Source organism: Chelonus insularis, unplaced genomic scaffold, assembly GCF_013357705.1.
Source record: "Chelonus insularis isolate UGA/USDA-ARS -01 unplaced genomic scaffold, ASM1335770v1 scaffold_277_pilon, whole genome shotgun sequence".
Classification (NCBI taxonomy): domain Eukaryota; kingdom Metazoa; phylum Arthropoda; class Insecta; order Hymenoptera; family Braconidae; genus Chelonus; species Chelonus insularis.
The window spans coordinates 204,613-276,701 of record NW_023276791.1 but is presented as its reverse complement, the minus strand read 5'-3'; the positions used below and the strand labels follow the sequence as shown (position 1 = coordinate 276,701).

Genomic DNA, 72,089 nt, shown 5'->3' with positions numbered 1-72,089 from the left:
GAAAAAAAATTGCATTTACACTCTCCCTCATATGAATTTGGGCGTGTCTCTCTCACGCCGTGGATGCGACACTAGTCTTTGTTCTTTATTGTTCGAAAATTAATGATCAAACGTGAGGAGGTGGAACCCGTTAGCCATGATTTAGGATAAAAGTATGCCTAATCGTTCTCAACAACAATACATCTATTGGACATCAAATTGGGAATAAAACTTTGAGAGTTGAATCTCCGTCGCCAAGTACCTTCACTATTTTTTATGTAAATAAAAAACAGCAAATGAATATGATTCATATAAAATTACTTTATCAATATGTTATTTATTTATTCAATTGAATGTACTTGTTTGAGGCAACCAGCTTGATACAAGGAACTTCAATTATCACAACAATTAAATTAGTCATATTTAAGTTTAAATAAACATAAATTGCACAGTTACAACTGGTTTCACTGGAAAGAACATTGATATAAAATTGCAATTCAGTTTTATAATAAAAATAATAATCTACTGGCTCGTAAATTGTTTATCAATATATTTATAACTTATTAATTAAATTGAGTCGTTGAATCATATGATATAGCAGTGTAAATTGTACAATACCCATAGAGCAATACCTTTTAAATAATTAAGAAAAATAAAAATGTATCTCCCTCTCTCTCTGTAGAGGCTTTAATTACAGAACCCAACATAAGGGTTGCTACCTTATAGACTCTTTTCTTCAATCATGTAATATTAATATTTACATGAAAATTCAAGTCAAATCTCTGTTAACATAGTATTACATATAAAACTTTACTTCAATACGCTGTAACACTCTTTATTTGTTATTTACTATTGAAATTATTTTTATATTTATTTTTTATTACTTGTATAGCTAATATAAGCCTCATCTAAAGTTTAAAAGCTTAATAAAAAAAAAAGAAAATTAAATTTAATTAGATTCAACTAATAATATTAAAATATACTTAGTAATAATAATTATAATTATTTAATTTAAAAAATCAAAAGGTAATAACCAAAATCATTTTTGGAGTGCATTTGTATTGTGTAGTTATATATTGGAGCAATATTTATTTTATGTATAATTTTATTATTTTTAGAATTAAATAATTTAAAAAAAAACTTGCAATGGTTGATTATTATTGATGAATGATTTTTAAATACTTTTAAATGACCATTAAAAAAATTTCTGAAACTATTAAAGAATACCTTCAAAGTCTTTGGTTATCATTGATGGATGAAGATTGATGCTGTACATCCACGCGAAAGTCTATTTTTTTGATTAACATCAACATCTTTGCAAACCTTTGCGATATTAACGCTTATTTACGCATCTTTTATTCATCATATTCTGGAATATCATGTTACATACCCAATGAAACATCTTCTACATATAAATCTTCTTCAACAAATTGTAAAGTGTAAATAAATAAAAACAAATTCCCACAGATTTAATTATTTACATTTTAATGAATTTCTTACTGCATTTCAATTCTACGAAAAGCCTTTACATCACAAAACAAGTAATAATTAAATACAAAGTTCGTAATTATTAAAAAAATGTGTGTCAACAGAATATATTTAAAATCGAATGAATTTAAACAAAAGTGTGGGTTCTTTATTTTGTTAAAATGAGTTGAATAATAATTTGATTATGTAGATCGTTAAAATACCATTTTTTAACAATTACTTGATAATAATGTATTTAATGACGAGAGCATTGAGTCAAGTTGCTCGACATTAATAAACTTTGAAAAGAGCTGTCAGAATAAGTAGCCTATTGAAATGCTTGTTCCCAACCTCCAACAGCGCAAGACGATTATCAAAACGATTTGCGTATTGTTGGAAGTTTCATTGGCTGTTTTATGGTGAAAAAAGGGAAAAAGGGAAAGTAAAAGTGAGAGGCCTGTGGGAGGTCCTGAAATGGAGACCCCATATCTATTCAATCGTTTGGCATATTGATATAAAAAGCCATCCGCGATCCCTAAAATATGAAGAAAAAAAGATGAATAAATTGCCGAACTTCCTAGTGAAAGAGAGTAAAAGAAGTAAAAACCAGTCGGGGGTCATGATACCTAGGGGTACACAATTCGCACGAGTTACGCTGTAATAAATCAATAGATCAAGAAAGTTTTCAAGTATGTCCATAAGATGATGTCAACAATCTTAAAGTATTGGTAGTTTGAATTTGAATTTATCCGAGGATTTAACTTTTAGAAAACTTTTGGTTGCTGTTGAAAAATCCTTCTAAATATTTAATCGATTCGATCATATATTCTCAATACATAGAGTGATTTTTTTTTGTTTTCATCATTGAGTGCTTATTTATTTTACTATTCATTAAAAAAGTCATGAATGTTAATAAATATATGGAGAACAATTTTTCAATTACTTTTGTTTAACAATCCATAAATTTTAAATATTAAATAAGTTTTCAAAAAGATTTTGCAATCAAATACAAATCATCTGATCGTTCCATTATAATTTTCTATTTTTTATTTTATTTTTAAAAAGAATATAAGAAATATTTAATTAAAATGTTATAAATTAAAATGACTTTAATTTTAAAAAATGAATTTTTAGTGGATGATATTAAAGAATATGTAGAAGAGTTAAGCTCGTGGTGCAGATTTGTAGAAATGAATTTGCAAAGCATAGAGTTATGAGTAAGACTAATATTCTTATTAATCAGTTAGAAAAATCGAATCGAAAGAATGAATAAAAATAGCAGTAGGAATTTAGAGGTAATTAATAGGTAAATAGGTAAACAAAGGGGAAGGGTTACGAGTGAAAACACAAGTATCATATAAAAAATTATATTTATTACATCATAAAGTTTATAAATTATTATTAATTAATAATTTTTTTTACTATGAAAGATTGTTGTATTAAAACATAATATTATGGAATAAGTTTGTGTCGAAAATTTTATAAAAAATGACATTTCAATTTGATGTTATTTCGGAGTAATACACTTGTTATTCGAATGAAATGACAAAAAAATAATGTTCAAATTAATTCCATATCATGTATCGATCGTGTAGTATTTTTGAAGCATTTTTACACGTCAAGTTTCACTTTGACATCGTGGTAAAGATAATTCAGAGCCGACGGCATCAGAGGTAATGGTGTGTGCGAACGACAAACCCTCCGTTACGGATAATTTTGTCACTATAGAAAAAAATCAACGCATTCGTCATTTTTTTCTCACTGAGTACGATACCAATATATCAATTCATGCTCTTTAAAAACAACTTTATAATATACAACATTCACACACAAACAATATTCTTTATTCTAAATAAATTACAGTAGCTTTTTTTATTTATTCATTTCTCCGTTAAATATCGGCACTTTGATGTAATACAAATATTCCTAAATGACGCAAAAGTGCACGTGTGTTTGCAATGTATTAGAATTGACGAACTTTGCTTCGTCGCCGACCCTTGTTTCCGATGTCACCAAGATAGTCCTCAGCAGAACTGCTGTTATATGAAGAATTTAGTCACTGACCGTGACTCAGTTGCAGCATGTAGTGATAGTAATAGAACCATACATAGATTTAGATGTAGATACTCTTCGCATAAATCCCGCGAGGGCTCAACTCGAGAATGGCAGAGGGGTAGGCGGCATAAAAGAGTACCATATCAACGCAAGACACGTGACCCACGTGTTTGCCGAGTACACACTGTGCAGTGTTTGGTACACACAGTTTCCTAACAGCACAATACTCTATCGGTTACCAAAACAGTGACACGATGCCAACATAAGCAATATTTATATCAGTCCGAAGGGGGTAAAGGGCTCAGTAAAAGAACAACTAACGTTTCCCACTCGATAGATATTTATTTTGTAGTGTAAAAGTGCATGTAAAGAAAATACTTAAATTGATTAGCCAAAATTTATTTAATAATTGAAAAAAATTCATTGTTTGTATCTTTAACAATTATTTATATGGTTAAATAAAGAGTTTAATATCAATATTATTTTATTCTTTTAAATTCAGTGGATCTGATATTCTAAGTTCCTAGAAGAAAGCATCCAGCTCAAATTTTAAAAGGTAATTTTAAAAAACAATTAATATAATAAAGAAAAAAATTTACAGATGCTCATAAAGTCTGCTAAGTTATTTAAAATTTTATTGTAAAGTAAAAGACAGCCTTTTTAAATCTTTGTTTGATATGGAAATATAGATTCAAGGTCATTAAAGTACTAAACCATTTATTTAATCAATTATTAAAAAAAACAATCCTTTTAAAATGTCTCCATCTTTACATTGCAAATCGTATTAAAATACTGCCCAATTTGATATTTACAATGTATCTGTTCCTGTAGGAATTGAGAAGTGGTTTTTTTTATACTACCACACCAAGTGTATTCTTATTACACATTTAAACGTGTTAAATACGAGGTTACCCATTTGATTAACATTGTAATCATTTTTGATGCTTTTCTACACTGCAAATCCAAATGTGTTATTCTTGTACACACTTTTAACACGCTAAACCTGTTGAATATTAAATTCCATAAACAAACTTTAGATTTTTTACACACTATGAAGTGTATAAAAAGTGTCTACAATGCATGTATAATTTGTTTATGGACCTTTTACATTGAATGCACTTCATACGAATGATTTAAATACGTTTGTAAAATTTTGGGATTTGCATTCGCTGTCATGTTGAAGTTCTTCATCATTTTTTCAAAAGATAAATTTATTGTAAAAAATTATTAATTATTATGTAAGTTTATTTTGTGAAGAAGCAGAATTAAAGAAGGAGTATTCTTCAAAAAGGAATATTTAGAAGAATGACAAAAAAAAATGGAAAGGTAAAAAAGGAGATTATTACTCAAACTCTTTTTAACTGTGGTGTTATCAAAGAATTAAGTAAAAAAGATAACTTTTAAAGGGCTTTATAATTACTCTAAAAATGAATAAATGTTAATGTCTTGCTTGTAAAATGGATTAAACAGTTCCAAGTAGATATTAACGTAATTCCGAGAATTGTGACTTCAAAGTTGCCAGAAGGCGTACACCTCTCTTGTAAATGAATAGCTACCACTAAAGGTTTAATCTTCGGATTTATAGAGACGTCACGAGCTTAAAAGTAGCCTCCAGTTGCACGACTCGCAAATTGTCATTGTGAGGGGCAATCGAGTTGATGTGACTGCTACACTGAAGATAGATTTAGATCACGAAAGATGATGGCATTGGACTAGACAGAATGCTCTGGCTCCCACGGAGATCGGCCACCAGGGAACGCGTTCCTTATACCTACGTATTACACAAATACTCCAGCAATATAACTTGAGTTTAAATATACATATTTCATTGAATAATTACTCAATAAGAAAACACCTTTTGGAAATGGTTTTAGGGAGAAAGAGTCCAAGTCTTTATTTGCAATAAAACTTATTCATCTTTGCGAGTTTTTTAATTTATTTATTATCATTATTATTTATTAATGACATTGAATTAAATAATTAAAATAGTATAAACGTGATTAGGATTCGCATAAAGATAATAAATCCAAAAAATTAAATATTAGTAAGGAAATAATAAAAAATTGGATTTAGAATTTCATTTAATTCTATTCATTAAAATAATTAAAATGACAATTTAAATGTACTTTATAATAAAACATAAAATAACTTAAAATATTGGAAGGTGATATTTTTTAAAATTTTTATTGAAAATAATTATTAATGAAGACTCATTCGATTTTTCTGTTAAAAACTATGCAAATAATTATTTCCTTGTTTCTCTTGACACAAGTAGAGAACTTTTACGAATCATCACAGCCTCTTAAATATTTTTAACTTGGTGTTCGCTTGTTCCTTATTCGTTCCCCTCCGTTGATTTTAAATGTGACGGCATGACAAGTCGGCTGAGAATAAAATTTGAACGCAAGACCCTTAACGCTTCTTTAAATGTAATCTTTTACACACCCAATATCATTTATGAATCAATAAAAATTAATGTAGTGTAGATGGAAGGAAATTAATATGTAATAATGATCAATAAATTAATTAATAGGCCTGCCAAAGAAGCTGTATACAATTGATGGAAATTCCCGGGTAGGAATTTAAATTAGATCTTATTCCAAAGTTCTAAACATTGCCCACTTAATTTTCAAAAAATCATTAATTTATCCAAAGTTGTCACATAGACTAAAATTTTTTTGAAAATTGTATACAGCTGTCATTAGCTAGAGTCTATGGATCAGATACAGATGAATCTTCTTTTCTAATTAATTAAACCAATCATCAAAAGTTGCCAACCAATGTAGACTATCTTCTTGTTTTCAAGTAAGAACAAGTGAGCAGGGATTTTAAAATAAGTTGAAATGTTGAAAATATTCTTCCCTCGATAAATGCTAGTACGCAAGTTCTGAGTGTAATGGCAATTTACGCGTCCCGCGAGACCAGATAACTCGATATCTTTGCAGTAATCATTTATTCTCAGAATAAGGGATGATATTGCCAAATTAAATTAGATAACTGTGCAATGTGTCTTGCTTACTATCTAAAACTACAACGTTCATCTACTTTTATTACAATATTTTTATTAATTCTTTATTACATTTCTTTATGCGATTTAAAAGATTTATATGAAATATATAATAACTATAAGATAATTTGAAATTCATTTTTAAACTTATTAAAATAAATTTTACTATTAATTAAATATTTTATTTACATCTTTAATAAATTATTTCCCTTACCTCTTAAGATATAACAATTGATAATTCAACTTCATTAAAAAAATCAATCATTCAATTAAATAAATTTATCTTAATTTTATTTAAAAAAAAAAGGGCTAGAAGTATTAAAATTGATTGAAAAAAATAAATAAAGATATTAAGAATTTTTTTTTTAGTTTAATTAATGAATTATATTTTGTTAATTTAGATGCATTTTTTTATTTACTAAATTACGCAATAAAGGGTTACGTTTTATTTAAATGTGAGCAAGGAATTTTTTATAATCTAATAAAGCTTAGACTCTAAGCAAAAGTACGATAAATGAAAAACCACGCACCCAAAAGGATTTTAACAGTTGGAAAAACTCATTGATCTTATCTGTCACAAAGCCACGCTTTGTAGCCTCGATTTATCGTTGATTGACGATCTCAAACTGGTCACGGTTCAACCCTGTTTCATGTGGAGAATCGATCATGCCAGATGAGCAATTGAGAGTAAGATGGGGATCACACTATAATCCTAGCTTTTATCAAAAATATTTCATATAATGATTGAATGATTATAACTTTTCTATCAACTTTCACAAAGTTTGAATTCATCCACATCATGCTGATGATAAATTTGCGATGACGAGCCTTTATATTTATAATTATAAGGATTATGTCTTTGTGCAAAATGACATACAGTCATATTTAATTCATCATCAGGATATTATATTCGACTTAGAGTTAACTTGTCATCACTATTTTCATATGAATGCCATGTACATTCTTTTAACTGCATAATAACGATCTGAAAAAGTAAATTAATAGTGAATTGAATAATTTTTTTTCAATTGTTATTAAATAATAAATGACAGTACTATCATTAAAAAATATTAACTCTCTGCTTAATTTATTTATTGAATAAAATATTTTCGTCATAGAAATAAAAAGTGTTTTATTCAATTAATATTAAATTGAATTTATAGCAAAAATGGCAGTTTATCGAACACGTCAGGATTCTTTATATTTTTTTCAATGTGGCAAAGTTGAACAAAGGACAGTGTTTTGTTATGAACATACGATCCTCGACACGTGTCTGAGATTAATGTGTTTTGATTTTTAGACTTTACATTACATCCGGAGCTCATAAGCCTATAGAGCATTGTGCAAAATTCAATAGTCATGGTGCTACTATGTATTTTGTATTGTCTAGTTTTTTTTATGGATTATTATTAAAAAAAAAATATACAGAGTTATTTTTCAGAAAATATATTATACTCATTTATAACAAGTTTGGCCTACATATTATATAATTACATCAATACAAATGGTTTTTTTGTTATCAAACAATTTTGTAAATATTTTTATTGAAGCAAAGAAAATTAATGAATAACTCCAATCATCATTAATATTTAATACTGTAAAAATAAAAATTAATTAAATATTTTAAATTAATATAACTAATTAATGTTCGATAATTTTTTATTTTTCTAATTGATTAAAAGCTGTTATAAAAATTAAAATAAAAAATAGTCTACTATCACAGCAGCATGATTTTCCACCTTATATTTATGTACTTAAGTGAGTAATACAAATCCGAATTATTTTCGTGTATTTACATGATACGTATAATTATGAGAGCTTCAAGGATATTCAGATACACTCTTGAAGCACAGCTTCAAAGAAGATTCGGTACAGAGGGTACAGAAAAAATGAGAGGAAAATAGTGAATAGGGGAATAGCAATTAAAATACCTATCCGGTACAATCTTCGTTAAACTTGTTCGTTATATTATTACACAATAAAAAGAGATAGAGCGTACTATTAAAACGTGCCGTCGAGCAGTCCTTGATGGTTAATGCCTTTACTTTGTATTTATTTTTTTTTTCTTTTTCGTAACGCCAGTTGTGGTTACTGGCGACGTCTTCAACTCTTTTGCATAGAGACTAGCGGCCAAAAGCTGGATTGAAAGTATTATCATTTCAGAACAACTGTTTTCATCTTCAAAGACTTTTAATTGACAAAAAGAATAGAGTTTACATTATTATTTGATAATTTATTGAAGAAAATATCTACCTTTAATTATTGATATTTACATAATATAAAATTATCTTAACAATTAAATTTATTTTAAACAAATATTTTTCCATCTGTTGAAAATTCAGATTTATGATATTTATTCTAATGAATAAATAAGTAAACCATTAGATTTATTATTCAATTATTTTATTAATAAAAGAAGGCTCGAAAAACATATCTGCACAGGCTGAGAGACTCTCATGGACTAACGAGAATAGTACTTAGTCTATATAATATTTATATATATATAATCAGTCCTAATAATTATCTTAAAAATAATATAAACATCGATGTGTAATATAAACTTAGCCTACGACGTAGTTCCATCATCACTGGAACACACGCTTATAATATAGATATAACCGTGAGAATAAGAATGTTTATTAGGATATTATAAACTAAAGAATAATAATTGAATTTTGTTCATATTCCAACACCATCAAATGTAAGATGATTGTTAAAGATTAATTTTTTTAAGAATAAATTAAAAAAAAAAAAGTAATGAAATTTTTTCTTTAAATAAATTGTCGAATGATTTATTTATATCTTACAGTTTTATAAGAGATAGTTGACTCATTTGACGTGAGAATAAAAAGGTAGAAATTCATGATCTAAAAAGAAGTTTCACGAGAAAAAAGAAAATTTTATGGCCAGAAGGAGAAAATACCTAGCAAGTTCTTTGCAAGGATTCTGAAAGTAATCCCATAGTGCAAGTACAGAGGAATAAGATGAAAATACCTGAGAAGTTGGAAGAAGCATTCTCACCGCAAAATACCTTCTCTACTTTGAGTTTCTCTTTCTCTTTTGACATTTTCCGCAAGCTTCAGCGAATGAGATAGGCATCTTTATATATAATTCCAACAACTAATACTTGCACGCTTGAAAACTTGTCCGACTTTCAAGAGCTTCGGGATTGCAAGAACTAAGAGAACTGCTTGTTCCAAACCGTCTTACCAATTTACATGAAAGTTTTAGTAATTCATATGCATTAATATTTTTTTTTTTATTTTCAAATGGATCACCTGACTAATTTTATAAAATTAATCAAATTATTTAGAAGGAATCAGGATGATTCAGTCGCTGCTGGTGCATTATTAGCCATGCAAATGCGTATTAATCAGTTAGAAAAACAGATCAGAAAGAATAGTAGTTTTGGTGAATCTTAATATGCACAATCGTATTTTAGTCATTCCCAATCAAGAAAACAAGTTTTAAACGAAAGTATTACTAATTATTCTCATAAAATAAATAAATTAGTTGAATATGCGTTTCCTTTAATTTCATTTCATGATGAGAAAGAATAGCTGGACTTTAATTTATTTCTAGTTTAAGAAATACAAAATTACAGTTTTCTCTTCGGATGGATAGAATTGAATCATTACAACAAGCGACTCAGCGTGCGCTTGAATTTTTTTCAAAATTGTTCTAATAAGTATACGAATGATCACAATTTTAATTTTTCTCAAACTATTCAAAGTTCGTTATGTGGTCAAATTGGTCATTTGAAAGAAGAATGTGTATGCTATTTAGACTTCCCTAATTAAATTTTCGATATTAGAAAATTGGTTATATTTCTCTTAATTAAGTTAACAGAAAATTCCCGAAATTAGAATCGGATTATATACACATATATGTTTCTTTATTTTTTATCAACGAATTTATTAATTCAATGAAAAGACGTGTTTTGTTCTGATGAATGAAAATTAGTTTATTGTTAATTATTCTTCTGTTGGAAGATTGGAATTCGATAGGCAGATTATCATAACACACTGACACCATCTTACTCAATGTAATATGTAACATATGAATAATGGAAAATTTGTTTTATGTCGGGGAATAATTTATAAATCAGTCCTTTATAGACTTCTTTGATTCTTATGCTATCAATCATTCTCTCCAGCTACACCTAAATAAAATTTTTTTTTAAATATTTGAATTAATATTCTCCACAAATATAACCAAGAATTAATTATTAGTTAATCGAAATGAATAAATTAATTCTCTTCAATTAGTAATAATGAGAAATGAAGTTTATATTCATTAGATAGAATTTTTTTTAATTTTATTAAATGAAGGAAAAAAAAATCTCATTAGTGTATTTATTGTAATTTATCTTTACCAAAAAATATACAAAATCTTGGATAAGAAGAAAGAAGTTTGCGGTAATATTTTTTTAATAAACAAGATGAACAGTAGGGAAAAGTCAAAAGCTCGTGCATCATTAGAGGTAAAAGTATAGTTGAGTGAGAAAAAAACAAGGGTACATGAGATAAAAAAATTCTAAGGGAGTGTATACGCGATTTTTGAAGAGGGCAGAAGCAAAAAAAGAATTTTGTCCGATCCTTTCCATTTTAGATTTCACTTTGTCCTTGTGGCTTTGATTTCTTCTCTCTTCAGTGCTGACAGACAATCGAAGAGAAAGAGAGAGAAGATGGTAGTTCTATATCGAGAAGAGGACAAGGAGGCGATGAAGATATAAAAGCAGAGAGTGAACGATATTTACATGCAATTTGCATACTAGTTGATCCCTATTGCTTCCATTTCCAACGAGCCAGGGATGGTTAAATTCTCTAACCCCTCTTTCCTACGCCTTCCTCTTACTCTTCTATATACTCTTGAGTACATAATTGTATGTGTGTCTGTACATGTACAGCCATACACTCAATAAGTTGGTGAAATTTATAAAATGATCCTTGAATTCATCTGTTTTTCAGGTGATTTTAGTCTTTAGAGAAACGAGATTGTCAAAAGATGGTGGGTGACTTGGTAAGACCTACAAGGGTGAATTAAAGAGTCTCATCCCAGTCTCCATCCAAAGTCGATTGATATCGCGAGCTCATGCCACGTGAGCTCTTGGAAGCACACAACGTCTAATTAACTCTGTGACTTGATGACCCCGTGAGATCGTTGGCGAATACTTAAAGACATGCATGCTTGCATGGATGGCGCCTCCTCGGGCGCCTACATGCGCACGGAGAACACGAAGATGAGTCTACCAATGGATAAAGCCATCATTGTGCCACTAGGCCTGAGGTTATTTTATACCAGAGGTCACTTGGAAGCACCAAGTATCCTGATAACTTTACGGAACTTGAATATATTGTGAGAAAAACTACTTTTTAACATCATCATCATCATTGATTTCTGTTATTTTGAAAATTAATATTTCATTTAATTCATAAATACATACTGCTTCAAACATTTACATACTTTTATTTACTCTTCGATACTTTGAAAGAAAAAATAAATAAACTAATGGTAAATTAATTAAAAAATAAAACTAATAATAGGATTTGTTATTATTCTACATCAATCGAAGGATCAAGTGGAGAATAATTGACGCGCAATAATTGTCACAAATCCTCTCGCGATTGCACGATATACGTTGACGTCGTGTCGACGACCCAACGTTCAACACCCGATTGCTCCCGTGGTGTTTCGTTAATTAAAATGAACAAACGTGCAGGTTAATTTTATGCGGGTGGTCAGCACGCGGGCTTAGACTGAGCATGGTTTCCCGATTACATCCCCTCCTCCTCTCTCCTCCTTCTTCCATTTTATATTTATTGGAATCTGTGCAATCGACAATTATATTGTTTTTCTCTTTTCCAACATCTCTCATGCATTGAATTTTTTTAATCTCATTTTTTCTCATTAGTATTTCAAGTAATAACAACATTAAAAAGCTTTCAAAATGAATTTAAACGTCACCCTTTTTTGATATTAATCATTTAATAAAAGGTATCAAGAAAAACTACAGTGCACATCTGTATATTAATTAATATATTCGAAGAAAGACAAGTGATTTTTTTTTTTAATTCAAAGCACAGATGATGCAAAGTAGATACCGACCGTAAGCACAGACAATCGCCGACGGTTAAACTACGAAAACCATTTAATGTGCTGAGAAACAGAGTGATACACTGTTTATTGCCGACAGCATTGCGGAATTTTGAACAGTCGTCTTCATTTTACCTCGAGTAATCGTGCTATTTCGACCATTATTCATGATAAGGGAAATGGAAAGATATAAAATTAATATTAATTTGAAGGTATTTAGCACGTCTGCAGAAATTTTAAATAACTTGACCGACGTACATTTATTTAAAAGGATAAACCGACAGATAAAAGACATTTTGTCTTAATAATGTATTTTTAAAATATCTACTTATTTATCACAGATATGTATACCTTTTTTAAGAGATTGCTTTTTATTTATAAAACAACGACAGATGAAGAAAAAAGAATTAATTATTAAATAAAATTGAAGTTTAAATTAATTAAGTTAGTTTGTGAGTCTAATTAATTGGGTATTGAATGAATTAAGAGCAAAAAATTATTAATTAACTGGTAAGTAGTTGGTTGTTTCCTTTTGTAGTTTCATTTATTTGGTAAGATGAGTAGTGTGATGATATCGATATGTATTTATTTGTAATTCTTTTTTTTTTTTTTTAATTTAATAGTCAATAAAAATAACTAAACTGCAACAAAAATAAAATACCACAATTTTGATTAAACGGACGAATTACGTAAACTATGTAGAAACATATAAAGGCCACACGTGAGAGCAGCTTCACCTGAAACAACACAATGTTTTCACATCGTTGATCCCATAAGCGGCGTCCATCCCCTCTGTTGTTTTGCGTTAAATTTGCCTCACTGCACCAATATATTTGTTAAATTCGCATCATGGGTTACATATAGTTTCACTTTTATATTCCAAAAGATAATTTAACTAAATGTGTCCAGGTAGTCGATTTACAAATCATTGCAATATACTTACACTTCAAAATTATCTCTTAACATTTTTTTAATGAATAAAAATATTTAAAAGATTTTATATTTTGAGATAATAGCTATACTTTGTTTTTTTTTAATGAGTGAAAAGTGCACCTAGATAATTTTTATTTTATTAAAATATTTTAATTAACGCAGAAAAATTTATAGATAATGTTTAGATAATGTTTAATTATTGTTCTACAGAAATTTGTAATTAATAATGGAGTTTTTATATCTTCTATTTTAGGGGAAACTGTAAGAAGTTGGTCCTTTAAAATATTTTATTAATTTGTATAAATTATCATATCCTTGATAAAAATATCAAGGAATTGCACGATGCATAGTCTAAGAACTTCAATTGTTAGTAACTCATATAATATTTGAAGTAAGCTATTTTACTTCATCTTTTTTTGTTCCTGAATTTAAAAAATTTTAAGTATTTTTAACCATGTTCTTGAGGGATTCATCTTAGATCAGAATTCTGTCTTGCTACGGTATTTTTTAAATTGAAAATAATTATTAACATCAATGAAATATTTAATAAATTAGTTGCAGTTTATTATCTTATTATTGCAGATAATTTTTTATCAATCCTATTAAATTGTAAATAGTTTTAAAAAGCATTTTTGTTGAATTTAAGTTTGCATGAAATAATTAACTGCTAAATAATTAAATAAATAATAAAGTTAATAAATTATTTATTAAATATAAGTCAAATAATAACTGTTAATAATTAAATAAAATATTTTATCAATATTGATCATTTTTCTGACAAAATGTATTGTTTATATATTCATTGTGATTGTAAATAATTACGAAATTAATAATAAAGTAATATTTTGTAAACAGCATGTGTCAATTATGAGGAAGAATATAAAAATAAATCAAGCAAACGGAGAGATGTTAAAAAAAATAAAGACAAATCAGAGAACGAGAAACTTGTACATGAACGAGATATTGTGTGGTAATATGCAAAGCAGATCGCACAGTGACGGGGAAGAACAGAGGGAATGAACAAGAGCGAACGCAGATATAACCATCAGGGTTTGCCAAAGGGGTGGCATGCGCTTGCAAACGTTGTGAGAAGGGGTAAAACGAGACCTGAAGGGTGATTAGTGGGACAAAAGCCTGAGCCGCTACAAGTGGAACCAAATTGGTAGAAAATTGATAATCAACCACCAATATCAACCTCCAAAACCAACTACACGTCGCATAGAGGACAAGCAGCATGGAAAATAGAGGAGAGAATGAAAAGCTGACGCATCCGTTTAATAATGACATGTCTATCACTTGCACCCTGATGACGAATACTGTAAATTTCCGATTCATACATGAAAAAATCTCGAACGTGTAATTTTTTTTTTCAAGCCGTTGATTATACTTTATGTATTTATCGAACTGAATGACTATTTTTTAGAGCAATTTTTCTTTTTAATATTTTGCTAAGGTAGTTTGGCATCCACAGATTGGTAGTCAAAACAATAATGATTTTTTAAAATATTTTTAAAATCTATCAAACAACTTTCTACATAGTATGTGTATATGATTTGTAATAATAATTTATAACCCTGGTAAGGTATACCAGTCTTGCCAGTAAATGAAATTATCATTCAGTCATGGCTGAGTACAGAACCATTGCTGGATGATTACTTCGTACCAGTCCCAATGCTGGCCCAATAATGGGTCTGTTGTATGTACCTACTAGGGAAGTTGAATGCAATAGTTATTAATGAGAAAGAAAAGAAAAACTTTAATTTATATAAATTGTTTTGATTAGCATTGCCGCCAATTTTTCTTAGCAAATATGGTGAACAAACAAAGACAAATACCAAATTATAATGTTAAAACATAAATTTTAAAAAAATTATGGTGAATCATGTTGAAATTTAACTTAAATAGATTTCAAGTACTATTTTTTATATTAAGATGATTTTTACTGTGAGTTAACTGTGACAATTTTTTATGAATCATCAATTTCCGATAAAATTGAACAAGGACAGTCATAAAAGCTCATATATTTTTGCATAACTGTAAGTAATTATATCTCTAAACAAATTGATAGAAAAATCTTTTTTTTCTCTCAAGTCATGAAGGTGTGGTCTCTCAGAAAAAATTTAAAAAAAGGGTCGTCAACTTTGAATTTATTTATTTATTTATAAAAATATGTAACAATGTAACAATGAGTTAATAAACCCATAATCATATAAATGTATGCAATGAAAATTAGATTATAATAAATTTTTGATTATAAAAAAATGTTTTTAAGTTAATAAAAATATAAATAAAATGAAATAATATTTGATGAGATTTCAAAATGGTTGAAGAGAATTTTTGACGTGAAAAAAGCGAAAAATTCAAAAATGATTTTGCTTTTTTTTTACTTCTTTTTTCATCTTGTCTCTCTCATTCATTCTGCTCCCTCTCCATCTCTCTCTCCTCATGACGGAACGATAAATTTATGCCGTCAAAGCCTCTCTATACACCCTACGTTGTTGGCATTTCCCTCTTTCCATCAGCAGATTTATGGACTCGTAGATTTTTCCACGTTCTTGTCGACCACATTCTATCTCTCTCTTTTTCTCTTTTACTCTCTCTTTGCTTACTTTTTCATCGAACTCACCCTCTAAGATCCACCCACTGCCCTGTCAGCCTCCTCTATGCACTACAGTTTCGAATTCTTTTATTTGTTTTTATTTCTCTATATCCAACATTACATCAGACTACCCTTAAAATTGAGAACGGGTGCCCGCTGGTCGCTTCGAGTTCCCACTAATATAACTTATATATACGCGAAAGAGGTCTCTAGACAACATAAATTTGTCACAAGTGTCCCTCTTTCAATACCCAAGTGTAGTGTAGCTGAGTTTGTAAGCAAAAGAAAAAGATTTCAAGGAAAAAATGTCGTAATTCTATGTCTAGGTGCATCGTCGCGCGAGAGTAAGCATAAAAATCCTTTTTGATATTACTAGAGTATCCCAGTGTAGTAAAAGCTTTCCAGACGTCCCTGAAAATATTAAAATTTACGACTTTTATTATGCACCAAATCTCGTTTTTTAGAATTCTAAATCCATTTTCAAATAATAATTTTACATTAAAAATATTCCAAATATATTCTGTTTTGCATCTGTATAAATAAATGTAAAAAAATAACATTTAAATAATTATTAAAAATATTCATCTTCACAATAAAAAAAATTTCTTTTATAAACATTATTTTTAAATTAAATTTTAAAGCTTTTAAAAATTTTATTTAACTCACAAATATATGAATGGTAATTATTTGTCTCATTTTTTATCAATATTAAAATACCCCTTGATACTAGGGTGATATTTAACCAATATTAAATTACCTTTTATAAATACATTTATATATTTGGGGTTAGAAAAAAATGTCAAAATAAAAAGCTTTGATAGACTTTTCTCAAGTTTTAAAGTAAGACCCTTCTAACTCTTTGATCACCCTTGAAGCAAAATGAATCTTCTCTCGGGCAACCCCCTGCTGGTGGTGGTGGTGCTGCTGATGGTAACCACCTCTGCATTCTCATCCTCTTACTCTTTCATTTCTCTCATGCTTTCTAGAACGATGAGCTTATAAATATTCAATAGTCACGCGGCCAAGATAAACTAATTAAAACTTGGATCTCGGTAGTCACTTTAGATTTTTACTAACACAAGAAGCATTTCAAGGATACCAACGGAACCGTAAAGATTAAAAAATATTTATATAAAAGCTCGAACGGACACAACTTTTGCCATGTACATTATCGGATCTATATTTCAAGTGTACTCAAAACATCTTCAATAATAAATATACACTTCAATTTAATTCTCTTTTCACCTTCTCATAATTTTAAAAAATATTTTTAAAATTTCAATTTATTTATCAATTGATGGTAATACTTTTGTTTCTTCTATTATTTATTTAATTAAATTAAAAACACCAGAATAGAAGAGACTCATGAGCTCTTTAAGTACTTTAGCAATTCTTATTTCGCATTTCAATTGGTTATTTGTGTTGCCTATTTCCCTTATTCTCTCATTTGTCTGAGAGCTTAGTTTTTTCTTTATTCGTTTCAACCAGGTTTACTTAAGATATTAAAGCTTCTACCGTTTTCTTACCTCTTTCTGTTACAAGTTTTACTACCACCCATTCAGCTACCACTACTAAAACAGAAATTTGTTTTTATTCTTTTTACCTTTTATCAAGACAGTGTTGCCCGTTTTACCAGAGACTTTATTTAATTTGTAAACGGATTTTTTCACTAATCAACGGATTTGTGATGAAAGAAGACCATCCCCCTGGCTGAGGGTCCATCAAAGCATAGCGATAGAATTAGCGGAAATCAGAGACTTGAGTGAGAAAAACGAAACGGAATAAAGAAGAAAACAAAGTGAAGAGAAGTCATTTGAATTTATTTTAATTATACTAACGAATACCTTAACAGTCTAACGAATTATTTACTTGAGTGAAAGTACAAAGTTTGTTATTGTAATCAGAGATTAATATATTATTTAAGAAATATCTAAATCATAGAACTAAAAAAAATATACTTTTAATCATTGCAGTGAAATATTTTTTTATTTATTTAATTATATTTTATTTGATGGATGAATTTTAAAATTTTAGTTGAAAAACATGATTGATTTATATTTTATTAATAGTTTTGAACAATTTGGTATTAAAAGAAATTTTTAGTACAAATTGAAATTTAATGTAGTATATTTATTAACACTTGAAGAAATGAGTCAATTTAAAATCTTTATTGATTTAAAAAGATATATTTAATCACTACTATTTAAAATTGCTATTTAATTAGTTCAGATTCCACAGTTGAGTGGTGTTATGTCTACAGAAATTTTTTTCTTTTACCCTACAATGTATGATTTTTTTTTAGTCTAAAAAAAATGTATTTGATTCTGCTTAAGGTCTAAACTGTTTTTAATAATATTGGTTGTACCACATTGGAAATCCAAATGCATTTTTGTTACACATTTAAACGTGTTAAATATGACGTTACTCATTTGATTAACATTGTAGTCACTTTTTACAGACTTAAAAACGCACTAAAAATGACTACAATGATAATCAAATGGGTGACGTTATATTTAACACGTTTAGATGTGTAACAAGAATGCACTTGGATTTGTAGTGCATATGTATCACTGGATGCATTGTAATGTTAATTCAAGATTTTTAATATTCAATTTTAAAACATTTAATTCTTTGTGCCCAAAAATGTAACAAATTATAAATAAATTAAAAAAAAAATTGAATATTTCTTCATAAAATAACCAGTGATTCAATACATCAAAGAAAAATGAATTAATAATAAAATTGAGTACATAAATAAAGGATTATTTCCAGCTTTATTCATTGCTACTTAAAAATTAATTAGCTTCACTGACAAAATCATATTCTTCGATCAAAAATAATTTTATTCTTAATCGTAATTTTTTTATTTAAAAAAAATAATTTATGTTCAACATGACACGAATGATGTAAGAATAAGAAAAGCAACATGGATGCAGGATGATGACAGGATCATGGTATTTCTCAATCTCAATCCTTTGTTTTGATTCTACCAACCTTTATTCTATTTACCAATATTGCTAATTTGATTATCGTTTCTTATTCTAAAAATATTAATTATTTTTTTAAATCTTATGATATTTAATTACTGATATTGCTTATAACGCTATTATTTTTATTTTATTATTTTTATCTCAAATATTACCACGAAACCTTTCAGATTACTAGGCTCCTATCTAGCCTACTGTGTTATTAATACCAAAATTGTCTTTATTTTCAAATGACCTGTAATGTCTTTTTGGTTCAGTGTTACCTTGTCAATAATTTATGCTATTGAATTTAAATATTATAATAAATAAATAAACAATACGACTTGAAATACTCGATTAAATAAAGAAACCTCAATTATTTATCAAAAAATATGAAAAATCAATAGAACATGCCTTTAGAGAAATTGTATCGACACAGATAATGATATTGTAAGCAGACTACCATGGATGACACTAAAAATGAGTAGCGTAACTAATGAACACGATTCGTTGCGCGATTCAAGTTTTCGCCTTCGGCAAAGAATACGAGTTGATGATTTCTGATGCGTGCGTATATAGTTTAGTTGCATATAGGGCCTAGAGGGGTTGAAGCCTCCAGTTATATCTCTGGCTCGTTCCATTCTGCTCTTCCGATCTGTGTGTGACTCACCAACATGACTATGGCCCAAACATACCCTCTCGGCGTCCGCAAAAGGAGGCGGGGTGGATATTTGCATTGCAAATTTTAACATACCGTGTCACACGTACGCGGAAGAGCTCGTACGTACGTTCAAGTACAGTTCAATATACTGAAGTGAGTGAAACTAAATTATAAAATCATCATTATCATTTTTTTTCAACAAACAAATTATTTCATCTCTTATTTACAACATCTAGAACACTTGATTCGCTACAGCAGATCAACAACTGTGGCCACTAGAATTCTTTCATCTAAAAGATCTTCTTGATCACACCAATTATTAAAATCCATTAACCCAATTGTATACTTCAATAAATTGAAGCATGTCCAAGTAAGCCAAAAATATAAAATATTGTGAATCAATGTAAGTTGGCAGTAATTTTGTGACTTTCATCAAGTATTAAGACTAATTACTTAGGAAATTGGTGAATATTTCTTGAAGAAACTATGTCATGAAGTCTATAAATTCGGCATATTTGAGTATAAATCATAATAATTTATTTTTTTCAGTCAAAAATAAAATTATTTTATTCCGCATATATGAATAAGAAACGATGTTAATCTATTAAATATTTTTCTTTTACACTTTTTCTTATCAGAGCCTTTATCCTTGATGGCAAATGGTAGTTGGAAGCGAAACAGAATGCCGTGGCGGTAGTACACGGAATATCCGTTTTAGCAATGAGCTGTTCACTGTTGAAGCTACTAGTAGCTTATTTTAAGTGCCCTGAAGTTAAAGAGGTATATGTGGTACACTCTACAATTCTCCCTCAACTCATTCTGATTCTCTCTTTCTCTGTTCCTTCCTCTCTTTCTTTCTCTTTGCATATCACACAGTATGGTTTAGAGCACGCAAATACATGCTTACAATTCTCATCGTCATTCACCTTTGCCAGGAATTTCATGGACGGTAATTTATCATTTAAGAAAACGCGAGAAGAGATCGATAAGAATTAAAAGGCTAACTGACAAGACATGAAAACGAGAAGTGGCCAGCAACGACAATGATTAGCGTTAAACCTTATATTAGTTCACTTCAAGTACTAAAACATGTGCATGCTTTTTTTTGCAAATTAAAGAACTTCAAAATTACATAAATATTGGTTTTAATTAATAAATAACGAACAATTAATACTTTTACCCAAGTCTATTTAATTTAAAAAAATTGTTTTTTAATTACATATAATATTTTTCTTAACGTTGATCAATTTTGAGAATTATTTATAAATAATAATTAACAATAATATTTTTATTTCTTATTTTTACTATGTGGTGAATTAAATTTTTATATTCTTAAGATGACAAGCTCTTGATAATTAATTTAACTGAGCTTTCAATTTATTAAAAAAGTTAATGAAGAAAATAAAAAAAAAATCGATTCACTTGAAAAATTAGTTATTTTCAATAATACATAACAGATAACTAGATAAAGTAACATTAAAAAGAATTGGGTTATCAGTTCAATAAATCACTTGGGATCGGGAAACTAACTGGTAAGAAAATAATAAATCTCAATGTGAAGTAAAAGATTTACTGAATTAGTAAATTGCCTACTTGAAATCCGCAATGATGTTAATTCAAAAGCATCGAAGCTATTTTTTATTTTTTATTTCTCTTTGTTATTCTTCAACATCTATTTTAACGAATTAAAAAAAAGAAGTGAAGCAAAATATCCTCCATCAATAATTTTATCAATTAATAATTTCATCCATAAAATAAAATGCAAGTAGATTAATAATTTTTTGCACAAATGACAAATTAGATATTATAATTAGTCATTAATAGTCAAATATGTATAATTGTAAAGCAAAATTACATTAAAGCATTGTATATCATTGTGATAGACAGTGGTACACTATATATAGCAATTAAGATCAATTATCGTGGAATAGTTAATAAATACGGATGACATGTAGTGACATGATGATGAGTAAGTTTGGCTGCTTCAATGCTGCTAAACACTAATGAAACAAATTCTCTTGTCTGTAGATTTGTATTTCCTCAACTGGTCTGACACAAGTACAAACGTAGTCGTCAGCAAAGTTGTCAACTATAAATGCAAAATGATCCATACGTTAATGATGCAAGTATTGCGATGCACATTCTACACTGATAGGGTAGCAGCCAAGCATACGGAGGTTGATTCTACCGCTGCTGGCGGTAATAATGATAATGAACAATAATCACGACGAGATATTGGCGTAGGCAGGAATTTGTAGAGAGAGAGGATACTAGATAATCAGTAGTACACGATTGATTGTCACCGGTGATGCCGCACGCCGTACAAACCAATGAACAGACGTTACGCTTGGTTGCATTAATCGACCAATTAATTATGTAATCTCATGGTAATTAAGCTTGTAATCCGGTCTACGATGCCATAAAATATGTGTGGCAATTTCCCTGAGTGTGGCACACCACGAGTAAGCAACCAATGTTGCGGTTTAGAATAATCCATGTCTTCTTTCATCTCTCTGAAGAAAAAATATTCATCTTTTTCTTTTCAATATCACATTATCATTTGGATCAATGATAGAGAAGAATACATGAACTGGTTAAATGTTTCTCCATCACTTGTTTTAAAATTTATTAATTCAATTCTTGAAAACAAATTAATTTGTTAGTAAATTTTGATCTTAAATTTTTAAGAAATGATTAAAAATTATTTCATCGTTGAAATCTTGGTATATAATTTAGTTCAAAAAAGTCAGCAAATGTTGATGCACCTTAAATGATCAGAGATGGGATCATTCTGTTGCCTTAATTAAAAATTTTAAATTGATGTCAACGACTTTGGGTTGGTAGAAATATCTTAAATAATTCTCATCATTTTTTACATGGCTTCAACAGCAGTATGTTCATTTTTTTTTTTTGCTTTATTGAAGGAATCAAACTGTTTGAAAGTGGCAGCAGCAGTGGCAGCGCTTGGTTGACAAGATAAAGGGTGATGATAAGAATCTTTCTACACTATATATATAATAAAAAGCAGGGTGCGTGACTATAGAGCTGCGTGACGCGTGTAATAACCGTAGCACAACTCTCACACGCACCCCTTTGAAGCAGAATAGCAGAATAAAATGGTATAAGCAGTTGAAATTGTTGATGGCACAGCAGGTGCTTATGCTGCTATAGATTCCATGCAAAAATGACTGTTAACATCCACTCGGATATTATTCAAAATATAAACCGCATAATTACACGACAATTAATTATGAATTATTATCACACTTGAATTAGGTATCAACCCAGCTAAAATATTATGTCAAGAAATAGGAGAAATATATTTGATGTCTCATGAATTCTTGAAGAAAATCTTGGAGTTTTAATTTAGCAACTTTCAGGTCTGAGACGACTTTTTGAAGAAATATCAAAAAATCTGTAGAGCAACTTGACTTTGATGCCAGTACAATCCGTTGGCTGATGTAGAGGGTGGTTGGTTGGTGTGCATGATGCAACATTACAAGTATAAAGAAGCGTCTTGAAGAGGCGGAGAATGTGGAGGACAGAGCTGTTATCAAGAAGAGCTTTCATTGGACGACAGTTGGGCCAATGGCGTTCTGGTCTCAGGTTTTCTCGATTCACCCCCCAACGAAAATGTTGCGCAGAGTCGACGTTACGGAGAATGTGGAAAGTTGGCTGGTCCGAAACCATATATCATGGGTTAACGCCACTGCCCACACACCGACCAAACGATTCCTATATATAGGATCTCCTCGTCGTCGACTTTCAGCCGCACCCACCACCACCCACTTTATCTTTTATAGTCACCCTTCAGAATACTTTTTTCGCTCTCTTTTGCCATCCTCGCCATGTCGCCAATAAGTATAATAGAAAATATACCGTCTCGACCCTGCCGGAAAAGATTCTTTTTCTTTTAACCAGGACTCCGCATGATGATTTAGTGGAGGATCCTTTATAGAGCCACTACTACTGTGTAAAAAGGAGACCTATTGTCATAGAATTACTAACGATTTCAAATAAAAGCAATATCGTGATATAAAAAATACTGCTTGTTTTTTTTTAAAAAATCCTTTTATTGAATTTTCTTTTTTTTTTTTTTTAAATTTTGCAGAAAGTCATTTTGTTTAATGAAATGTGAATCGACCGTTTTTTATATAGAAAAAAGCTCTGGAGGATGGGGGTACCAATGCTTTGATGTGCCATCATGAATGTGCTGATAACAGCACAAATAAATAGAACGTGATGATATATAGTGACACAGCCTAAATTAAGCTATATTAGTTGAAAAAGAATTAAAAAAATTATTCAACTAAAATATTTTTAGAATTACTCTAACTCCCATTACTTTATTTTTATTGTTATATAATTAATACATCAGGAGTACTCGTAATGAATATCAAATTTACAGTTAACATTCATTATTATGATTTTATAGATAAAAATTGAAGAGAAGAAATAGAAATAATTAAAAAAAAAAATTAGAGTCATCAAATGTCATTAGTATTTTCAATCATAAGTATGTGTTGTTATGATACTAAAAAGGAAGCTTCATAAAAAAGCAAAAAAAAGAAAGAAAAAGAACTAATATAGAACAGTAAGAGATTATTGATAAAATTTTCATAAAATTGGCGTCGAACGAAAAGTTGTTGAATATTTGCACGTTAGAAGAAACAAGTGGACCGAGGAGGAACCTGTAAAACGGCTCTATAAATGCGTTTACTTTGAGCCATAAAAGCAGCGTGCTTCAGTTGGCACTGTTACAATATACATATATAAAAGCTCCCGTATTAAGCCCCTAAGGCACTACTTTCGTAAAAGCTCTCTTTGAAGGATTCGTTTATTGGTTGCTAAACATCGATATATTGCTTTTGCTGGAAAAGCACTAGACGATGCGAAAAAGTTGGGCTTATTGTACATAAATATTAAATTGGTAACGCTTTTTTTGGTATTCCACTGCAATCTCTTGAAAATATTTTTTTTTTCACCTCCATTCCGAACATGACATTTTTCAATACGATTTTGGTGTGTTGAAAATATTTTTAATAAAAAGAAACGTTATCATTCTTCTCGCTGTATCGATTATGGCTTTTTATATAAGATGGTACATATATATAACGAACAAAATTATGCGACAACAGATTTGGCCAAGATTTATATATATATATATACGTTAAAGCCATCCAAAGCATCATCTTCTCCCATCTTTACAACATAGACACGTTGAGAGTTGTGATGAATCGATTGTCGATCCCCTGGGATAAAACGTCGCATCAAGCAAGGATCAGACACCTCATAAGCAACCAATCTCACCCTCTTCAGCCTCAACATTAACCTTGATATATTGTAGCAAAAATTTTGATAAAAAAAATGATCAATAAAATTATTAATAAAAAACTTTTTTGCACAAAATTTTCGAATTATAATTAGACAGATTCAAAAAGATTTATGAGTTTATTTGACATGAAAAATAGACCAAGTTTTTGTGGAGTTTATTCCAAATGTGAAAGAATTGAATGTCATTGTTACACTGTGATATTATTTTTCTTAAAATGAACTTTTAATTGTAAAGTAATTACACTGCAAATCGAAGTGTGTTACAAAGAATCCAAACAAATTATAGATTATAACACACCTTGTTTATGGTAGTTAACATTAAATACGTTTATGTGTGTTCATTTTTAACACACTTCAATTTACAGTAGAGACCAATAAACAAACACTATTAAAAAAATGAAAAAACAATTAAAATTCAAGAATAAAATGAACTAAAATATTTTTTATCATTTAAGCAAAGCTTGATTAATTAAAAAAAAATTAAATTTTTAATAAACATTTATTTTTTATATTCACTTTATCATTTAAAATTAATAATGATAGATATTTCTATTTATAAAATAAATGACACTTTTTTTTATTAGTCTTTTCATTACAATGATTAGTAATGATATGTGGTACCATCATCCCGACCATGTCGCGTGCAAACATTGTGAAATTAAACAGAAACAACCGTAAGCTACCAGTAACGTCCCTAGAATTTACATAAAATTGCTTATTAAATTACGCCAAGTTTTTCGTGATGATTTAATAGCAAGAGCATTTGTCTTTCGGTTTTTAATTTTTGCTTCAAACCCTCTTATCTTTACTGTCCTTTTCATGGTTGTCTCTCGACCAGAATGTTGCCAAAAAATACTCACTCTTCAATCAATGACATTTTTTAAACTTCTCATTACATATTTCTCCATCTGTCAATCGTTAGATATTTTTTTTTCGTCGCTTTTTTAATATGTTTCAAATATTTTATTAATATCGAACATTTGAAAGTGACACAAATAAATTATTCGAATTCACTTAGAGGCCATGTCATCTCAATAAAAGAATTTCGTTGCTTATCATACATTTTCTATTCATCCGTCAGCGGCCACGTCTGTGACCTCTTTACGTGGTTTGTTTCTAGATACACAATCAAATCGCACCGGCATATGGTCCAATCTACGCAATGTGGCATTGACACTTTAACCCTCCTTCTAATAAATACACCTATTCTTCCAGATATCTCATATGAAAAATTTTATCTTTATTTAAAAATAAATATCAAGAAGAATTAAACATAATTAAAAAAAAAACCATTTAAAACACTAGAAATTTAAATAAAGTTTTTTTTTTATTACGAAATGTGACGAGTGAAAAAAAAAATGATATTTACTTTCTCTAAAGTTTACGGGATATTCTTATGTATTCTTAAGACCAAAGTAAGGCGTAAGTACTTGAAGAAAAGAGGATATAGCTTCTTATTTTGTTTAAATCCTGGAAATTTGACGCTGCAAACTTGAAGAGGGTTTCATCTCCAGCCGTTACACAATTTCACCTAAAGCCGATATGCATTCATTACGATTACAATAAGAAATGGAATTGAGTGAAAAGTTTTTTATTCCCAGAGACTTGGTAACTTTTATTTAAAAATATTTGAGTTTATATATATATATATATATGATGCATCTTTAAGATGCGCTTTTCTTCCATCCACTTTGATAAAAAAACTCAACTAAACTTTGAAAAGATGAAGACACGTGGCATTTAAAGTTTGTTTAAAATTATTAGCATATTTATTTGTTGTTGAAAGTAGTTTTTACTTTTTTATGAGTCTTGGTAAAGTATTCTCGTATTTTCTTAATAATTCGTAATTTTATATTAATATACAAAAAAAGAAGAAAAAGGTTTTCGTAAAGTAACTTACTTGCAAGTATCGATTTACTGTTGTAATCTATCAAGTACTGAAGTAATAATAATGCACAAACCGTAAAATATACACGTATATAATGTATATAGGTAAAACACAAGTAAAATGCCGATATTATATAGCATGCTTCGGCGGCATTGTGCCCGACTTTTTTTTCCTTATCGCTTACAAGCTGTGGAAAATAATACGTGACGCAAGTCACCTGCTTTCACGACATAAAATATTAACTGCTTTAAATACCTCGTAAACCCCCATTTATTTTCTTCAATAAAAAAATAGTATAAATAAATAAAATACCTTGAAACATAATTTTGCATTTTTGAAAAATAATTTTTTTTTTAATCCAATATTGTATTAAAACTTAAAAATTTTTATCAAACATTTAATCAACTATTTTACAATTGTATTTTATTGTACAGCATTTCCGTTAAGACTAACATGAGATAGAAAAAAGTGCAATATTACTGATGTTATATTTCAGTCAATTTTATGACATATAATTTCTTTTCGACGTATATTTTATATGAGAAATTGAACAAAAAATACAGTTAAAGAATAATGAAAATTTCACATCATGTTTTTACGTCAACGAATATTTTTCTTATGACTCAATTGATTTCCTATTGTAAATACAAGCGATGAAAGCTTGAGGCTTCGAAATTCAGTATTTTTGCAATTCCACACGAATAGACGCAACAGGCTGCTCTTCCCATATACCCACACATTCACACACATACTTACACACGAAGCATAGGAGAGCTTCGCATAGTAAAACTTCCAAGTTGATGCGTATACATGAGTATATTTATTTATCTTTCAATTTATGATATATTTATTTACTGTATTTGCGTGGTATATGGCCATAAATCCAAAGTGTTTTTTCGTAAAAATAATAATTTTTTTTTATAATCAATCAATATATGGAAATTTTCATGTAAATTTACCTTATGATTTTTAGACAAGAAAATATTCTATGTGAAAATAAACTTATAATTAACTTATAATTTTAAATTTGTAAGCAAAATGTTTTACATAAAAAACTCTATTGTAATTAAAATGATTAAAAATATATTTTAAATATTTAAAAAATAAAATTATCAACTCTTCATTAATTTTAATTGAAATATCATTTTTTGTTTGCATACATGTATATTTAATAAAAAAAATTGACTGACTCAATAATATTGTTCTTACTCACATGAATTTTGATTTGGTACTTGACTAAATTAAACTTTTTTTTTCAACATCAGCGCTACAGCTTACTTCTGTCATTTCGTGGATACTACTTGTTCACTTTCTCGTTGTTACAGTTTACCAGTAAAGTGGATAAACATAATTTTTTCACATAATTATCATCTATCGGAGCTAATACTTTCTGAATGAACATTCGTCGAAATAGTACCGGATTCAGAGAAAAGGGAGATCAGTGAAAATTGAAATTTTTTTATCTAAAGTCAACAGATACTGAACAATTGTCGTCTCTTTCTGTCCGACCGTTGGAAGATTGCTTTCATTTACCTTTTGTCGGTAAATAACTGCTTTGTTCAACTAAGGTAAAATAGAATTTAACTGCCGGTACATTAAACTTCTTTACGGTCGGTAATGATACTTTTTGGTTGAATTATTTTTTAGCAACGAAATTGAAATTGAAGAATTCAATGGTCTAAAACTGTATTGGAATATAATTATCTGAAAAATTAAAATCATATTTTTGTAGAATAATGTTAAGTTTCTAGTCTATTATAATAATATTATTGTACACAATTTGAATAAAAATTTTGTTAAAACTAATTCAATATCAAAAAAATATTGTAAGTACCAAGAAAATTATTTTATAATACCTTTAGGATTATTTAACTGGATAATCATGAAGTCAATAATTATGATTATTTGCAAATAAAAACAAGGATGTTCCATCAAAAAGAAAAAGCGATTTATTACTTGATGCATTGAAAAATTCAAACACAAAATAACACGCATGATTGTTTTCAAACTCCATAAAATCGATTAATATACAAGAACACCATAGTGAATTAATGAAAAAGAATATTTGATAAAAACAATACATATATTAAAATTGGCACATCAATTGAGTTTACTTTGATCAAACAATAATTGTTTCTCAAATATTGTCGAAAAATTAACCATAAATTCACACGTCTCGTTTACATGAAGATAAAAAAAAATTGAATTTGCCTACTGTGGTAAAACGTATGCAAATATATACAGAGATTGATATATATTTTTTTCAGTCTCCACCATCATATCCACCATCGTCACCACCATCATAACCACCATCGTAGCCACCACTATAACCACCATCATGACAACCATGATAACTATCTACATGATGATAATTACTATTATCTACATGATGATGATTACTATTATCTACATGATGGTGATTATCATTATCTAGATGATGATGACCACCATCGACATGATAATTTTGGCTTCCTTCATAATCATCGTGATTAATTCCATGATGATCGGACACAATTGAATCATATGATGGGGGAACTGTAAAATTGTGTTTACAAGTAAAAAATAAATAATCAATCATTTTGTTACATCAGTATCCTGCTTACATTCAGCTACATGGGAATTGTCAATGACATCCGGCTTCCGACTGCGGTGTGTAGAAATTTGATTAGATGATTTGGCTGATGCATAAACTGTATTTTTATCTTCAATAAAGAAAAATTTTGAATCGTAAAATTCTCGGAGGCTCGATGCGATGACAACGTCGTATATTTTCTTTAGTTTAAAATTACTGAAATATAAATATAAATAATTAAAAAATCGTCCTTTAAAACAACGTCATATTTAAATAATAAAACAAATACTATTCATATATTATTTACCATCCATTAAATGAAACAGTGACATGTAGCTGATAATCAACGTCAATATATTTGCAATATTTAAAAAAAGAGACTGGTACATCAGGTACTTTTAACTCCATTGTTCCTTCATATTCCTTTGGAAATGCGCCTGTTTGTGTTACAGTCTCAACGACTCTTTTTTTAGTTCGTTTGTTGTGAAATGGTGCACTACTGTGGAATGTTATGTACTAATAAAGGAATGAAAAAAAAATTTTTTTGATTACTAAAAAGCACATTGACATAATTATTTCTAAATCTATACCAAATGATCGATTATACATTTGGACAAATAATTATTTGAATCAAATATTTCTGCTTACAGTTGAAAATTAATTATCTAAATATTTTTCTAATACTTACTTGAATCAAAGAGCATGTCATCTTCTTAATATCTACTGTTCTGGATTTGTTAATATAATTTATCTTCAGAGGTATCTTTCCGTGGCAATTAAATCCATTCTGTGGAAGTCGGAAACGGAATCGTACGTAGCCATTTATGAAACATGGCAAAAATTTGCTAACATTTCTTGCATCAGTATCATCTATAGGAGTCTGTAAATTGTACATAATGGTAAGTTTGAAAAATTTAACATTACTCAGAATTAATTATAAAATTAAGTAATTCACAACTTTATGCATACCAGATTTAAATCTTCTAATTTCAAAGGAGCGTCAATACGGAGATAAGCATGAGCTTCATGGGTGGATTTCTCAAGGTCTTCCAATACAGCTTTTATGATGTATCTGACTGATGCGAATTTATGGCTAAAACTAGTTGGAACATTTTCAGGCAATTCATAACTCAATAGGTAGTAATTTTCACCAATCGGAATCGTAATTTCTTCTGTTGGAAAAATAATTAAACAATGAAAACATTTAAAAAAAATTTGAATTAATTAGCAGCTGTATCTTGATAAATATTATATTGATTATTGAGAAATAATACATTCTACCATTCATTTTCTATTGATGATTTCACAGTCTAATTAATAAACACAAAAGAAAATTTTGTAGGAAAATACATTTCTGTTCTTATTCAACAGGAAATATTAAGGTATAGAACATATGTTTCGATCATTAGAGGTTTTTCCCTCTTTCAAAAGATGGCCTAAAATATTGTATTCAACTTACCATCTCCACCACAAATAAGTACATTGCTGTCGAAATATATTTCTTCAGCTAACACAGATTCACTTAGTCCTCGTGTAGTTTTTGGCCTATCATTAACATTGCATATTCCTTTTATTAATACTCTGAGAGCTGTAACAATCATGATTAAAATAATTATTTAATAATGTCTCGTTTACAATTATTTTTATTATTTAATTTAATGATAATATTTGATTAATATAAGCTTATAGCATTTTATAGTAAATTTTGATTATTTAAATTTTTTTTATAGAAATAACAAATTCATGATAAAAAAGAAAATAAAAATCAATTAGTAAACTAAACTGTGATTGACATTGTCTGATCCTTTCAAGTTGATAATAAAAAAACTCCACTCATTTTTCCTCGTTTTTTTTATTAGACTTTTCTTTCACATTTCAGTGAAAAGTTATTGGCTCACATTGAGAACAAACTTTTTCAAATTTGACTGAGTTTCTTTTTTTTTTTTTAGAAAGTTATCGTCCAATAAATTATGATGGAGAAAATTTTTACTTCCGATCAATATCATCATCTACGTCGTAATTATTGTCCAAAATATTCTTTGTCTCATTCTCATATATTTCATTGATAATTGATTACATTATCACCATTTTTAATCATATATATGTATCATTTTATTTTTTTAATGATAATTAGCTAACTTGAATAAAATTAGTTCAAGGTGACTAATTATCTAATTTCACTTATTTGTTTTAGTTTGATAAACTTCTCCAAAAAATCTAACATATGTATTTTTTCTAAAAATATCACCGAAAAAATTATCTCTCTTCAAGTTTTTCTGTACAATGCTTAGTTATAATTTAAAATACAACCATTAATACAAAAAATTCCCGTAGAAATCATCACCTTGCTTTTTTCCAAGATATCAAACTATACAATAATACAATTTTTCAATTTTGGCCTTGAAATATAAACTTAAATAATATCTAAAAATAATAAAACCATATATCATTCTCTGACTCAATTAATGGATAAATTTACTCTATCTTTATCATAAAACTATTTACTAATTATTACTACTTTAATAACAAAAAACATAACTTGACGCCATGTCACTTACCTTTAATACATTTTGGTTTGTAAAGATCTAAAAAAATTCTGGCCCGTAATGTTTCTCCTGGTGCATAAATACCAGATAATTTATTAAGTTGAAGTTCAAATGTTCGTACTCCGTCCGCCATTTTATCTTCACGTGTATGTACGAATCACTTCTGCTAATGTATGTATGTATTTAGTAACTAGAATCTAGTTGGATTTACGATGATTTTGAATCTGCACGCTCAGACACAACGAGACACACTGCGCAGCACTAACTGCATCTATGATGTCTGCTTCTGGCTACTAGACTTTCTACCTATACTAGGTTCTAAGCATCCTAAGGTATTAACTGTTATTCTGGTGTTACTTCGACGTTAATGCTCACATTATAGAGTGGGCATGAAATTCTAGAAAAAGATAATACTACTTACAGAAACTGTAGAGAGTCACAATTTAGAGTTGATGACTAATTCAGATTAACAACAATTGAAATTTTGTAATGTACATGAATTATTTGAAATAGATGATAATCCACTCCAACATCCATTATTGATTTTTTTCGGAAAAATATTCTTTTTACAGCCAAATTGATTGCTTGAAATTTATTTCAGTTTTTTCATAATTAATTTTTTATTTACCACATTAGACTTCCCGAATTACCTAAAAAATATTTATTAAATTACATTATAATGAATATAATAAGTAAATGAATTTTATTACAACCCTATTATTTATCATGTTCATAGAGAAATTGTATACCTTAGGGCAGTGAAAATAATGAAATAAGCAAATTCTACCCTAAATTTGTCAGAGCAGGGCTATACAAACTGTCTGCATGGTACTTTTTGTGGACAAGAATAATATATAGTTTGTATTATAAATTTAAATATTACTACATCAGATCATTTAATATGTATTGTATAAAGTACAATGATATTAAATAATAATATTTTGAAATAATTCAATGTCTAGACATTGAATAATAAAGAAAACTATTACTGGATTATTTTAATAACATTAATCGGAAAATCACTTATAAATCAAGAATATTTAATGAATATAAGAAATAAATTTTATGTTTCAAAATATCTTTTTCACATTTTCCAAACTTACAGCAACCTCCCTCGACGAATTTAAAACTGGCAACAGTGTGGATGATCACGTGGTTATGATGACATTGAAAGAATATAATAACAGCTGACATGATTTCCTTTTAAATAAAAAAAATTCATTCCATTTTTTAGATACTTGTATAATTAATGGACTTTAAGCTCATTTTTAAACGACATTGAAGAGCCAGAGATTCAAAGGATAATAAAAGAATTTTTTATTTAGTATCCTGGTTGGATCCAGGATCAATGCATCAGCTGTCACCCAGAGTAAACATCAGCTGACGAAGCATGCAACGTTGCCACGCATATTGTCTTCAATAAGATATATTTGCTGTCAAATAATATCTGCAATTATGAATATATTTATGAAAAATAAATAAATAATTTTTAATACGAGCTTGAAGTACAGTTGAAATGTAACAGAAAAATATTCTATTATTATAGTGGAAGTTTTACTGTAAAAATTTGCAGTTATGGCCATTTGAACATTAAGACGTGAGGGAGAAAAATTTAAAACAGATGTTGCAGGTAGAAGGACGATTCTCTTCGTCCTTTTACTGAAAGTCTGTTTTTCCTTTATTTTATACAGGGTAGTAAAGCCTTTTCTTGTATTTTACTCCCATACTGGGTAAACTTTACGTACAAATTGCAATAAATTTTCCAGATTTTTTTTCGTCAAGCAAAAAATGTTTCTTTCAGTCATTAACACTGAATTACACATTTAGTAGTGAATAACACTAAAATATAATTTATCATGTCATATTGTAAAAAATATATCTATTAATTTTTTATTATTTTATCCATGAGAATTACCTTAATAGTATGTATTTCGAATGATTTAATCTCTGGTAATTGAGCTAAAGTTATATTGTAGTTAAATTCTCTAGTTTAATGTGAACTAATCAAATGAGATAGTGTATTCTACAGAGTTATCAAATCCAATTGAACTTAACTTTGTATGTTTACAAAAAAATAGATAGATCTAACTAAATACCGCGACATCTGTCATGTTAAATTCTGTGAAAGTTATCTGCCATCAAATAAACCAGATTGAATTCAATTCAATCCAATGATGAAGATATTGTGTGATTTTAGTTTCATATCTGTACATCGAAAAAATAATAAGCTAATTACATATCATTATGCATACAATAAAAATTTAATTAAATTTGAATTTAATGGGATAAAATAACTGCATAATTTATCCAACTTTAATGGATAATTTCGAATAAAATATTTTATACCAGTTAAAATTAAATTAATTTGATTTGTTCATAATTTCTTTATGTTTAAGTATTGATTTTAAGATTTGTTATTAATTTATTATTATTTCATTTTATTGTAACACAAACAGACTCAACAGTCATATTTAATTCGAAATTCATTCTTTCAATATAACTTTAGCAATTGTTTAAATAAATTTTCCAGTTATTGTACCAAATAGAAATACATTACTTTCCCATTACATTTAGCTTTTTAATATTTTCGATAATTAATCATGTGAAGTATTTTCTAGAGATTAAAAAATTAATTACCTGAAAATAATGAATATTTTTTTTAATTGAATCAACTATTCAACATACGATATCCAATCAGTTCTATTTACCTCATTCATCAATATATTCCATTGATTTAATCGACTTCAATGTATTAATAGGATCTAATTAAAGTTGAAAAGCTGAAATAAAATTTCTGCACAGAGAAAAAAAAATTTTTTAGAGAAGTTTCGCATTTTACAAATAAATTCAATAAAATCTGCATACCTCATATTATTCCTATTAAATAAATTTCAGTGTAAAGAGTACTTGAATAACTGTTCATGGTTAATTATTTGCCAAAGATTATTATGGCAGTCATTTTTACTTAAACATGATACACCACCAATTGAAATTCATATCTCTTATCAGTTTCACTTTGACATTCAGTCATATACGCAAATAGTTTATGAGAAACATAGTAAGTAAACTTAAAGTGCATATGTTTGTCAAAACAAATAATTTCAAAACTTTTAAATGTAAACTAATTTTAAGTTCTTCCATATATTACTTAAGAAAGGTATTTACTTAATTAATTTACAACGAAACAGAAATTCACGCCATTATTTTATCATAAACTTTTGCAGGAAATTTGTTCTAGTGATGGCGATAGTCGAAATCCCATTGCTTAACAAAATGAAAAAAGTCCATTGTTGACTTTTTATTGAAAAATCGTTCCATCAATTCTGCTTGGAATTTGACTAGTTATGAGTTTTGTAACAACACGACGATTGCACTTTAGAAATTCGAACTTTATAGTTTATTTATTGAAAGTTATAGACTAACTTTTTCACATTTTTAAATTACTAACAAAGTTCTGTTAATTACCAGTAAAAACTGTTATTGATTAATGATAAATCTTTAGGTTATATTGGTACACACTTTTCGCACCCTAGAACAAAACCCTGTGTACAAATTGACATCTATAGACATCATTTATTCAAAGGAAATCGACACAAAAAAATTGCTTTCTGTTTATAACACACACACACACATACATACGGACATCAACATATTTATACATTTTTTTTAATCAAATTTTTTTTATTCTTTAGAAAGCTTCATTTTAGACTTTCACGTAACTATGATAATTTTATTTTCTACGTAACTAACTAGAGTTGTTGAAAATTTAATTATTCGAATACTTTGTCATTAATTTTAATCAGAATTAAAATTTCTTTAAAAAAAAGACTCTTTCATCATAAAATCCAACTAAATTCACTTTTAAATACTTAAGCTTTAGGTTAACATATAAAAAACAAATTTTTTTTATACAAAAAACTGTTGAATAGAATTTTCATGCATTCATTTTGTGGTGTCTACATTTATGATGACCAAACCATGAACGAATTTTTTCAATAGATAAAGTACCGGTAGTTAAAATATTGCGATTATTCAATAACATCTATCAACGGCCATCATATTTTTTTATAATCCATTTAAATTAACTTTAGAGTTTATTTTTCAAAATTTATTCAATCGAAACGGTATATTTAAAAAAAAAAAAAAAGAGAAATCTGAATCACCGTATTATCTTCATACAAACTACACAGTATCTATATTATCAACCAAGTAATTTCCTGTCGAAATAATAACATAAAAGGACTAAACTTAGATCATCCGAGTTAAAGATCCAAGTTTGACTTCACATAAAATGTTCTATTAAACACATTAGACATAATAAAATATATTTTTTATTACATTCATTGAATTATTTATCGTCTTTCTGACATAAATACGAAACATATAATTTTACATTATTAACTTTTATATAAATAATAAAACAGTCATTTTTTTAAAAGCATTGAATCGATACGGAAGTATTATTAAAACGAATGTAAGTATGCTAATGCTCATGCGCGTAAAATAAATAATAATAAAGAGAGATTCATTATTTCAGTAATTTTGTTATTAATTGATTTCCATTTATAAATTAATGCAAAACCTTAATACTTATTTATGTAATGTAAATGTAAATAAATAATTAATTAGTAAAGAGATTATACTCATTATCATGTATCATTGGAGGTACGCAAATACGTCGTTTTAATATTTTAAAGCTCAAAGAAATTATTTTCTATCCGTTTTGTGGATAGATAATAATGAAACTACGACGAAGCATTTTCAATTATAAAATCGATTATCATGATCTAAAGTAGTTAAAGATACAAATATTAATTTAATCTACGCATATAATTAATAATTCATAAATTAATAAAAAAACAATATTTTTTTTTTTTGCTACTATTAATGAAAATTTTTCTTTCAAATATTTTAATGAATTCTCTCACAGTATACACATGTGATATGTACTAATAATCAATTGAGCTTAAAGAAATGAAATAAAATCGTATAATTTAACTGAAAAGTGATAGAAGAACGCCACCATAGATTAATGTTTTCAAGTAAATTTGAAAGTAGTTTATTATTAAATATTTTTTTAAATGTTATATATATTATACGGAAGTAGATCATATTTCATTAAAAGATTAATTACAATTTTATTTTATTGACTGGAGTAGGTGAATAAATGACAGTCGAGATATCGTATGGGGGAGGTCTAGGTCTATCTGGAAGCTGGAACAAAACGCAGGGTGGCCTCGAATCCTCAGTAGCGTGCCGGCAATCGTGGGAGTAACAGCGTGTGCTTTTATCATATTGACTTTTTGTTGTATGTTTCCAACATAAAATATTTTCCATCAGACTATTTAAGTAATATATTTCTATCATTGATAGTTTACTAATTAATTAAAACATAATTGTGAAGTTGTAATTAAAGTGAATTTTTGATATTCCTACAATCAACAGGTCTGAATCACGAGGCAGGTCGATGAAGCTCAAGTAATGAAGTAATGACATTTCACTTGTTTATGTAGAATTTTTTTTACTAAAAAGTTAATTGGAAAAATATCTTTTATAAAACACCATTTAAATTCTACGACAACTTAATTAATTAATCTATCAATAATTAATTTTATACTTTGTATATTTTTTCAATGAATAATTCGATTACCCTTTTTAATTATGAAACAAGTATTTTTAAGAATAATATTAATATTGAATTAAAATTAAAGAACCCTAACTTTCACTGTAATCTAAATAATATGTGTGATAATATTTATTTTGTTCTAACCTACGTAACATTTCTAAATAATAACTTATTGGTTCTTTTTTATTTACACAACCCCAATTAATACTTTGATGTTGTTAACAATTAAAGGGTTGTATTATCCTCAAATTAAAGATGTAACAAAAATATTGATACCTTATAATAAAATTTCAATCTATAATTAAGGTACAAAGTTTTTTTTTATCATTAAAACTTTATTAATTGAATAGATTAATTAATAAGAAAGATATATAATTGGCGAGTTTTATATCTAGTTATTTTTTCTTTTAAAGTAATTAATATAACTAGTTGATGATACAATTAAATTCTTATTTGTTATCATCAAAAAGAAATTAATTATCTTTATTTTTCTTGAACAGAAATAATAATCAAGCATAAACAAGTAAAATAATCAATGAAAGAAAGTCGTGCAAAATATTTCTTACTAACGAGAATTATTTGTAACAATTAACAATAATTGAACAGCATTGTAAGAACTCTGTTGACAGTAATATGAATAATGAGTTATGTATCTTTAGAATACTGCTTTTCAAGACATAAATTCAATAACTCTTGTATCAGATATCGATTAATATAACGGAAATAATATGTAGCTGTGTATGTATCCACGGTAACATTAATTAATCTCAGACCTGATATGATGAAAGTTCAATCGGACAATGAACTTATTCATATTTTATAGTGACAATCAGTTGACAAAATATCATTAAAATATAATCCAAGCTCACAATGTATGGAAATGAAATGAAAATATAATTACAAGTCATGGAAATGAAGTAAAACCAAGGGAAATTAAAAAAGAAGAAAGAAGAGAAAGTACAATATTTTTGTTCAAGTATTTGACACTTAGAAAATGGCAGTGAATAGCCCAGGCTCTTATACCAATCTCAAATCTCCAAGAAGTCCAAGGCAGCTTCCACAGTTGCCTCAGCCACTTTCATCATGTGCTTCAGGACAACGAAATTCGTGTCATCCTCTCCAAAACTTAAATAATAAATCCCCAAGTACTCCTAAAGTTTTTGAATTCCCACCAGAGTATTATCCAGAAACTCCAAATGCGAATTTTGACTTTGATGATTTTGGGAAAATTGATTCTATTATATCTGCATCACGTTCTGGCCATTTGTCTGAAAGTAATACATCAAGTAGTATAGGCAAGAGTCTAAGCTTTCATAGTCAACATTCATCATCAGGAATGAAAAGTCCACGTCTTGCATCTGAAGCTAAATCGCCTATTTTTCAATTTTGCAATCCACGTAAAACTTTTGAAAAAACCCTGAGTTATCCTCCACGAAATCCTGTCTCTCCAACTCCAATGAGTTCAACCATTAATCGTAGCAGATCACCCTCTTGTGGCTCACCGCAAAGCTTTGGACAAAAAAGCCCAATTAGAGTAGCTGAACGTTCTCGCAGAAATTCTTGCTTTAATTTGAGACCATGTAATTCACCCACAATTGTCACATCGTCTTCAAGAAGTCCAAGCCCTCGAGCGGCTGATGCTGATACATTTGAGACAAGTTTGAGCCAAGAGATCTGTGAAAAAATTTACAAAGAATCAGATACAAAATTTTCTCAACGTCAGGATAGAGATAGTCCTCAACAAGTCAGAAAAAGACTAGGAAGTCTTCACCTTAATAAGAGTTACGGATGCTTAAATGAGGTCACAGAGAAAATGTCGAAAAGATCTAGAGCGAAAAATATTTCACGGCGGTCTACTAGTGATCTCACAGATGCAGCTGCAACTGATGATGTTGAAACTGAAGTTACAATACTTTCCAGTCCACGAAGAAGAGGTTCAATGAAAGGTGGTTTAGGTAATGGACTTGGAAGTTTTGACCTTTTTACTTTACCATCTTACTCCAACACGTAAAAATAATTTGATTAAAATTAAATTCCTTTTCTTTCATTCTTCCCATATGTTCAAAAGTATATCAAAAATTGTTTAACTGTAATTAAATCAATTATTGAATAATCAATATTCAAATGAATACTTGTTCCAGTATTATCACTTATAATCCGATCAATTGATCGGATTCTATCTTGTTTTATTCATTAAAATTGTTTATTGAAAATATAAAACTTAAAGTAAATAGTGCTTTTAAATTAATTAATCATTGAATTAAAAAAATACATTTGCTTATAAATAATGGATATTGTATTTTAGCTATTTACATTACGTTGATTAATGTATTATCATTGATTAGAAAATTAATACGTGTTTAGAATTTTAGTGAGTAAACACTGCACTAATTATTCAAATTAATTCCACGGTTTTGATAGTGAAGTTTACAACTACGCATTTTCCTTTGATTCCATTATCCACATTATTAACTCATAATTAAATATCATCGGCAAATATCGTCGTAACAATTATTTGTGTATGTTTTAGCATATCTTGCATCAAGACGAGGTTCTCGAGATAGTCAAGTTTCAAATGCTACTAATATCAGTAATGAGGATATTGGACCATTAAATTTCAATGCCCATCCACGTGGTAGACAGAGACGAACTTCTAACTTTCTTGAATTACCAGGTATTCTCAGTGGATTATTACTGTGTTTAGAGTAAGTTTCGTTATATAATTTTGGTAAGTTATTTACTGAGCAATTATCTATCTGTTCAATCATAGTTTTGTTTTTAAAAATTTCATGAATAAACAGACTCAGTAATTTTATTCAAAAATTATCTTACCATATTGTAGAGATATATAATATACAAAAGAACATAGAGGTTATATAAAGTCTATTGCTTACCCATAATCAAAGGAAAGTTTTGTTTATCATTCGAGCAATACGAAGTATAATGTGCAGCTTGTAGTGTGATCAGTTTGTAATCAACGCTTTCAAGGACTCGGACGAAATAAAATTTGTATTGACTGTCTTATTTAAAATTTATCTGACCAACGAATTGATTGCTTATATTATACTCATTCATACAGACACAGATATAGTACAATGTAAACTGAGTATCAGAACGAGCTCACATTCACATAAATAATAATTTTAACTATATTTAACAGATATTTTATTGCAAACAATGCAAATAAATTAAATGTTTATAATGAACAAATTTTATGTTTAATATTTTTTTTATTTAATCATCTAAAAATTTTATCGTGTTAATAATTGTACAATTTAAAATATGATAATTCACTGTAAAAATACAGATTGAAGCGTTTTTTAAATATTTATTTTTTCCGAGCAGAGTTTTAATTTTTAATTCACCTAAAAATTCCACTAGTAACATTATTTTATGCATAATCTGGTTTAATTTCCATTTACTTTTGTGGGTAGTTCAAAGAAAATGTTTTTTACTTTGTTAAATTTTTGATGAAAATATTTTCTTTTCTTAACCTTCAATTATAATAATTTAAAATTCATAAATATACCTGTCAATAATCTACTATACTTAAATAGTCTAGATAATTGTACACGATCAGTTGAACGCTTCTTGAAATTTTATTCTAGCATCGAATTTGATATCAAGACGACAGATTTAATAATGGAGTTGGAAAAAAGTTTTCAATGGTTAAGGTCGTAAGGTCACGTTGAATTAAAATTTAATGGGGTTTTTTCACAAATATTTGATATCAATTTCCACAAATCGTTTTTAAATTATTTCATGAGCAAGAAAAAGGTATTCTTTTGTTTTTATCTGTCTATCTATTTTAAATATTGATGAAATTTTGTTATTTAACACTTATTTGTTATTAAATAATCGAGGTATTAAAATTTTAAATATGCACTTGAAGTACGTGTATTACGATACGATCATAAAACAAAATATAAATTCTTGAACTATCATATACGTTCAAGGTATACTAAACCTCCTGAGTATTCTCATTCCACCGAGGCAACATTCAATTTGATGTGCGGTTTCATATCCGCATGAGCAAAATTGTTGAAAGATGACTATGATCGTACCAATAGATAGTCAATTTGCTCTCCGACAGCAGCCGTTTCATTTCCCTTGAATACTATTTCATATCCAATAATGATAATAACAATAATAATGATTAATCATTCCTAAAAGAAAACAGTTTAATTCAACTTTTTTATCATAAAAAAATAAACTGAATAAATACGATAAAGTTTTCACAGTAAAAATAAGATAATGCATTTCCATGACGTTGATGTACCTGTCAAAAATGATAAATGATGGATGTAGTTAAATTGATATGGAAAAAAAAAATGTAAAACGTAGATTCTTAGGAAAGATTTTTGATATCTAATGTTTGAGTGTACACTAAAAAGCTGCTGAAAATAATAAGACAGAGATAAATGATTTTTATTTGATGAAAACAGAGCGATTTATGTTCTTTAACTTATCTACATTAGGGAAAATCGATGAACTACCACAAATTTGCAATTCCGAGGAGTATGGTAGGTTGTGTGGGGTTTTGATGGACCCTTATACACTCAAAGCATTAATACACTAGAAAATGAAGTGGTTGAAGAAAGGAAATTGTTCCTACAACCACAACGAGAGTTTATTCACAAGTGAGTTATATCTCTTTATATGAATACGTTCACCATCACCCTTTTGTCCAGCATAAAACATTGTGTGTACGCTCTTTCTTCTTTTTGAACACCAAGATCATCTGTAGAATAATACAGTCCTAATGCTTCAAGGAAAAGAGATATTCAAAGTAACTTCGACCGAGACCTGCTTTCAATTTAACGTGGAATTATGTTCAAGTGGGGCGAAAAGCTAGAATGTCTTCTAACAAAGCTTTCGAAAATAATATCCAGCCATGTTTTGTAAATATTATAATTATTTTTTTAAATGGAAGTTTCACCTCCAGCAGATATAAAACAAATGATAAAAGTTGGAATGTTTTTTTTTCCTAAACGACTTGTGAGCAAAAAATATGAAAATAAAGCAAAATTTTATTGTTGAAGGATATGTATCGTCATTTTTATTATGTGTAATCCGCTGTCAAAGTAAGTGAGAAAAATAGAGTACATTACTTTTTTATTTTGACATTGATATGATGAAGACTCTCCAAATTAAATGGAAATTTCTCTTCAAATCTACTATAATTATTTGCTTAAATCTTCAATATTTCGAAAGAAAGAAATTATAAATCAATGCAAAATACTTTTATTATTTTTATTATGGTGATTTATTTGACACTTCATTATTTATTGTAATTAATATAAAAATGTTTGTGAACTGGAGTTGTAAAACTTTCTCAGAAGTACTCGAATGCTTGTATATCGGAAAAATAATCTGAAAAATTTTTAACAATATCACTAACAAGTTAGTGAAAAAATTACACTTTTTATTTTAGATACAGACTCATATTATTGAACAATTATTGGTTTTTTGATTCAGTAATACAGCAATTTCAAGCTATACCCAATGAAGAAATAATTAATTAATAGTTGATATATCTTGTTAAGATAATCTCATTTAGGTGTTCTGTAGATGTAAACGTAATTGTGCTCAACGAGTCAGAAAAGAGATCGGAACTGACGTAACTATAAATCAATTTCAAGTTAAAGGATTGTGATATGAAACTTGACTTAATTATATCCAAGTTTCATGATTTTTATTCAAGTAATATACTTGTATTAATTTTTATAAATAAATAAAACTCCTACTAAATCAACTTTTATTAATAAAAATAATTAAGGCAGAAGAAATTTTACTGCTGCAACAAATTGAAACTTATTCCTAAGATAGGCTGTTTTTTAGGACTAAAAAAATCTGTAAATGCAATAAATCAAATTAAACAACAAAAAATTTAATTAAAATAAGTTCAACAGTTTTCAAGTAAAGAATAAACAGTTGAAAAACTAATGTTGAATTTCCAAATATATAATGAAATGCAAACACAGATCAAAGGCAACATATGTTGATTCAAGTCCTACTTCAATCTAAAAATTAATGAAACTTTTGAAATAGAAAATGAATAAATCAATGAGCAATTTATGAGCATCAGTTCATAAATGATTTCAAAAGATGTATAAGAGAAAGTTGAGAAGAAAAAGATTCAGTCTTCTTAGCAACGTCCGAAATATTGATTTTCTTGAAGGAAGTCATCCTTCTTTATCTCAACATTTCACATGTTATTTATTTTTTTTAGGCATCTAATATTTTTTTACTTTATAATCTCTATTTTTCACAAAAAATTATGTACGTGGTGAGAGACATAGAGGTAGACGTTAAAGGCTACACAGTTAAGCCAACTGCTGCCAGAGATGACTTTGATGCTATGAATACTGATGAGCTGGTGTTCTGTACTCTGGATGTCCTGTGATGTGCCTAGGCCAGATTTCCAATAGAAACCATTATGTGGATAGTAGAGACAGATTATTTATGATGTAGAACATGAAATCTTCAATTTAATTTTATTATAAGCTCTGAATAAATTAATATGCACATTAATGAACATCTTTATATCACTTTTAACTGCTCTGACAGCTTTGGTATTGTTTTATTCATAATAATATGCAAATGATGAAAAGTTCAAATTCATCAAGTGTCTTTTTCATAGCACTTTAATAAAAGAATAAAGAAAATGCATGCTCCACTACCAAATATCAAGAATAGAATGATTGTCAGGTGAACTGGTGTTTGGAAAGCACTAATCATTAGGATTAACATTCTCAATTGAAATTACTTAATGGAAATTTTATCTCGATAATTAAATCTATTATCATTATCAAGTGAATAAGATGAGATTAAAACTGGAGATTGAGTAATAATATTCAACCTAATTATTCACAAGTTTGTAAAAAAAAAAGAAGAAGAATAAGAAACTCAGATAATAAAAATTTTTGGCTAGTTTCAACTGAAATTAGCCTCATCTACAGTACTCTCAGAATTGCACGATTTCAACCTTCATTAAATGTTCAATTAAGTTAGGCAATCGAGACTAAATGTGGCTGACCCAAAACCACTACAGCAAAGTTGACCAACTGTGTAGTGGAAACTTTGTCCAGTAAATGTTTCGAAGTCAATTAATTCTCTGAGAGGGGATGATAAGGGACAACCCCAAAAAATGAAATTTATGGACTATGAGCTTGTTATCTTAGGCTCGAATTACATCTGAAACTCAGATACATAATGTTTTAACTCAATGCATATTAAACCAACAGAAAAAAAATTTCCACGCTATTATTTTTTTTGTTTAGTGAAAACTAACAATGAATACTAAATGCTGTATTAATTTTCATATAAATTAAGACATTTATGATGGAACCTTTTTTAAATTGTTTCTCAGTAATTAATTACAATTTTCTGTTATATCAGCTATTCTTTAAACCAGTTTATAAATATTTATATTTAGTCATTAATTTTATTTGAGAATAAATAGAATATGCTGGTCAAAGGTCATTGATATTAATGATTAATAATAAGAAAACTTATTCTAAAAATGTGCAATTTTTAGTAGAAAAACTTTTAATACCTGCTTCATTTTATGATAGTTGTTCAAAGTGAACTTTGGGGTAAAACTTGAAACTGTGTTATCTGTAATACTGACGAAAATTAAAGGTCGAGCAATATGTGATAATATGAGGTTCTGTTAGGAATTAATTAAATTAATAGTTCAACTTTAAAAAAAAAATTAGTTTGGCTTTCACAAACCTTGAATTACACCTTCATGGAAACATAATTCCCTAATAGGAAATTTTAATTCAAGTGAAGGATTAAGTTTCTAGTTCATTTTAGTTCAAAACTACATAGTATAATTAGCGCTATCATTTCATAGTAATAATTTATACGTTCATAAGTCAAAGAACCCTGAGGGATCTCCCCTACATGAAAGAGTAATAAAATATTTAATTGTTTACTGCTAATACATATACAACCCTCAGATCAATTTCATTAATCTATTTTGGTCCAAAGATAATCAGAATTTGTATTAGATCAAAAACTTGTTATTTTTTGCTAAAATATTCATGATTATGTTGAAGAATTACTGTATATATTTTATTTTTTCAGTGCCCGATCATATCAGACCACGTGTTCATAGCTTGCCAGAGAAAGCATACAATCCTCGTGCTGGTGACGACTTGTACAGACTTAGGGCATTCAGCATTACACATAAAGGTGTGGTGAATCGTGGAGACTCCATTATATCTCGACGCAGTAGAAGTAACACCTCGGTCAATAGCAGTAGGTATGTAGATGTTATATCTTTACAAATGTCATTTTATCTTTTTTTCTCACCAAATGTGCAAATCTCATTTTGAAACTATTTCTTACTCATGTATTTTTGTGCTCCTTTTATTGATCGACATATCAAACTTTAGCTTGTAATACAGTTATCAAATCATCTTCAAATCCTACTTTCGTCAGTATAAATATTCTCATGTTGATTTTCGATTAACTTTAACTTGACTCGAGTGAAGATTTACACAAGGAAGTCTATTGCTAGTTACTTTTTTTTATATTTTTATAAATCTATCGAAAATGATTTAAATTGTTTCTTCTGCCTTGACCTTACATTTGAATTATTAAATTTTATTCAAAATTTAATTGCATATCTTGAATTTAAAAAAGCATTTGTTGTTTAATTAAAAGACAAATGATAGGATAATTAGTAATTGATATTCGTTGTTTTTAATAAAAACATGAGATAATCATTTTTAATGTCAATATAAAATTATTCATTGTAACTTATGAGCTATAACTTCAGAACTTTTATTTATGAATTATCGTAAAACTTCTACTTTTCCTTCAATATCACAGATACTAAAATTTTCTGAGAATAAAAATATTTTATTTCAGTTTTTTATTACCAAATTACAATTTTATTCAAACTATAAAATTGATAAAAAAAAAATAACAGTCATCTAATATTAATCATAGCAAAAATAAAAATTATATTTCTTCTTTTAATGTTTAAAGTGAAAAAAAAAAATTTACTAAAACGTTCAAGTTCTTTTTTATCCAACTAGTGATACAAGAAAAAAGAACGAACAAGTCAAAGTCATACCCCAATTTTTTTCAAACTTATTTAAATCTTCCAGTAAATTGAAAAATATTCAGAATGCTATGAATGAGCAAACTTTTTTCTCGATATTTCCAACTGAACTGGTATCTTCCCACCATAAAATAATCATGTCAATTGATCCCTCGGGGTAAGTGAAAGAGGGTTAGGGTTTTGTGTGACATTTTCTGTTGAAGAAAGAGATCTAGAAACTAAGGTAAAATACTACAATATTTTATGTGATTGATATTAATGATATTTCAAGGACTATAAACAATGTGTAAAAAATAGATTCTACACTATGTACACCCTAAGTGTTTTCTCCCTTTTTTGTATCTTTTTTTTTGGCTTCTTCTTCTACTACCGTAAATGAAATATCATCAATTTTGTAAGACTGATGAATATAATGAAGCAGGTTTAATGGACGTGGAAACTTACCAAGAAATATTAACTCGTTTTCCTTGAATTACTACTACAAATTGTTAATTTTCATTCTTATTTAAAAGTTCCATCTTAAATTTACTGCTAGTACAGTTTAAAAAATATATTACTGCTCTTTACTTTGAAACTTCTTGCAATTACATGAAAATAAATAATAACAATAAACACTAATATCCTTCAGCAATCTGTTTATAAATAGATAGAAGTATTCAAATATTTAATTGAATGTTAATAACTCAGACAATAAAACAGAAACTAAAATAACGATCATAGTTTAAATATTTATCAACATAGTTGACATTGATTATTATTAAAAAAGAAAATGCCTTCGTTAGAGAAATAAAAATAAAAAAATATCAGAAAATTCACTCCCTCTGGAATTACAAGCTCTTCAATATTCCACGTACATTCGGTCGAATTTTCTTTTTTATTTATTTTTCTGCTTTATTACAGTCGTTGGTTGATATGAAGAGAAAGATCCTGCGTCTCAAAGAACCCATAGGACATTGATGACAATAGAAAACTTGAATACTCACGTGCTTTGTGAATGTTACTCCTCAGTAGTAGCAAAGATTAAAAAAAAAGTATTCTATGGTTTCATGGATTGTATTGATTAACTAAATTCAGTGAACAGTATTATTAAATCATCTTTATTAAACGTGATTACATAAAAAAAAAGGTTGAAGATATGAATAAAAATTCTATTTTATGTATAAATTTTTCTTTATTCAATATGATAATATATATTAGACATTACAGCGAATATTGAAAAAGTATGTAGAGTATAACTGAGAAGGAAAGATCGAGCAACTGTTGAAGGTTTGGCAAAGTTTTGAGCAATTGGAAAGCTGCCAAATTTCACAGTGTATCGGCCAAAAATTTTTCCCTTCTTTTTTCATTGTTTTCTTTTGTTTAGTCATGTTTTTTATATTCAATGCATATATGCGTGTCTGTTCGGCCATGGCACAAATGCCAGAATTGTTATTTTGGGAATCTCACAGACAGATGAGTGACCGAGCATTTCTAATCTTAAATATTTTTTCCTCTCTTTTCATTAGTAACTGCTGTTGTGTATGTTTGCTATATAATTACCGGTCTTGATAACTGATGAAGGATATTGCATCGATGAAAGAAAGTTCCTTAGTCATTGGAGTTTTTTGAAATGATGACAAAAAAGAAAACACATCTACGTTGAAGCTCCTCCAGTTGGCCAATGAACAAATGATAGTGGCATGGTGAAGAAAAGTGTTTTATGAGATTGGTTTAATCAACTCCAGGTGCGATAAATTGACGGGTCTTCGTAATACGACTTTCGAATGTCGAAGGGATGTATTCAGAAGGTAAATGGAACGTTGAAAATCTGAGCTAAGATACTGCCGAATAGGATTTTATAGTGATCCATGATCGTTCATTTTTGGAGTAGAAATCGTTTATGGTTGTCGTAAAGAACATTTTAGTGGTCTGAATGATATCATGTGAACTGGATAGATTCTTGATTACTCGATGAAATCGGATCGTAGTTTGAAAGACATACTTATCGATAGGAATTGCAAGACAACGAAAAAAAAACACAGCGTAGAAGAGTAGAAAAAAATTCTCGATTTTTTCTTTTTGTTCAGAATAAAAAATACTTGCTCCAAAGATGTCGATAGAGGGAATTTTTGATTTGTTGAAAATGCTCTTTTTTATACTACTTTATTCTGTATATTCAATTTCTTCTTCTACCTCCATGGATTTGTGTGATTTTATTGATGACGACGTGACAGATTTTACAGACCGTGACGATTCAATTACCTGTTTCGTTTGAATACTCTGAACGGATTTGGATGATTTCACAGTCGATGATGCTGATGTGATATTCATGTTTGAATGTTGTTCAACTAAGCTCGTTGCTGCGTCACTAGCTGCAAATAAGAACAAAATTACTTTAATAAAATAAAATAAGGAAAAATAATATTTTCCAAAATGATAAAAATAATAAATACACTACGTAGAACTTACGTCTTTCTTAATGACAAGCTCTACATTAATATGATACCATTAAAATTTAATTAATGTTCACAAAACGTAGGAGTATTATTTCGTTTATGTTTAACAAGTATATCAAATGATAATATCTAGAAATATCTTGAAGATGATGGGGCAAGGTGGATAAAGAGTGAGCAAATAGGGTGCCTCGAGCACAAGAGAGAAACATTACAGAAAAGTTAAGCTGGTTCAGCCCTGTTTTTTCTATTTTTCTCATCTCTTCTATATCATCAGCTTACCCTAGCACTATTACTGACCCTCAGAAACTGTCTACGAAAATACCAAGTACCCACCATTTCTCGTAATATTCGTTCCTATTTCTCCAAGTCCAAGTATTCTACAGCTAATTTTCTACAGTTAAAAAGATCTCGCGAGAGCAATTTTTCTTTATTGTCTCAGTTGAAATACTGGTATTGCTGAATTCACTTTTTTAAAAGAGATTTCATCTTTATACACACCACACAGTTCCTAAGGAATTAATACTATAGCTTGTCGTTAAATCAGAATAAACGTGAAGAAAACGAGCTTTAAGAGTTATTTTAATGAGTCTCGATTAAAATAATTCAACATCCAATTTGTTTAAAAGTTCATTTGTGTCTTATTTACTTGAAATTAAATGTTTTCTTCAACAATCACAAGAAGAAACTTGAGATAAAATATTTCTCTTACCTTTTGTAGCAACCTCCATGATTATCTTGAAAATAATAAAAGTGTATTTAAAATGAAACAACTGATCGCTTCGAGATCAAGCACGACAGTGAGTAGAATCACTACGTTTGAGCTATTCTAATCTTGCGTATGAAGAAGAAAACGAGCAGGGAAAAATAAGAATCACGTGTTAAGAGTATACAAGAGGGGCTGTCTGATGACGATTTTATATCTCATGCAGCCAAAAGATATTCGTGGAATTTTGTATTGCTGGTGATTTACGAATCATTAACATACAAGTAATCTGTCTAATGTTTGCTAATAATGTATTATTACTCATTAGTGATGTTGTGATTATTCGTTTTATTTTCATTGATTTTCCCATTTCTCTCATCATTCAAAGATTATTGTTAAACCAATTAGCAGATGGAATAATTATTTCCATTTAGTGATTGCTAAAAAATTTCATTAGCATATGAAATATTAGTATGAAGAAATTTGTTTTAATGATAATGAAAATTCGTTCAATTTATTCGAATGTATCAACCAACTCGAAAACTTTACATTTGTCTTACATAAAAAGTTAGAAGCAAAATTCACGATTCAGCAAGATAGAAACTTTTCATGAGAAAAAGAACTTTAAATATATTCAACTTTTAGTGAATTTGCTCTAAAATATTTGATTTATTAATAAAAAGAAAAAGATTAAATATTTAAAAGTCAATAAAAAATACATAATTGACTATTTTTAAATTAAAAAGAGTTTAAAATTTTTTTTTCTTATAATTTATAAACATAAATGTTGATCATCTGAAAGAATCCTAAATTGAGTTAAAAATTTTTGAACATATTTTAAAGTTAATTCACTAGTATTTTAAGAATCAATATTGTTAATTATTCATTGTGAATTTACTGAACATTTTATATGAAGCAAAATGTATCTAAGCTTAAGTGCTCAAGATGTCAGGGGTGGAAGACAAGCGCCATTTCCAGCAGTGAGATTATCAAATACCACGTTGCTTTCGATCGATACGTTTAAGGCGTTGAGACTTGGAAACTAATACACCTTCTAAAAAGAAAAAAGAAATAACAAAAAAGCAATAAAATATACTTCAACACCTGAGCATCACTCGAGCTATCCTAGAGTCTATTTTGTATTTCTTATATAGTTATTGGATTTTAAATCTAATGGACTAAAACATAAAAATCTCATGGGTTTATTTATATCTTGTAACATTTTATTGTTATTTTCTTCAGATAAATATTACATTTAAAAGTATTATATTTTAAATTAGAAAGAAAGATGATAGTGAAAAGAAATATAATTTGTCTTATTTCTCTCATTATTTTAATTTGTGATATATATTTGTTATATTATATCCACGAGCTTTCTAAAGCTTTTATGCAGTTTTAAATTTACGATTCTTAATCTTCTACTGAACGAAAAGTTTCTCGATTCTCTTAGATATCTGTAAGAGCAGCTTTCTTTCTAATCTCTGACTTGGAGAAATTTTTTTGAGTTATTTAGAACTTTTTATTTCGATAGATAGTTTTGTCCTTTTCAAGAACAATTCCTGGATCAGAACATGTAATCTGATTTTAATCTTATCTAAATCCTTTAAGCATATTTATTAATTCATCCAACTCAAAATGTCTGCCATTGGAATTTATTTATTTAATATTAAACATTGTTTTCTTTTATTTTATTTTGTAATTGTTTCTCTTTTTTTGTAATGTAATATAAATGAAATCCAGTGATGGATTGTTCAATACAATTTATTATATTACTTAAAATATACTGTACTATTGAAAATTAATTTTTATGTTTCAGTAACTGATATTTTATTTTTCTTGGATTTTATTTGGATGACAATCACACAAGTGTCATTGGAATTTTTATTTTGGCTACAATTGATTCTTTAAACTTGCCAATAACCAGCATAGTTAGACCATCAAACAACTATTTCTGAAATTTCAGTTACACTGCAATCAACTGATGATGAATTGATAAATTAGCCAATAAATTAGCCATATCTCGGAATAGCATAGATTAGTAAAATATATGCAATATCATCTGCCAGGTGAATCACTCTTGAATCCATTGATATATTGTTATTCATAATGCTCACGTTAGCACCGCATCATCTATGATTCATCTGGTATTCCTGTGTTTTTGAATTCATGTAATGGAATTCAGCCAAGAATGACACACTTGTGGCCACTTACTTTTTATTTATCACCTTGTGAAAATAAGTTCAATTCACACATCAGTTTTTTATGTCTGGATAATAAATTACAGTGGATTATTTTGATTTGTAACTCTAAATAATTACCATCATGACCTAGCTTAACGTCTTAATTACACACCAGACATTCTAAGGTAACATATTTTATAAAAAATCGATAATAGCTGTTGGAACCGTGTTATTACTTCCCTGGGAATATTCAAAAATATAGGATCATCCTGAATAAAAATTAGCCTACTGATAAAAAAATTAGTGAAGATTTTATTATCAATTAAAGTTCATCAATATTAAACCGATTCTAAAAATAGATTACTGTATTTTTTAGTTTATAGCTGATAAATTATTTTATTATTATCTCTAATTTTTTTTATAAATATTAGTAATAAGTATTCAATAGCTTTTTGTTGATAAATAATTTCTGATGACTGTATAATTAAATCAATATGACACAATATTACAGTAGTAAATGTTGAAATCGATTTAATTGTGTTCATTAAATGTTTGTTCAATAAATATTTATTATTGTGATAATCAAATATTAATATTTTAATGGATATCAGTATTTCAAATATTCATTATTTCAATAGGTAAAATGAAACCAGAGAAATAAAACAATGAAATTTGGTTGAAATTGACTGAAATAATGTAATGTAATGAATGTTTGTAAAATCCGATTTTCATCAAGAAATTGTAGTATTCTCTTTGCATACACTATTAATAGCATCCTTACGAATTTAGGGGATCTATGTAAAACACAATTTCACGCGGATGTACGTCTAACGCGATATCAACTCAAGTGAGATACTCTTAAGAGCTTATTTATTTTTATGTTCTTTTTCTGCAATTTAATTTTTCAAAGTGACTCCATTTTATAGGTAATATAAAGAAAATAACCGGTTAAAATCAACTTGAAAGCACTCAACACAGCTATTCAATTGTTTTATTATCATTATTTTTCAGTTAACTTTTTTATTACATCATTTATGAACCCACTAATGTAAAATTGTAGGTAAAATTGGGGTTGAAAATGGTGAAGGTAAATTGCTACCACTGATATTTTATTTACTAAATGAAATTTTTTTTTTAATGAAATTTTTAAAAAACATCAATTAGATTCATTAAAATAATTTATTCTTATAATTAATAAAATAAATGTTCAACTGGTCATTATGATTTAATATTTAATTTTAAGTATCATAAAAAATTGAAGTATGTATCCAAACATTCTTAATTTTTTGTTTTTTTACAGAGACTTTAAGCTGCTGATCTATTTTTACTGTAAACACTTCTCTAGCTTTATGTTTGAGTGTGTAAGTGAACTGATTATCTTCCAAGTTCCTTCGTCCAATCTAAAAGTCATTTATCATTCAACAAAAGACCAAGGCATTCTTGATTGAATGATAAGTCTTTCTAATGAACTCTAAACCTGAAGAACCAAAATTAATCTAGACAAGATGATCGAAGAAGTTTTAGACAGAATATTGGTGGTATCTGACTTAGAATATTGCAATCAAAACTCATTTGCTTTATTACTTGGTAGATTACACGACTGACTTTTCTTTAAACTCTTATCTGTTGGTCTATTCATACATCATCTTTTAATCGTCTCAAACCTTGCTAATAGAATTTTTCACGAGTCTGAAAAGAAACAGAAACATATGTAACTATACAATAACCTGTATTTTTTTTTTTAATCTGTATAATAATTAAAAAAATATTAAAGCTCCTGAGATGACTATTAATATTTGAATAAACTGATAAAGTTTTTATGTTAACATATGAAAAACTAAACTTTATGGCTCTCAATGATTGTTCCATTACCAATGAAACTAAAATATAAGGAGAAAAGGTCAAGGATATAAAGATAATATTATTTACTTTAGTAACAATGATGAATAGTTAATTAAATAAAAAATTAAAAGTGTGGATTGTAAGCTAAGATAAGTGAACCTTCAACGACAGACAATACTAGTTACACTCGATCGGATTTTTATAATTGAAATCAAATTTTCCTCCTATCTTGTTCAGATTGAAATGAAAATCTGTAAAATCATAAAAGGATTTAATCTATTCAATGAAAGGGAAAAAGGAATGAAAAGGGTTTTCACTTTTGACAAAGAAATTAATTTAAAATTTCTGATAAAAAATTAGATTAAACAAAACCATCATGAAGAACTGATCGAATTAAAAAATTCTTTCGGATGTGAAATGTACCAACAGTGTAATCTTTTCATATTCAATGTAGTGGAATTGAAAGTGAAGCTATAAGAAGCTAAAAAACAAAAAATCAAATCCCCTGACTAAATTTGTTAGCATCGCTTCCGAATATATAAGATTCGTTTAAATCGTTTGGAAAAAAGATGAAAAAAACCTCAAGTAGAAACCAAATTCTTTTTTATCGATTTTATAGTTGTACTTTTTTCTACGACTGTTGGATTTTCCACATCAGTGAACATCAAATATATTGAATATATCACATATGATCAATACAATAATAATTATTACACCAAAACTAGTTTATAGTGATAATTAAATATTAAATAAATAGTCATTTAAATAGCTATATGCAGTATTAAATGGAATATATTTTTTTTTTGTTGACAGAAATAGCAATGTATCAGGAGAGCGATCACCATTTGAAGGATCATGTTGCAGTGGTCAAGGAGTCGTTGGTGATAGCACTGAAAGTGAAGTAGAAGAAGTTCCAAAATATCGTGTCGTCCTCTTAGGTGACTCAGGTGTAGGAAAAACAGCATTAGTTTCACAGTTTATGACTAGTGAATATATGAACACTTATGATGCAAGTTTGGGTAAGTTTAGAAACTTGAAGCTTTTCTTATAAATATAAATTCATTTAGTTATTTTTTCAACTTTACATATTTATTTTTAAATTTACATTTTTCAAAGAGAAGTCTTAACCATTTTTATTTATCGTCAAAGAGCTTTTTTTCTCAGTTTTCTTTCCTTATTTTTCGACATTCAGCTTTGAGATAAATTTTTTTTTCATCAAAAGCTTGCGGAATAGGTTTTAAAAGTATGTAATTAACGTATTTCAATGAGTCAAAGTTGGTAAATAAGTTTTAGAAACTTTTACGTTTTATTTTACAAGAACGTATATATAAAAAACATGATCAATATACTAATCAGCAACTCACATAACCAAATATTTATATCTGAAAGGAAGTAAATAATGAAATCAAAGTTTTCATACAGAGTTTAATTAAACTCATCTGCTTATTAAATAATCAATGAATTACATTTTAATTAATAATACTTTTTAAATTAGTTCACAATCAACTATGTTGATAATATCGACATATTTTTCATTATGATTCTATGTCTACATTGGGATAATTTTTTTCAATAAACTTCATTAGTCAGATGATAATTAATTTAAATAAATTTCAACAATTTATAAAATTATATAATAATGATTGATTTATTCTATCATAAATATCTGAATCATTATACAAATATAATCCCACTAACAAGCAGCTCAAATTGAATCTCACTAATTTAATCCAATTTTAAATGCCAGTAAAAATGTGTTTGAACAACCATGTGAGGTATTTATTTTTCAATCAATCACGATGATTTTTATTACATAATATTTTTGTAATCATTCAGGATAAATTGGGTCCATAAAAATCATCTAAAATTCTCGTATTTCCCATGATTAGCATTGATCAATCATGTTAATTTTAAAAATTAAAATCAAATGATGATTATATTTCGTAATTATATGCAAATTATTATCAAATAAATATATATTTACGTGGTGGAAAGATTTTCTATACAATTGCAAGTCTACAATTTCTTGCCTCAATGCATATCTACCCAAATAACGTATGTAGCTGTTCTGACTCTGATTCACTCGATATATGTGTGCAGTCTGCATTCGATCTCCTGTTTGAAATAGTCCACCTATTCATTGCTATCTAATGGAGGGAGAAAAAAATAAAGGACGAATGAGATAGCAAAAGACCACATTGTAGAAAATGTTATTCAAAACAGAGGTCATATCGATTATGTATTGATAAAAAATTTTATTGTACGAATATTTCAGTTATATTGCACTGCAAATTTTTATCATGGAATGAGTGTCATAAAATCATACTGACTTTTATGTATATCATAAAAAAATGTCGAGTTATTCTTTTTCTTTTTTAAATCAATATTTAAAGCATAAAAATGTATAAAAGTATTTAAACAAAATTTTTAAAATTCAAATTTCAATTTGTAAAAACGTTATTCAAATCATAGACATGTGAGTTTCATTCTATAGAAGTTGAAGAAATATTTTCAACTATCACCTGAATACATCATTCAATTCTCAGATGAATAGTGACTTATTAACAGCTATCAAATATAAAGAGTCATATGAATGTACTTTGAAGCTTATGAACAAGAATGAAAATGTTTAAGAAGAGTTTTATAATTAAATAATATTTAAATATTATTAAAAATTCTACATTGAAATTTTCTGATGCTTGGTCAGTTTTAAGTTACACCAAAGTATATTCGTTACTCTCAAATATTTTGATTGTAGTGTTTATTTATAAAATAATATTGGATAAAAATTCAATGACATATCATATACCCTTTTAAAAATTACCTAGAAATGTTTTTAAAACTGACAAAAATTCTATTTCTGCTGCTTTTTGTTTGGAATATGCATTCACTATTGCTATCAGGTAAAGGTAAAAGAAAAAATTAATAAAAAAAATATTTGAAAGTTATTAGAAAATTCAAATTACATTGAAATATTTTTTTCTCATTAAATTAGTGTTAGTTAAATTTTTTTTTTCGTATTCAAACAATTTTTTTTTTCAAATAATTCTAACAGATTCAATTTTATGCATGGAAAAGATGATTTATGCATGTTAAACTAGTTCTAATCAATATGAATGTATTATTCTGAAAAATTAATTCTCTTCAGATGACTCTTCAACTCTATCTTATAAAGACATAATCTGATAATTTTTTTTTATGAAACAATCATGTTTGTTGCTCTACATTCAAGATAAATAAAACACTATTTTCATTTACTCTTTTGAAATCGACAAAGTAATTTTCTATACAAACAAATCTTATTTTTTCATCTTTAAAAGTTTAATTTAATCCAATTTGTGTATGTTTTAGCAATTACCACATTTTAATAACTTTTTAGATTTATAAAACAATTCTACTAGCTTTTATTCATTTTGAAATAAAAATATATCACATTTTACTTTGATAAAAGCACGAAAAGCATATATAATAGAAGAAACGTAGCACATTATATGAGTAGTTTGTTAGAACAATAGTTAGTACAAAAGAATGTATTTTTATTTTTTAACTTTATTTTTACATTCAAAGTACTAAATCAGTAACTTTGTAATGCAGTTGAATGATTTTATTCAAAAATTCTCAAAACTTTATATTTAAAAATGACTATGATGGAAAATATTGGATTAAAGATTTATTTAAATTGTTTAATTCAGTTGAAAATTAAAATTCAACAATTCCTCTAAGTTATTCACAATTTCATAGATTTATTCATAACTCATTTGAATAATTGAAAAATTTACCAGAAATTAAACATGTCAAGGTAAAGTTACCCACAATTTATTTTTTAGTCTCAAAGTTATCATCAAAACTCGTAAAAGCTAATCTTTAGTTTGAAGTTGACTGCTAGTAATTTTATCCCACTAAGATTTATCCAAGTGTATACTACTAAAAGTGATACACCATAATGTAATATGTCACTTTTTACAGCAAATACAGTGATGTGAAGAAAAAATTTGAGTTATTTTTATTCGATTGTAGAAAAATCAATAACTGAAGTAGGAAAAAAAAATTTATGAGAGAAACTGATTGGACAAATAATGAAGTTTAATTTCATTCATGAGAATGATATAATTCAATCTATATTGGTCCATGCAAGCTCTTTCAACATATAATTAGAATCCTGTGATATATTTCTAACGTCAATTGAACATATATAATTAGCTTCTAAATTAGCTAAATTATGACCTTTAAAGACTCACATTTTTCAGTGAAATTACCTAGAACTAAATTGCATTGAATTGGTTACGCAGCTGCTGACATTTCCATGGCACTGAAACAATTTATATTACATTCATTATAATTATAATTTTAATTGCATGTCAGCTTTTTTTATACTTTTACAAAGACAGGATATTAATTACTGAGGATATATCATATTTACCTGTAGTCGATTTCTTTAAAGCTTCAACATATTGTTAATATTATTAAAATTGAAATTTAGATAACAACTACCAGACTCGCGGTTACAAAGGAAGCTTTTCCATCCTGTATAATATTGTGCGCACGTACTACTGAAACAGTTCGACCCCTTTTCATCAACTACAAAGCACACAGATGTGTCCAGTTAGTGTACACATCGCGCGGTAATGGAAAATCTATGTTCACTTTAATACTAAATAAAGTAGTTACGGCGATTGATATCAAAACATGTGAATTTTACTGCAACTGCTGATCCATTAAAAATGATAAGTTTTATTTACAAAATAATTTTCTAAATTGTTTTACTTTTATTGATAACATCATTCGATAATTAATTTCATTAACTATTATTATTATTTTTTCTAGTTTACTATTGTATTTTTCTTATTAGAAAACTTAATTTACCATCAATCTCCATCTTGCAGTCAACTTCAAACTAAAAATGACCTTTTAAGTGAATACAAGTTTTCAAATATTATTTTCAATATTTATAAACTTTTCTTTCATACGTAAAAAAATTACTTTTCTGTACATGGATGTTGTTGACCTATTTTGAGATATCACAATTTAAATTAGAATATGATATGTAAAGATACACATATGTGGAAAAATATTCAATGTAGAATTATATGTTATTATTAAAAAAAAAAAATTAAAATATATAGATATATTGAATGTTTTTTGTATTTTTTCAGATGATGAGTTTGGCGAAAAAACAGTCTCCATTTTACTTGATGGCGAAGAGTCTGAAATGATATTTATCGATCACCCTCATATAGAAATGAGTGTATGTTGTTTTTTTAATATTACATTAAACTAAGTTCAATCATTTTTAAAAGATAAAAAATTTCACATATATTCATAAAATAGTTTAGAGAGAAGAATAAAATGGAATTCAAGAAAATGCATAGACAGAAGTAAAGAATAAATTGAATCGTTACATTTATTTTATATTATCAAAGAAGAATCAATTTATCCACTGTATTTTTATTTGTATCTTTACATACAAAGGAATATGTAAAATAAGTTTACATATTTCTTCATCTTTAAAAACTAAAGTGTTTTTGTTTGAGTATACAAATGTTAGAAATAATATCTATACATACAGAATAAAATGTAGTATGAATCAAGCCAATTAAGCTTCAATAAATTGTGAAAAATAAAGCTTGACTAAAAAATATTACCTAATTTAAACTTGAATTAGCACTAATTTAAAAATAGTACTTATTATTCTAATAAAACTGAAATAATGATGAAACTAATGATGTACTAGACAGATAAACTAATATATGTCAACATTACAGGTTGAAAACTCTTTATCAACTTATGAGCCACATGCCTGTGTCGTAATTTATTCAATAGTTTCACGAGCAAGCTTTCAAGTTGCTGAAGAAATGCTTAATTATCTTTGGCGAGAACACTATACGCAAGACCGATCTGTCATCGTAGTTGGCAACAAATCTGATCTTGAAAGAAGTCGAACAATCTCGTCGAATGGTACGTCTACACTCATATTTATTATTATCTTTTAAAGAAAATTCAATAATAATGGAATACTTTTTATTAAAGAGGGAAAACAATTGGCCACATCACGAGAATGCAAATTTATCGAAACATCAAGTGGGATCCAACATAATGTTGATGAGCTACTAGTTGGAATTCTTAAGCAAATACGATTACGTGAGGTACGAGATAAAAAATTGCGCCGACAAGGAAGTAAAAATAAAATACTCTCTAAAATACATGGTAGTAAAACTGCCCTTAGCCTTAATCTTGCTCGTGAAATTTTAAACAAAATGTGTATGAATGATAGCAAAAGTAAAAGCTGTGAGAACCTTCATGTACTATAAAATATCTGTTATATAAATTGACACTTAAATATAATTTATTGAAAAAGAATCAAACATATCTATTTAAAAATTATATTTAATATTGATATATTACTGAAGCATAAGAGAATAATTTAATAAAATTGCAGAAAATGTTTCATAAAGTAAGTACAGATGTATCACTGAAATTATAATCCATTGATGTAATTCTACTTTACATTAAGTCTTATTATAATGTTAACAGGACAATCTTTAATTCTATAACTTTATAATAATAAATATAAAAAACTCTATATTTCCATTTATTAACTTCTTTCTAGTAAGAACGACATAGCATAATATTAATGCTGACGTCGTTTGCAATGCCGTGATTTGATAATTTATGATGAAATTAAAACTATAATAAAGTAGTGCTATAATATATAAATGTTCAGAATGATTTAAAAAAAAAAAATACATACATATATATACATATATATTTATATGTCAAATCAAATTATAGGACGCTGGATTCGTCCAACATGACGCTGGACGTCTTGACCGAAAATATCAATAAATTTTCTCGGTTCTCTTGAGAATCATTATAAGCTTGCAATACTTCAAGTCGTAAACATAAATCCACATCATACGCTCTAATAAAAGTCCAAATAAAAATAAAAATATCAACTGTAAAATGTATGGATCCTATTCGTGATCTATGTTTCTCGTACTGGCCAACTAATGTTAAATGAATAGAATAATGTTTTTTATCGACTATATAAACAATTCGATCGTAATTTTTATATACATAATATTTTATTAAAAAAAGAACCGTGAAAATTAAGGGATTTTTTATATTATATACTGTATTATTTGAATTTAAAAAAAAATATGGAATTTCTAATAATATTTTTTGTGAATATTGCACTGTTTTAGTTCTATGATTGAGAATTTAAAATTTAATAATAAACAAGATTATAACAAATTGTATTTTAAACACAGTCAAGTAGCCGCGGCCTAATGGTAAATAAGTGAATGTACATAAAACAACGGAAATATTGTATTATAATGAAAATTATACTTCCATTTTTATTTAATTCAATTTCGAAATAATACAATCAAAATTAAATTGCTGTGTATGAATTATTAATTTATCTGCTCGAAGAGTGATATTTTATCAATTATTATAGTGTCAAATCTTTGAGAACATATCACAAATTACAGTATACCAGTCTGTATACCAAAGCGATAATAATAGACAATTAATAAATAATCACTATCTTAATTTATTACGACAAATAATAATATTTCTATTTTATCAAAATCTAGTTTTTAAGATTTAAATGTTACATTTTATCAAGTGTGTATTTACTAAAAGAATCATCTAGTACTTTATACCATAATATAAAAATGTCTTATTGAAATAGTATTCAGTGCTTTGTGCTGTCCTCAGTTCAACTGAAGCTTTAATTTACATTTAAATAAAATCATTAATAAAAATACATTCCGTGTTACACATAGATTTGCATGAAATTTATGAGAAGTAAAATATTGCAAGCTACAACGATCTTTCGTTACGTATTGTTCGATATGGCTGATAATTGAATGTAAATCGTATCATTGTAATTCCAAATAATATTATTATAGAATATTATGTACTAAAAACTTAACATTATTCTACAAAAATGTAGTTTTAACTTTTTAGATGATAATTAAAAAATTAAAAATGTTATATTCAAACTAATTTCTAAAGTTTTGTATAATTTGAATTAAGATGAATTTACTGAATTTCACGTATTTATTATTCACATTTATTTACACTTACGTACATTTTTTCTTTTACTTAATTTGAAATGAATAATTATTAAATTATTGAAATAAAGTAATTTTTACAATACAAATCGAAAATTCTTCTCTAGGAATTATTAATAATTTCTGACACCTGATATGTATAGGAAAACTAAGTATACTTCGAAAAGTTCTGATAATGTTTTTGATATCCTGGCATTAAAATATATCCTTTCATTTTTCTCTTAATCCGAGAATATTCATTACAAAAACACAGCACAAACGTTCCATAAAAATATTTGACTGATGCCAAGCATACATTAAATTTATTCCGATTTTTGAACTTCTATTGTGTATTATTTCGATAAAATTTTCGATATTACCTTGTATATTTATTGTACGACGAAGGTCAATATGAAACAATTTTCTAAAAGTTGTTAACAATTCTTACATGAATATAAATGAAATTAAAAATACTATTTACATCGAAGCATCTCTTTTTGAAGATAGCATGAGTCAAAAAAGAAAATAAAAAAACATAGCGTAAAACATATTTATATCAATGTAATGTAATACTGTGTTACTCTTTCCGGTGCCCTGGTGATGGAAGAAAATGAAACATAATAAATTTGTCGAAGGATAGTACTTCTACTTGTGTTGTGAGAACCTAACTACAACCTGTTAAAATAGACAGTTCTTGTCTTCGCTCGAGTTCCAGCGAGCTCGCCCTATCCTAACTCATTTTACAGCAGGAACATGACTTTCTTTCCCAATTATATGGTACATTCCTTGTAGCCATTCGGAAACAGACTTCCGTTAGACTTACGTGTGTTGCTGTCTTTTGGTTTCCTGATAACGTAAGATCAGCGTCAGATGCTGCTGCAGAAAGGAAACAGACGCCATTATCGATGAAGTAGTTTTTTTTTCAATAGAGATTCTGCACCTGAAGTAATTCAAATATTCCATGATTGAACACCCTTTAGGTATTCCCTTTAACAATAGAGACTATCCCCACTTAAAAATTGTTTAATCTAAATTTTCTAATTATACAAGAAATAGTCATTTTTTGTTTTTTATAGAAATAAAAAAGTAATTATTAATTATAACTGTATAATATAAATAATTATAATTATTTATTAATTGTTTTCGTTCTAAATCTTCAATACTTCTGTGTGTCAACAGACTGTGTAATATCAAATATTGTTTTAAAATTTTATTCAAGATTATTGCCTGAATTGTTATCTATTGAGCCCGGTCTATACCTTCTGAGTAGTTACCGACTGCAGAAGAAATTTTTTGTGTAGTCTACAATTTTTTAAGTCGGTAATGTTGTACTATTGCAGTCATCTCGCTTTTTGGCTGTAGAAAATCGAAAAATCATAAGTTTTCAGTGTGATTTTTTTCAATCATCATTTTTACTGTACATTAACAGAGAAAATTACGGGAATATAAAAATGAAAACTTTTATTAGTTTCAGAGCTCCAAATTCTCATGTAAACGCACTCATCCACGTATAATTGTTGATCACGTTTTTACAAGTAATTGAATGAAGATTGAATTTTTTTTTATAATTTAAACAAAAAAAAAAAAAACAAATTGAAAAAAAATTATATAAAAATGTTGATTTTTCATGTTATTACGGTTTAAAATAATTCTTCTCTAAATTGACTGATGGATAAAAGTGGTCTCATTAGATTCTTCAGACTCAATTGTATTGTAAAAAAAATATAATCAAAATTTCGATAATCGTTATAAGGGTCTATGACTTTAATTTTAATGATTTTTTGAATTTTACGAGTAACAGTAACTTGCATGTATTGATTGAATCTGCTTTCTAAAGTTCATAGTTTTTTTAGGTTCCAGTACCATTGGTTTTGAAAACGGAGCTACGATAATGGGCAAACACCCCTACACGCCCTGTATGTGCATCCTGAATCCACGAAATTTGAAATCCACCATTGCTGCATTAAAGTCTCATGGGGCCAACATTTACATTAGAGACGGACACCTGTAGATTATGCGACCGATACCGACGTGCGCGAAGCAATTAGAAAAAATTTTAATATATAATTGTATAATATTTAAAAATATGTATAAAATCTAAATTTGACGCGAATAAATATTCAAGAAAAATGATAAAAAAAAATTTAGTAATTATGTCTTTTAATTCGCAACTCACACTTCTACTCCTTACACTTCCACTCTTTATCACACACTCTCATTTCTTAAACTTTCACTCTTCATTACACACTACTACTCCGTTCTTTTTAATGAATTGAATTATTTAGCTAGTGGTAAGAGGGGGTGTGCATGTGAAGAGGACACGAGCACGGAAGGTCCTCCTTTTGCCTCAAACTCTCAAATATCGGCATCAGCTGGTTCATAAACTCCTCCGCTATACCACAAATCAAATTAATCATACTACACATTTGCAATTGCCAATTCTCCAGAATATTCAAGCAATTCTCTAGTATTTTTCTTCTTTTTTTTTTAATCCTATAAATTTCTAATGTCCTTCAACTGCTTTCGGATAAAATCTGATTGTTACCTAAATTTCAATAACTCACGTACATTTTTTTATTCGACTTCTTGCATCTATCAACTCATGCAAATTTTTAGATAAATATTTTAACTAATTTCTTTAATCATTCCACGGTCAACTTTACTAACTGATTTTTCTCCGTGTTGTTTTAAATTACATGAATATACATATAAAATTTTGTCTCAATAATATAATTGAAATTTTCAGATTATCGTCATTGTTAAAATTAACAATACTACGTATTTCGCTTGTCATTAATATGATACCATTTTTTAAGACGTATCGAAAGTTGTAGCTACAGTACCGGACATAAATGCTGTGTGATTTTCTATAAGACAGTACAGGGAAATTGCATGTATAACCTTCAAAAAATTGAACAGCATTTATGTCCGGTACTGTAGAACGAGGAAGAATGAAGAGTCTTATCCCTCCTGTGAGCTTTCGGCGTATTCAATTTTTAGGGCATGCGCACGATGAAATTAAAGTTGGTGGAGACCAACTGTTTGCGTCTACATTTTTTGATAAAATCGTACAGTATTGAATTACATATACGTACGTACGTACACACACATATCATTTCCAATAGTGGTCAGTATGCAATTGCAAATATCTTTAAATTTGGAGATATGATGAAAATCCAAATTTCACCAATCAACCCCATTACAATAACTTCCTCATGGGAAGTCAAAAACTATAAATAAAATTTTCGTAATGGTTCTGTGGGTCTCTGACCCTGATTTAAATGGTTATATACTTTTTAATACCATAGAAATTTTTTAATTGTTGATAATGATTTTCGGTACATTAGAATTTTTTTTATAAATAAAACATAAATTCATCTCATAGATTTTCAAATTAAGAAAAAATTTCAGTGTTGTTTGTTTTATTTCAAATAAAGCTTTATTGCAGTTTCTGTTGTTTATATTCATCTAACTTGATCAAAAGATTAAAAAAAAGGACGTTTTGTTTTAAATATTTTGTTAGGAAAAAATATTGATAATTTCAATTAAAAATTTTTCATAATGTAGTGGCCAGATACTTACTTGTTTTCTTCTCCCGATTAGTCCACATGTTTTTAGACAATTAATTTTAAGGTTACTGTATCAATTAATTATGTAAATTCCTCCCAAAACGGAAATAAATTATGATAGTGAAGTATTAGAAGTTATTAGGTTGTATTATTTTTTTTTTTTAAGAGAAAAGATGGATTATGTAATTAAATTATTTAATAATTTATTAAATTGATAATAATCTTAGTAACAATAATTTATTGAAGAACATAAATATTTTGTAGTTATTGAACGATAGAGTTTTGATTGGAAAAAAAGAATTGGGTGAAAAAGTTTTGAATTATTTATAATTAATGAATATATCTAGGATAGAAACCCTCTTTCCAATTTTCGTATTGCAATATAAAACATCAAGAATAAGTAATCTCATTCTCTATCGTACATTCGCAAAATTTCTTGTATTTAATCAACAGATATGATCCCTAATGTTAATATTCATATATAAATAAAAAATGGGAATCTGTTAAAAATGGGAGTCAAACGCCTGCGGGGTTTGACAGATTTTTTTGTATAAAACACAGATCGTTTGATTCAAAATTGAGTTGTTTGTATAAAGAAATTCAATTTTCTTGGGCTTAGGTTGTGATATAATTGAGTAAAACTATCCCGTGATTTATATTAATATTATTCAAATCATTTTCTGTTTTAAATAAATATTAGTCCGTTCCCCTAAACATTAAGGTTTCTCGGCATAAGAAACTAATTCTTGAATAAGGAATAGTTTCCAAACCCAGATCGCAATTGTAGAAAAATTTTCTAATTGTGTATAGTTACAATGGTTAGGACCACACATAAAGGGGTTAGACCATGTCTGTGTTTGTTTTCACATTTATACATTCAAATTGACTGATCTTTCGATTGATCTGAATACGTAAATTCGCAACTATTAAAACGAACCTACAGATGACGAAATAGTTCAATTCGGTAACAGATAAATTTAAGGAGTACTAGTTTTTCATCCTGAAAGTTTGAATAAACTTTTATTATCACTCAAACTATCTGGTGTTCCAGCACTCAGAGATGATCTAGAAGCACGTTGTTGACCCATAGGTACGCTTCGGACACTGCGCTCTCTTACCTAAGAGAAAAAAATGAGTCTGAGCACACTTTGTCTGTGCTAACACGACGAACTTCCCATTAGCAATTGTTTATAACAAATTTAAATAGTTGTAATCAATGTTTGTTGAAAACATCCAAATACATGTGATATACACATTACTTATTCAATAAAAACAATTTTTAATTGTTTATAACAAATTCGTATTGTTATAAACAATACGTAATTGTTAAGAGTCATATTTGGTTGTGAACAATAATGTCTAGTCAATATTGACTTAATTTTCAAATGAAATTGTTATTGTTTGGCTTAAAAGTATTTTAAATAGCTAATCTTTTCATTTTTTTATTAGTTGTTTTGTTATAAGAAAAGAACGGTTCTATCGAATTCGTTCAAATTTCTTTCAGATCTTCTTTATAATAATATCTTTTGAATTAATTTTACATACATACATACATACATACATACACACACACACATCATTCTAAAAATATGTCAGTATGCTTGCAAATATCTTGAAACGTGGAGATTTAATGAAAATTCAAATTTCACCAATCGACCCAATTACAATAACTTCCTAATGCACGGAGAAAAAGGAATTGTAAACTTTACTCCAAAAAATAGTAGTCTGTCGCTTCGGGTACAAAATTGGCAATAAGCAATTGTTTGATTAGTAAACATTACAAGTTTTTCTTGTAAAATTTTTATTACACATTCAAATTGTAATATTTGATATTTATTTTTGTATAATTTGAAATTTTGATTCGTAATAAAATTTTCACAAGAAAAAGTTGTATTGTATACTAATCAAACAATTGCTTATTGCCAATTTTGTACCCGAACCGACAGACTACTATTTTTTGGAGTAAAGTTTACAATTCCTTTTTCTCCGTGTGGGGAGTTAATAATTCATTTTAATTTCAATAAATGTTTTATTTTTCTGATAACAAGAATAAAGAGAGTATTTACATAGTTGTCAAACAAATTGAATATTCAAACAAAAAGAGAAAATACTTTTTGTACATTTGAGTTATTCTTCAATACAGTTCGACTGTTATTCCTATATTACAAAGTAATATTATTTTGTATCTTTGAATTCTATAATGAATTAAAATCAAGATGTATTTTCAAACATACATCTTAAGTACCTTAATATATCATTATTTATCTTATTATCTGATCTTGCTGTGAAATTGGTAATCCTTTCAAACCACGTGTTTTTGTCATGGTATTGCGCATGTGACACTCAACTTCGACGGCTGAAAGTGAATGGGCGGGGATGTATTTCTATAGTCCAACCCTCCGACGAATCAAATCATCAAGCGCTTAGTTCACAATTTTCTCACGGAGTGGCGTTGAAAGTTCAAAATTCATGTCCGAGGGCAACGTTTATCACACTCGACACTTTTCACTTCAGTTATGCACATATACCACTAGTTGAATTGTGTGTGTCTGTTTCGTGTCGTTCGATTTAATTATATTGTCATTAAAAATAATTTATTTATTTAAAAGTGTTGTGAATTTTATGTATTATTCGTGTGTTGTGAACAAGATCTAAAGTTTGTGTATGTGGTACTGTCATAAAACTATCGTGTGTGGAAAAAAATTGTTTATCAAACCGGGCATCCACACATTTGAAAATGGCCAGACCTAATCACCAAATAAGACCGGCTTCACATCAAAATTATCTCACAAATCACGCAAGAAATGTTACGCAGGTAAAATAGTTTTGTTTTTTTTTTTATTAGAATCATTATTTACTGCGTTTGAAGCAGTTTCAACATAGGTAAAAATATTTGAAATATTACTGTTGCTTACATAGGGTTTGTATCATGGAAGAGTACCTAGACACGCACAACCAAGAAATGTCATCAATCGGAATAATCATCAGAACAATGGTCCAACCCATGTCGTTGGAATTCCGACTGAGCCGGGAAATGCTGGACAGGCAATTGTATTTCCTCCATTTTCTTCATCTAATGTCCACCTTAATCATGATCATAATCAGCAATCAATGCCTATGTATACTGTAAACAATCCAATTCCACAAATACCTGTAAGTATTATAATCATTTTTAAGGTTAAATTCATATTTTTAATACAGATTTTTTGTCATGGTTCGCGTATTGATTAGGTTATTAATTGAAACATTTTTTTCAGTTTCCTTCGCAACCGGCTCCTCACCAATATTTTGCTGGTTATCAAACACCCATACTTGTACCACATAATATTATTCCTTTTCAGGGATCGCATCATCCGCAAATGACACCATGTGAGTTAATTGTTTATTATTTCTTTGTAGCATATTTCTGAAATTTTATTTTATAAATATAATATTTTTTACTTAGTTTGTCTTCCACCACCGAATCAAGTGCCAAACCCCCCCATCCATCAAAATGTTTGTGGAGAAAATAATGTACCATTGCAAGGTAAATTAATATTAAAAAAATTATGCAAAAATTAGCTTAAAAATCAAGAAACATTACAATTTTTTGTTATTTACAGTGACTCATCCTAGTCATACCATTAGTCCACCAATCATGCCAGTACAAAACAACAATAGTGCCAATAATACATACAAAAAACTAAAAACGAGACCAAATGCATTGATGAATATAATTGATCCAGCAACTGGTAGGAATGTCGCTGAGGACATATACCGAAGTGCAGCTACATCTCCCCCAGTTAAGAATGAAAAACCGAGCATAATCAGTATTACTCATCCAAATCCTATACAAGTAAGTAATTTCAATGACAATTTAAACCAACTGATTGCATAAATATATAAAAATTGTATTTTCTTTTACTTGGATTAAAATTTAAAACTAATAGACTCTTAAAAATAATAATCAAACTCAAATTTAATAAAAAAAAATCTTCATGTCTTTAATAATTATATTTCAATGAATCATTACAGCGTAATAAACCACCGAAGGTTTTCCCAAAATTGAGTATAACAATCAGTCCTTCGTCAACTCTCTCAACAACGACGTCTTCTCATTCTGAAAGCCTATCACCAGTACCTGTATCAACTAGTTCAAGATTAAATTCACCTGATAAATCTTCAAGTCATATCAGTAGTAATCCTGAAAATCCAGACGTTTCTTCAACTATTGGAGGTGATAATAATGTGAAAACTGTAGAGGAGAGTAAATGTATTGAAACATTGGAGATTCAAAGTAATAATGATCCATTAACTTCGGTACCTGAAGAGCATTGTTCTCAATCACAAACTGATGACCAAAATAATGAACAATCCTGTCATCATGAAAATGAATCAGACAAAACTTCGGAAGAGCCAATAAAGCCAGAAGAAAAGAAAGAAGAAGTTGCTGTTTCACCTAAAACTGTAGGATCATCAAAAAACAACAGTGGTAAGTAAATAAATATCATTCTTTTTTATTTACTTCATGAACAAAATAGCCGGCTAATACATAAAATCAGGTAGTGGATAGACATTAAAAATCAATTACTTCAATCTTTTAGTCAGATTATAAATTTACATTAAATAAAATCGTGAACTTTCTACAATTGATTAAAAACATTAAAATAAATATATAAATAAATAAAAAAAAATATATATATATATATATCTATATATTAATAAAAATATCTGTTATTGAATTGAACTATTTCGCCATCTGTAGGTTCGTTTTAATAGTTGCGAATTCACGTATTCAGATCAATCGAATGATCAGTCAATTTGAATGTATAAATGTGAAAACAAACACAGACATAGTCTAACCTCTTTATGTGTGATCCTAACCGTTGTAATTATACACAATTAGAAAATTTTTCTACAATTGTTTACATACTACCTAAAGTTAATCAATTAAAATTTTTAAGTTTTTATAAAAAAAATGGCATTTCATTAAAAATAGCTTTTTGACCATTTTTATAAATGGAATTTGATAATTAATCTCAATACTTTATATATTTGCTTTCAATATGGGAAAAATGTATGGTAAGTTTATTTTAATTTTTATCGTCAACTTCAATTATAATTTAATAAAAGATTTCTTTGCTTTTTGAATAGACCCTATAAAAAATAATCATAGAATATATATGAATATCTATTTTATATAAAAAAATTATTATATAAATGTATAATAAAAATTCTCATTTTGTCCATAGGAAAGTCACAAAAGAAGAAAAACAAACGTAAATCCAAGAATCGTGATCTTAATCGTAATCAGTTACAAAATTCAAGTACTAGTTCAGAAGAGTCAACGTCATCAAGTGCACGAATAGAGTCATCAAGCCAAGATGTCAAAGAAACCAATTCAACTGTGATTCCTGATATTAAAGAAGAAGAAGAAGAATCAGCAGTAGAAAATATAAAACCAATTGTCTGTGATCAAAATAATATAAAAAATGAACCAAACGTAAAAAGTGAACCAGAAGATTGTAATGAAAGTAAAATTAATATAAAAATAGAAAATTCAGTAGATGATCAACAACCACAAGATTCAAAACAATTAAAATTATCAAATGAAGAAAGTTCAGCTCCAATTGAAACAAAAATTAAAAAATGTGATATCAAGATTGAAGCTTCTTCACTTGAAAACGTAGTCAAGTTAGAAAAAGAAGATGTTGAAGAAGATTTGTCTAGTCAAAAGATAAATATTAATGATATTAAAAGTGGACCAATTGAAATTCCTGGTGATATATTTTCTTTTGAAACAACTAAAACCTGTGTCATTAATGATGGCCCTGATCAATGTTACATCCGTGGTGCCAATGGAATCAACTTCTTTTTTAGTGAAGTGTCTGAGAAAATTGCAGAATCAAATCAATCTCAAGAACAACAGATTGTTAATACAGTTCAAAATTTATCACAACATGATAATGAAATTGAAAAAGAACAAACAGATATTGAACTAGACCATCGAAAAGATATTGATATCAAATCAGAACTACAAAAAGATGTCGACGTTGAATCTGAACTACAACGTGACACTGAAATTGAAACAGAACAAGAAATGAACACCGAAGTTGAACCAGAACAAGAAAAGGATGAAAGAATCAAACAAGAGCAATCTGATTGCAGAGAACTTGAAGAAGAACAAACGGTGATTCATCAGATGGAAAAAATTCCTGAACTACATGTTGACAAGTGTGAAGAACAGTCAAGTAATGCTGAAATTGAAAATGATGAAAAGCAGAATGATGGTGAAGTTCCCGAAAAAATTGAAGTGGAAGAAAAACGACGATTTATTAAACCTCCAGCATATGAAAATCGAAGGATGAGTTTGGGTGATGTTCCAGAAAGAAAAATTTATAGTCGAGAATTTTTAGTGGACATGAAAGACAAGGAAGAATGCTGGATTTGTCCTGATTTACCCGATGTTGACATTGTGAAACACAACATAAAGGTAAATATAAATATATTCTTTTA

General features: G+C 28.0%; 3 protein-coding genes across 5 annotated transcripts in view; 2 read left to right on the top strand and 1 right to left on the bottom strand.

Moving 5' to 3' along the window:
- Positions 1-29,088: 29,088 nt before the first annotated feature.
- LOC118073256 (arrestin domain-containing protein 1-like) lies at positions 29,089-32,543 on the bottom strand. Of its 3 annotated transcripts, XM_035093648.1 has the most exons (8): positions 32,525-32,543; positions 32,116-32,430; positions 31,017-31,145; positions 30,527-30,729; positions 30,246-30,437; positions 29,865-30,073; positions 29,589-29,773; positions 29,089-29,520 (listed from the first exon to the last, which is right to left on the bottom strand). In XM_035093648.1, exons 2-8 carry the CDS (start codon positions 32,234-32,236, stop codon positions 29,249-29,251), a joined length of 1,311 nt encoding a protein of 436 aa, XP_034949539.1. In that variant the 5' UTR covers positions 32,237-32,430; positions 32,525-32,543; the 3' UTR covers positions 29,089-29,248. The 3 variants fall into 3 exon arrangements, with proteins under 3 accessions (XP_034949539.1, XP_034949538.1, XP_034949540.1); XM_035093647.1 differs by lacking the exon at positions 32,525-32,543 and having other exon boundaries at positions 32,116-32,460; XM_035093649.1 differs by lacking the exon at positions 32,525-32,543 and having other exon boundaries at positions 30,527-30,726; positions 32,116-32,460.
- A 6,145-nt stretch (positions 32,544-38,688) lies between these two features.
- Positions 38,689-60,325, top strand: LOC118073268 (uncharacterized). Its single transcript, XM_035093662.1, has 7 exons — positions 38,689-39,684; positions 40,260-40,403; positions 45,824-46,001; positions 54,782-54,987; positions 59,122-59,213; positions 59,731-59,923; positions 59,996-60,325. The coding sequence occupies exons 1-7, from the start codon at positions 38,724-38,726 to the stop codon at positions 60,274-60,276; spliced, it is 2,055 nt and encodes a 684-aa protein (XP_034949553.1). The 5' UTR covers positions 38,689-38,723; the 3' UTR covers positions 60,277-60,325.
- Positions 60,326-68,073: 7,748 nt separating this feature from the next.
- The window catches only part of LOC118073276 (eukaryotic translation initiation factor 4 gamma 3-like), an 8,843-nt gene continuing 4,827 nt past the window's right edge, over positions 68,074-72,089 (top strand). Inside the window, exons 1-7 of the mRNA XM_035093675.1 lie at positions 68,074-68,409; positions 68,514-68,747; positions 68,852-68,963; positions 69,040-69,120; positions 69,197-69,429; positions 69,609-70,065; positions 70,826-72,066. Coding sequence (XP_034949566.1) covers positions 68,332-68,409; positions 68,514-68,747; positions 68,852-68,963; positions 69,040-69,120; positions 69,197-69,429; positions 69,609-70,065; positions 70,826-72,066 — 2,436 coding nt within the window. The 5' untranslated portion in view covers positions 68,074-68,331. The remainder of the gene's footprint in view (positions 68,410-68,513; positions 68,748-68,851; positions 68,964-69,039; positions 69,121-69,196; positions 69,430-69,608; positions 70,066-70,825; positions 72,067-72,089) is intronic.

What these genes read in the sequence shown, in the direction of transcription:
- LOC118073256 (XM_035093648.1), bottom strand. Translation starts at nt 32,236, where the DNA reads ATGGCGGACGGAGTACGAACATTTGAACTTCAACTTAATAAATTATCT. An exon ending in ACTGTTTCATTTAATGGATG is followed by an intron (nt 29,774 to 29,864) that starts GTAAATAATATA and finishes TTTATATTTCAG; the next exon opens with TAATTTTAAACTAAAGAAAA. An exon ending in CAATTCCCATGTAGCTGAAT is followed by an intron (nt 29,521 to 29,588) that starts GTAAGCAGGATA and finishes ACAATTTTACAG; the next exon opens with TTCCCCCATCATATGATTCA.
- LOC118073268 (XM_035093662.1), top strand. Translation starts at nt 38,724, where the DNA reads ATGGCAGTGAATAGCCCAGGCTCTTATACCAATCTCAAATCTCCAAGA. An exon ending in CACTTATGATGCAAGTTTGG is followed by an intron (nt 54,988 to 59,121) that starts GTAAGTTTAGAA and finishes GTATTTTTTCAG; the next exon opens with ATGATGAGTTTGGCGAAAAA. An exon ending in TCGAACAATCTCGTCGAATG is followed by an intron (nt 59,924 to 59,995) that starts GTACGTCTACAC and finishes TTTTTATTAAAG; the next exon opens with AGGGAAAACAATTGGCCACA.